Source organism: Puma concolor, chromosome B1 (assembly GCF_028749965.1).
Source record: "Puma concolor isolate L17-30 chromosome B1, mPumCon1.1.hap2, whole genome shotgun sequence".
NCBI lineage: Eukaryota > Metazoa > Chordata > Mammalia > Carnivora > Felidae > Puma > Puma concolor.
The window spans coordinates 113,864,206-113,935,461 of NC_141670.1; the positions used below are offsets into that span (position 1 = coordinate 113,864,206).

A 71,256-nucleotide genomic window follows, 5' to 3' on the forward strand; every position below is an offset into this window, starting at 1 on the left:
TTTTTTTTTTTAATTTTTTTTTTTCAAAGTTTATTTATTTTTGGGACAGAGAGAGACAGAGCATGAACGGGGGAGGGGCAGAGAGAGAGGGAGATACAGAATCGGAAGCAGGCTCCAGGCTCTGAGCCATCAGCCCAGAGCCCGACGCGGGGCTCGAGCTCACGGACCGCGAGATCGTGACCTGGCTGAAGTCGGATGCTTAACCGACTGCCCAGGCGCCCCGCCCCCGCATTTGTAAAATGACAATTGCCTACCTCATAAGGTTGTTGTAAGGAATGAATGTGACGATCAATACAAAACTGCTTGGCATAATTGCTAAATAAACTAAGCAACCCACAAATATTAGTTATTATCGTTATTACTAATGTAGACCCATACTGTCTACACTTTGTGGTCACTTTGTTCTCAATACAAATGCTATTATTTCTTCAGCCCAGACTTCAGCATACCTCATGAGCCAGAGGCTTTCTCTCATGGTCCATACAAAGTTTAGAGTAGAAAGCTGGGGGAGCTGGAAGGACTGCCAGACTTTTTACGCAGCCAGAGCCATTGAAACACATCTGAATTTGAGTTGTGATGAGTCCTCACTCGTCCCAGCTCTTCTGTACGTCACAGCTTATGACCACAGCAGCTTTCACCTCCGGACACCAAAACCTAAACACTGAGATTATGATAAGTAGGAGAGCTACAACTAAAAAACACCATGGAACCAGAGACCTTCTATAAAACCACGTGGTGAAGACTACAAGGGGACAATCCACGTAGTGCTTCAGGATCCCACTGTGTATGTGTTCGGGATGGGGGGAGGGGGGTGTCAGTGCTCCAATTAAAGAGAAATGCAGGATGGGAGATCTGAGCCTTGCATCAGTCACTTCACTGAATTCTGGCTTGTTTCCGCTGCAACTTCCAAGGTCCCCATCCTCCTCCATTGCTCTAAAATCCATTCCTCCAGAAATGAGAGCCCATCAGAGAGAATATCTTCTGTGAGAGAGGTGGTCCAGTTGCTGCAAACTCTTGCTAGAAATTCCAAGGAAGTTTACCAGGTGTTATCTATAGGGTGGTGTTGAATAAAGCATTTCAAGTACCGATTATTCTACAGGAAAGAGCTTAGCTTTTAGAGTTTGTTGTTTGTGGCAGTGGTGATGATGAAACCCAACCCACTTCCCTGAAAAGTAAAGGGAATACATAGAGTACTACAAATTATTTGTTGTAACAATCGAAATGGAAGTTCTGAAGTGAAAACTGGGAGGTCTATATATTAAACTAAAAATTTTTATTTGAAAACCAAGATTATGCCGGCAGAAAGGCCATTTTAAAATCAGCACAGTAACTGGACTTTTCCTATAATGAATGTAGACTCAAACAATGATGTCTGTTAAGTGAAGTCTGTTAAAGACTTGCAAACCCTCGCAGATTATCTAAAACAAAAATAATACTATACTCCTGAACTTACAAGAGCAGTCAACCCAAAGGCTTTACCCAGTTCAGGGTGTCTCTCAATGGCTTTACTTTCTGAAATTGCTATCAGAAATTAAAAGAAATTCCGTGTAGCTACTTTTCATGGAAGTTCAGATTAGTCAAACTACATAAAATATATAAAGCCGTTTGTGTCTCAATTCCTATTATAAATGAAGTAAAACCATTGTAGACTTTGGGGGTCTTTTTCTCACTGATGATCCCAAGGTATTTATTATCCTCCCCAACACCAATAACCATGTTGACATACCCTTTCCTGTCCAATTCTGCATGTACTAAAACCATACGGTTATAAATAAAACTCCGAGTCATCACTTGCATTTGAATGAAATAATCCTGAAACGATTCTGCATTTTACTGTGGCCTTACCTGTTTTGGTCCCTGTGGGCCTCCCACTTGAAATGATTCAGTGCAGAAGATGGCCAGAGCGGACTGAGGAATCCTGAAATTGGGGGTTCTGATTCCTGATGCAATCTCTATCCCAATCTACTGCATTAGTTCCTTCCTCTTTATTCCCAGTTTGGTAAAGAATGTAGGTGGAGATGCTGTGGGCACATTTGCACACATGTTCCAACTGATTTGGAAAAGGAATGGGTGAGAGAGGGGTATCCGAGTTAAAATCAGGCAGGCATTTCAGATTTCAAGAGACAACTGAAAAGGGAACATCTGTTAGACCCCTGAGTTGGAGGGCAGTCTGTGTTAGTTCTCCCTAACTCTGAGTATGTGCACGTTGTGGAGCGGGTGGAGTCTTCCATCCTCAAATCTGAAAAGATTGAGAGATTTTGGAAGGCCCAGATGTGCCAAAGGTCAGAAGGATCAATACACAGACCCTACCACGGAAAGGTGGTGGGGAGAGAGGCGGATGGAAAACCGCTGCAAAAGGGAAGCCAATGAAAGGTAAGGAAGTTTCTGAATAATTAAAAAGTTAAGAAGAAGCAAACTCAGTTGCCAAGGGGGAAGGAGGTGGGGGTGGGGGGTAAAAAAATAAAAAAAAAAAAGCAGTTGATGTGGTAATTAAGAATTTGGTGAGAGCCTGGGCAGGTCACCTCCTTTCTCAGATCAGAGCCCCATCAGAAATTCTTTCAAGTGTCCTTCTGCGTCGCCAAAGATGACAACAGCAAATCAATAAGTGCTTGAAATGAAAGGGGTTGTTGGCGAGCCCCCAGGCTACAGATTTCCCGCCGCCAGCCTTTTCTGAACTCCTAGCGTGCCTTTGCACCGCCTCTCTTAAGAAGAGCTACCTTTTATTCTTATTCTCAGGACGAAGGTAAGTGCTCAGTTAGCATATCTATTAAATGTCGGCTGTATTTCCAGCTCTCCGAGCGCGCTGAGAGCGCGCTGCCGCAGCTGGCCAGCCGGTCCGCTAGGCAGGAGGAGAGGGGAAGACTGGCCAGGCGGCCAGCGGGTCCACACACCTCCGGGGCTGGCCCAGCTTCTCCCAGGATTTAGCACTGCTGGGTTAGAGCTCAACAGTCTCTGCCAGAGCAAAGGGCCTGAGTGACCGCGGCCACCAGAGCGCTCCTTCTAACTCATGTATTTACAAGCAAGCACAAAATCATTACCCACAGGAAAGAACCAATGCTCCAAAATTAACGCTTGCACAAATCACCGGAAACTCTGTTCTGAGTTCCAGACACTGGTCTGTTACCCTTGCAATATTCATCCCTTCCCTAATATGTCTCGGTTTAACAATCTTTCCAGAGCCCAGCATCCCCGGGACGTTTTAATTAGGTAATTCATTAGTGAGTCAATACAGACATTTATATATTCTTTTAGCTCGAGTGGTTAAGTACTAATTTCGAAATGATTATAAAACACAGGAATAGGCAACGCATAGTAATTTTAATTTATATGCAAATCAATTGGTTCATCTTAATTCCTTAAAAAAAAAAAACCCAAAAAACAATTATTGTATTGTAGCATCGGGGGTATGGATCAAAGCGCCCGAATGGACAATTCCGAAACCGGACCTGGACTGGGGAGGGAAATTCTAAAACCGCCAACAAATCAATAACGTTTGAGGCAGTTAAACATCTCTAGCCATTGGTATTTACATACTCGCTTGTTGTCAGATAAGGAGCTGGGGAAATTGCTTGCCTGGGTTGAGATCATAATCCAAAGTGAAGAAAGTAAATGATAGCACGCACCCCGTCAGGGCGGGCTCTAAAATAATACTGTACCTTTCCCAAATCCTGACTCTTGGGTGAGAGTGAGTTGGCGGAGGTCATCCTAAATTTGTCCTCGGTTTTGCCCGCTTTGCTCACAAAATTGTCCGTCCTCCCTATGCTTTGATTTTTGTTCTAACAGTTGTCACCCGTCTGAAAATACTAGAGGGAGGGGTATAATTCAGAATCTCACTAAAAATTCTATGAATCCATTTAGCCAACACCGCTCTTCTTATGCTGATTTGGGGGTAGGGGGGAGGGGACGCATATGTTTAATTCCCTGTGTCCTCCCACCATTAAATTAGATGACCAAAAAAGACAGAAAAAACGGCTGTGAGAAATTATCTAGTGCATTGGCTTACTGGAAGGTTATTACCTTTAGATATAGTTTAAATTTTTTGGAAAAGTAAAAAGGGGGTATTGTTCCAGAGGACAACAAAAAATTGAGATATTCTAGAACAGTGACTCTCACTGGAGATCACCGGGAGATCCACCGGAGTTGTTTACGTAAAAGTGTAACATCCTTGAAATTCACAGATACATAAGGTCAGTGTCTCCCCACCCCCGGCTCCCGGCCCAGGCGATCTGGCCCTTAAGGAGCTGGTACCTTTGATGCTACAATCTTGTTTACATCTGCCGGGCAGGGAATTGCTTGCTTTGCTCGGACGCTCCCTCCACCCCCTTCTAATTTGAAGTAATCGGAATCTAAATACAATCGCCACGGCCCACTCTTTCATTTCTGCTCTGACGAGGGAAAAACCTGAAATCCGTGTCTTAAATCAGCTCGGTGGTTTGTAGCCCCCCAGCACCCTGCCTCTCCGCTGCATGCCTAATGTATTCCCTAGTGGTTCTGAGCATTAATTAGTTGTTTAATAGGAGTATGACTAAAAATGTAAAAGAAGGATTAGGAGCGTGAAACGTATGTCCAGCTCCTTCCGCACACTCGAGGAGGGAATGAGAATCATTCTGTATCTTCTATTTCTCCAGGAGCCATTAGCATTTCCCACCAGCTGCTCACTTCAGCTGCACTGGCGCTGGGCGAGGCGAAGACCCAAAAGCTCAGCGCGATGTCTGAGGCGGCCGGGACTGGGGTTAACCAGCCCCTGGCGGACGAGACTCCAGACAGAAGGAGGGGGGTGGGGAGGGGAACGTGAGCTTCCCGGAGCCCCTTCATCCCAGCCCGGGTTTGCAAACCTCCGAATCTTGAAAGGGGGTGGGGGGTTGCACGCGCTTATCTGCGCGTCTCTCCAGCGCTGCCCCTTTCTCTTTTCCTCGTCTCTCTGCAAGTCTCTGAATCTTCCCGTCTCTGATTTTCTCACTCTTTTCCCACTTTTCCATGAGATTCCTCATCTTCGCCACCAGATGAAGGGAGGTCGTTCTGCTAGAAGCGTCTCCTAATCTCTATAAAATGAAAAGGAAAAATGGGGAGGACATTAACCCATTACTCAGGGTAGTGGGGAGACAGCAGAAATCGTTGATGGATACAGATGAAAATGTCTTTCTCAGACCACCTTCTCTGGTTTGCAGTGACTTTAGATTTCGGTTGTGGAACTTGTTGAAAGAATTTGATTTTCTTGATTCAGCCAGAGTTCAAAAACCAGAAATAAAAATTCTCAGGAACAGAGGGGAAATAAAGATAAAAACAGCACGTGAGCTATTTCTCCTCTTTTCTCTCCCTTTAAGTAAAACGGTCTTGACTCTCCAACAGGTAGAGAGAGAAAGTTTGAGTTTTCATGGATGTTATGGGGAGGTTAGAGATGGCTTTAAAATGTAGATCTCTCAGTCAGTTTTCTTCGTGGCTGAAGAGGCTAGCCCTTTCCATAAAATGAGTCCATCTGTCGACTGTTAGCTATTTCAAAGTGAAGGGATTTAGCACTCAAAACAAATTGAGCAAGTTTGTTTGCCTGTTTTTACTGCTAACTCAAATGAATTCAAAACACGGAGTAATTCAAGAAAACACATAACACGTTCTAGACAGCCCCCAAATGCAGGGAAAGCCCAGCACCTATAGGGTGACCTGGGTTATTTTAAACGCCAAGCTTTTTAAAGATGTATGTATTTCACACATGCTCTCCCAACAAGTCATTTATTTCCCTAGAACTGAGAGAATTGGTATCCTGATTGAGGAAGAGCAATACAACTTTTGGAAGGAACTTTATTCTCTATTGAGGACAAAAGGGGAGGGCTTTTTCATGGCGCGCCTGGGCGAATTTTGTTCCTCTGCAGAAATTAATATTGATGGGAAAACCAAACCGGAACCTATGACTGCTTTCCGACGCTTTCCAAAAACGTACATTAACAGGACGCCCTTGAAATTGAAAACAAACTTTGTCTAGTATGCCTGGCAGAAGCCTTCACACCTGGTCTTCCAGACGAATCATATTTATAGTCCTTACACCCAAAGGCAGGACGAAGCAAAAACACCCTGCTAGCTACCAAAATACACGCCTTGCTCCAGTCAAGAAATCGGAAAATCAGGGCTTAGAAGTAAGACACACTTTCCGAATGAAAATGACTCCTCTAACTTCACGTCTTCTTCGATTTTTAAGAGCAAATGTGAATTTGAGAGTAGCTTCCCCTCCCACCCCCACCACCAAGCCTTGCAATTTAATACCATGCTCGCCAGGAACCTTAACCTCGTCATTTTAAAAAATGAGATATCCGTGACCCGGGGTGAACTTGTTGAGTGTAGGTACAGCAGAGGAAATTCTAGACTCTATGAACGCCCGAACCTCGTCCAGAGCAATCCTTTCGTGTACTCTGGTCAGTGCGCGACCGTGCCCACCTGCGCGCGGACAGCGGGTGCAGCGTGCTTGGTCCACCCGCCTTGACCTCGGGCGTGGTGTCCCGGCCGGCGGTGCTGGGCCAAGTCTCTGGGCCTTCCCCGGCTGACTAGTCTCGGTTGTCGCCTTCCCAGCCCTCTTCCCCACCATCCCTCCTCCCCTCTGGCCCCACTTTTCCAGATTACTCCTCAGTCCTCCTCTCTCACCCCCACTCCGCCTACTTTCTCTCCAGCCTCCAGTGAGTCCCTCACATCACCACCACCCCCACTCCGCAATCTCTCGTTTCTGTGAACTCGTCTCTCAACCCTGCAGGCCTGAAAGAAGGTCACATACAGGCACTCTCGTACTCACACCCTACATGCCTCGCCCCAAACAAAAACCCATGCACACAGTCCTTTGTTCCATTTCTTGGGCCACTTTCCCTGGCCTTTCCTCCTTCTCCGTCCTGGTTTGCTCCCCAAGAGTACGTTTCTGTCTCCCGGACCCTCCGGTCTCCTCCCCACCCCCACCCCCACCCCACCTCTGATTTATTAGAGCTCCCGGTTCGGCGCAGATTCCTTGTTCTGCTCCATCCCACCCTCCCCTCCTATCCTCCCATCCACAGTGGGAGTGCTTGCGCCTGCTGCTCTTCTGCTCCAGTCCCAGCGCCCTGCCCGGTCCCCTAAACCCTCTTTCGCTCTCCGGGCTCTTCCTCCGGCTCCCGAGTCTCCGGCCTGCCGGCCTCACCTCCCTGCCCTGCCTCGCTTCTCGTCGCCCCTGCTCGCTCCCCCCGCGCTCGCCCGAACGCTGTGCTCGCTCCTTGAACGCCCGCCGCGCAGCCGGGCTCGGCCGCCCGCCCGCCCGCCACTGTGCAGTGGAGTTTGGTGGAATCTCTGCTGACGTCACGTCACTCCCCACACGGAGACCGAGCTGAGGGAAGAGAGAGGGATGAGAGCGAGGGAGGGGAGAGAGAGTGCGAGACCGAGCGAGAAAGCTGGAGAGGAGCAGAAAGAAACTGCCAGTGACGGCTAGGTTCCGGCGGCCGCCGCGCACCCGTGGACTCCCTCGGAACTTGGCACCCTCGGGAGCCCCGCAGTCCTCTCGGGCTTGGCTTTCCGGCGCTTGCGGTGCAGCCTGCGCCTCGGATCGCTGGAAGTCTCCCCGGGAAGCGGTGGGACGCGGAGACAGCAGCTCTCTCCCGGTAGCCGGTAAGTGGAGGCCGTCTCTTTCCGCAGGGATGTGAGATAATGCGAGTTTGGAAATTTGTTCCACTTTGGAGAATCTTCACCGTAGGTGATTTGTGGTTCTTGGGGCTGCCTTCCCCCCCCACCCCGAAGTAACTCAGTTGGCAAACAGACCTCGCAAAGCCCTGTTCCTCTCGTCCCCAGTCGCAGACACTCACAATCTATGGGGTTGCTGAAGTCGAGTGGGAAGCGAGACCATGGCTGGCATTTAAAACGAGGTATCTTCCCTTAAATCTCGGTGCCAACACTGCAGGGACAAATCCTCAGGCTGAGGATTAGCATTCTCAAGATAAAGGGCAGGGTACAAAGTTTCAGCTACTGGAAGATTAGCCCCTTTCCCATTGTTACCAATTGGAAAAAAGATTCCATCTTAACTGGCAGTTAGTGACCTCTCAGGCCCAAGCGAATTACCTGGGAACCAGGCCTGGATGCCAAGCTTACACAATTACTTCGGATTATAAATCCTTTAAATTGATCACCAGTCAACTCCAATCTTGCACTTCAGGAGATACATTTTAAATGGGTAGAGAGGAGAGGACTATTTTCCAACTGTCGAGTAAGAAAAAAATTATGATTCTAAATCTGAGAAATATGGTTCTCTTTTCATTCCAATTCAATGACTTTACTTTCCTAAGTAATTCAGAAATCAAGCCACCATAGGGCAGTGTGATTTTTACTCCTTTTTGTGTGTGTATTATGTCTTAGTAAACTAAATGAAAAAAAAAAAACTTTTACTATTATGAATTAAAATAACACAGGCATTCATATATTCTAAAATATTTTTATGAAAACTAATCTGACTTACAGAGATTTCCTTGTGGTTCTTAGGCCATTAATAAGAATTAAAGGTGGTTCTAATATAAGTTTGGAAGAAATTTATCTAAAATTCAAATACCAATTATGTCAAGGAAACAAAGCACCGGCACAGAATAGATGAGGATTTTTACTAGTGTAACATAAAATAAGCATACAAGGTTTTAATAATCAAACAGTCCCTAAAATTTGAATAGCTACTTCATTTATGGAATGTTTTACTTTACCTCAGCAAAACTACACTTAAATTATTCAGGTGCTTTGTTCCTCAAGTTGAGCATATTGTCTTCAAGTGTTCCTAAAGCATCAATATTAATTGGTTTAAAAGAAGGCTTAAACTGGTAAAATACAGAATTGTGTTAAGCAGTATTTTAATTTCCTTAAACGATTACCCACTGCAAATTAATTTAGTGGCTAATCTCCTTAATTTAGTTCATTTAAAACATATGTTCTTGTGCTGTTTATTTTTAAACTTTCCACTGAAGATTTTGTTACGGGGTAACAAAAAATGGAAAGGGGGGAATGTAAAAGAATTTGGAATTATTAGAACTGTATTTTTTTCCTGCGATTTCCTCTTATGGCAATCATCAGAAATTACTTTTAAGAAAATTGTTTTATTTCTCAGGCTTTTACTGCCTGCTTTGGCCAGTGTGGTTCAGTATGCTTCATTAACTATGTGGTGCTTTTTAGCATACTCACAATAGAAAACTCAAATTAGGCAAAACAGGATTGCCTGGCATATACGTTCAAACCAGGACTTGAACTTTTGGGGTGAGAACAACTTCCCATCAAGAAAAGTTGCGCATCTTAATTTGTGAGATTAGTGGTGGAGGCTGGCCCCTAAATCCTGCAGCCAAATTTGCCTAGTAAGACTTGTCTTGCTTGACAGGGCAAGTTTAAGGATCAGCAGGCAGGAATTGGAGGTTATTTTTAAAAACTATCTCCCTCAGTTATTTAGATTCAGTTCGTCCAGTAGGCCTGGTAATTATATGAAGAAAAAAAAAATGCAGGTCTCACGGCTCATTTTGACTGCAAAATAAATCCCCAAGTCACAAGGACACTTAGGAGTGAGCTAAGGAACACGCCTTGACCTTCTTTTCAATCCTTAGAGCAGAGTTCTTGATTTGTTTTGTATTGCTTTGTTTGGCCTTCAGCACTGGAGCTTGGGGGGGGGGGGAGAATGTGTAATAATTGGCTGACTTTATATTGAGCGACCCCATCTTTTTCTTTTGTATATTTCATTTCTTTAAAAAATGAAAACTATTTGCAGTTACCATCTGCAATGCTTCGGCTACCCGCTAATAATGCAGCCAGTTCAGATGTTTAAAAAAAAAAAAAAAAAAAAAAGATTATCGAATTGATGGTGACATGCAAATTTCCCCCGAAATTATCATAAGTAAACATTTGAAGTCTGGACTAATAAAATCCCATCTGTGTTACTTCATATCGAGTTAGTAGAAAGCTGTGATAATGAATTTTGTAATATCTCACGAACAGACATCTCAATCAGGGACTAATCCTGTGATTTTACTGCAGAATCACTAAATCTGGAGCCGCCAAACTGCTACTTCTGGGTCCCCGGGCCTGCAAGGATCGGCAGAGCCCCCGCCCACGTCCCAGCTAGCGGGTGGGGGGGAACCCCTGGACACCCACGCCGCGGCGCCGGGCAGCCCCTCCTCTAAGCGGCGACCTTGGCCAGAGGCTCCCGGGGCTCGGCTTGTTCCAGCAGAGGCCAAGGAGCCGGGAAACAAGACCCAGACTAGAGCCAGACCCGCAGCTCCCTGCCCCGCCTCTGCTCTTGCGCCAAAGGGGCAACGCCCGCTCCTCCCCTCTACCCTGGACCACAGCGAAGTGGGCCCTCCCGCCGCCGGCATACCCTGGTTAGCGTGGAGAGAGGCAGGCACCGAGATCCAAAGGGCCTGGGGAACCCGAGACCTTCTCTCTTTCCTTCTGTCTTTAAAGCTGCCGCGGCTCTTCTACCCACCCGGACAGAGCCTCTCGCCACCCACCTCTCCCGGTTTGCCTGTGGCGGAAAAAGGGGGCGCGCGTTAAACGCTTGGCTCGCTGCGTTGTGGTTGGAATTTTAAAAAAGATTTGGTTTGCCGGGGTTGAATCGGGGCAGCCGTTCTCTGAGAGTTATTTCTACGTCCTCGCTGGGTAGAAAACCCTCCGGACTTTTGCCCCGTTCTCTTCTGTCTCACTCAGTCCACTTCGTTTCCCTCCTCTGCGATCTTAAATCTTAGTTTAGGGTAAATAAATGGCCGGGTGAGTATCTCCAGGGAAAAGTGTGGCTAAATATGGAAAAGTGGCTCCTGATGGATGAGAGGCCCGAAGCCAGCTCGCTCCTGGAGTACCCTAGGCCAAGAGCTTTAAGAGTCCCGTTCATTTCAGAATTACACAAAATCGAGGAAAACCGCTGTCTAGGGCAGGTACAAGTTGAGTCTGATAGTCTACAAATGTTTACTTAGCGTCTACTGACCGAAAGTCCTGTGCTGAATGGTGGTCTTCCACACACAACCTCTTACACAGAAAAGTCCTCTCCACTCACCCCCAAGTTCTGTACCTGCTAAGGTTGCCCCCGTGTTCAGACGGGCTCTTAACTCCTGACATAAACACCTTGAGAGTGGTTCCACAGCCTAAGTCCCCCCAGGACATGATGGATTTAGCCGTCGAGAGCCCCTGCGCCCGTTCACCGCAACTCTGGAGGGAGATCCCCCCCTCTTGGTAAACATTCAGTTGTTCTGGACCAGGGGCTAGGGTGGGGATGAGGCTGAGAAGCACGCCCGAAACCCAACCCAGAGTAGGCACTTAAGAGCGAGTTTGCAGTTGTCCGCCCTACAGGTAACGTCCACTGAACCCTGCACGCTCGCTCGGACACCCCGCTGCTTCTCACGACCCTCCTTCTCTTTTATTTTGCAGACAACGGGGAATGGAGACCAACTGCCGCAAACTAGTGTCGGCGTGTGTGCAATTAGGTAAGAACGCGCTTCTTCTGCCGGGGTCACTCGACGGGACACCGCACCATGCGAGGGCGGCAGGAGGGCACCGGTCCCTTGGCGAGGCGGCGGCGAGGGGCTCTTCCCGGAGAGACCAGCCGGGGCGGAAAGGGAATCAGAACCGGGACACCGGCAGCCTCTCCCGGGGGTAGGAACTGGGGGGTATGGATAGGGAGGGAGCCGCTCACCGCGTCCCGATGCCCGGGGCCTACTCCTCCCTCTGAGGGAGCCGCTGGCAGCCTGGGAGGCGCGGAAAGAGTGTGCCGCCCTGCTCCGGGTTGCCAGAGGGTCCGGGAGACGCGAGCGACCTCCGCCCTTTCCTCTAACTGGGTCTTTGCTCTTTGTCCCTCTTTCTCTTCTTCGTCCTGCCTCCTACCCCCACCCCCAACACCCTCGCTTCTTTCCACCGCGGTCCGGGGCGTCTCTCTACCCGCTTGTGGGGCGGGCGCGCGCGGCCCAGGCGTGCAGCCGGCGGCCGTTGAATGCCTCTTCTCCAAAGACTCCGAAATCAAAAAGGTCGAGTTCACAGACTCTCCCGAGAGCCGGAAAGAGGCGGCCAGCAGCAAGCTCTTCCCGCGGCAGCATCCCGGCGCCACTGGTAAGGCCGGGAGCGAAGCGCAGGCCGCGCGCAGGTCACCCGCCTCTGGGCCTCTGGGCTTCGGGTACAGCGCACCAAGGCTAGGCCGCCAGACAGGCGCGCCTGTCCCTTGACTTAGACACTTGGCCCCTGTGTGGGACGGGAAGCAGCCGTCCCAGGGACGTTAATTCCTTTCCCCAAAAGTATACTGCACTCCTGAGACCCAACACCTCTCTCTCTGGCTCTTTTTCGCTCTCTCCCTGTGGCCTCATCCCCTACGCACACCCCAACCTACCTTTGCGCCGCTAGCTGGCGTGGAAAAGTAGTCCAACAGCGACCTCTGTCGCCCGCCATGTCCCACTGCGTGTAGCACCACCAAGGGTGCTCTCCGCCCCGGCCTCTCTCAGCCTTGCCCCGCCCAGGCTTGTGGGCGCGGGGTTTGCCGCGGAAGGCATGCACCGGAGGCTTGCGTAGGGCGAAGATTCGCCTGGCCGGGAGTTGGAGGAGCTGACTAGAGCCCCGCAGAGCCTGAGGGCAGCGACTGTGCGCCGCAGCCGAGGGTGTAATGAAGTGTGCGCCCCGTCGACGCGAACCTACCTGTTGTGCAGGTTGCAAGGCCTCGGGTTTTGGTGGTGTCGTTGCTTGATTAGCTGGTTTCACTGTGGACGAGTCAAGGGGCCCTGCTGCTCAAAGGCTTGTGTAAAAGCCAGAATGTCTCCAACTCACTGCATTGGCCTTTGCTAAACGGAAACTTGCCCTTTAGAGGTGTGTGTGTGTGTGTGTGTGTGTGTGTGTGTGTGTGTGTATGCGCGCGCGCGCGTGTGTGCAAGCTTTCCCTTGGAATACATGAAAAATTCAAATTTAACAACTGTCCTATTCTCCGGGTTTCCCAGGCTACTGTAATAACAAGTGCCTAGCCTTAGGAAGTTGTTGACCTTTGATAGTGTGAGGAGATAAAGCCCCCCCACAGCCCTCGGCCCCTAACCCCCTCTTTCCGGATTAAAGTGTAAGGATACAAATGTAATGTGTGCCGGAGGGGGGCGAATTGGGACGCCCCGCCAAATAAACAAACCGTGTTGCTAAGAAGAAAACAAAGACCCTGCATTCGTGCTTCCCGGTAAACCTGAGAAAATTATCATTTGCATAAGTAAAACTTCTAAAATGGTCGGGAGCGAAGCAGCCTGGCACTGCACACTATCGCGAGTCCTCCCGCTGGGCTAGTTAAACGCTCACTTGTCCGGGATTAACCCCATGGGGTTAAATGGGGCCGTGCAGAGATAACGTCGGGTGATTTCTGTCATTAAGATTGTGTTAAATTCTTCCTCTGTTTGATAATCGGTCGTAAAAATAAATTATTAGACCGGAGTATGTTTGGGATATGGTTAAAAATCAAGAACAGCGATGACTCCTGGAGAAATGTTTCGTGCGGGTTCCGTCTGGCCAGACTAGGGGAAGCTCCCCAATCTCGCTTCGCGCGGGGCGGGCTGACAGTCGCCCAACTGAAGCTGACGTTTCCCGATGCGTTGGGAGCTGGAGGGCTGCCTAACGTCTCTTATCCCCACGCCAACCCAGGGCTCCTAGACCTCAGGAATGGTTTCTGAGGACAGGTGGTCTCCATGGGAGCCCCTCCGAGGGGAAGCTAGAGATGGGATGGGAACCTCTTAACGTGGGCAAGAAGCCGTGGTCAGCCGGGGAGTCCTTTCTGTTCCTGTCACAGTCGCCACTGGGCATCCACTTTTGATAATTACTAGATAAATAAAGAACTAGAAATAATGAAGGACTGTTTCCTTACCCATTAACTTTCAGGCCCGGATTATTCTAGTGCACTGATCCTCCACATTGACAACAAATCTGTTTTCTACCTTTTGGACCGAAGAGGAAAATTGCTGCCTAAACATGTTTAATACCATTAATTAAGGAGAGGCATGCGATAGGGAGAAATGCTGAAAATCTTGATTTTATTGGCTTTTAGGGATGTAATAGACAAAAAAAAAAATGTCACACATGAGTAAGCAAAACTACAGTGCCTCCAAGGAAGGTTGCCAGAGTCCCCTTTACTAAATATAAGTAAATTTAATTTATGTCATATGCAAACCCCTGGCCACAGCCTGCTTTGAAAAGAAAGATTTTTCTCCCTTTTTTGATAGCTTTTTTTTTCTTGCAGAAAGAAATAAATGTTTACAATGGCATGTCTTTTTCCAAAAGGGGCCATGGTACTTTATTATTGGCACTACCCTCTCCTCAACCCCTCCAAAACACCGTGTCTTCGTTAAAGACTGAAAACAGTCCCCAAGTAGACAAGGTTAACCTCTGGAAGGCTGGGACTCTTGCGTTCCTTTCCAAGCGAATCTTTGTCCCCTTGATACCCATCGGGCTGGCCCACGGCCTGGCTCAAACCCTGAAGCAGGTGGAGTAGGAGGTCGGCTGGAGACCCCTAAATCCAGGGGTTGAGAGAGGATAGAAAAAGGACTGGCTAGGCATCCAAGTGGAGGCGGGAAGAGTTGGCAAGTTTAGCTGTAACCCAGAAAGAAGGCTCAGAGGTCTGCTGAGAATGTCCCCCTAGAACAGAGATCCTTGACTTCCTTGCTCTGAGTGTCCCCCCCCAAAAAAGCCTGCTTGCTGAATTCAGAAAGTGCTCTTGGCCTTCAGGAAGGCGGGTGGGGGGAACCGATCCTCCCTTGCCTGTAACCCTTAAAGTTTCGGGGTGGTGGCTCTGGATTCCGGGCTGAAATCGGACAGAGCTGCCGCCCCGCGGTCGGGGTGCCTAGCTTCGGTGACCAGACTTGGGCGGGTACCTTCCCCAGAGACGCCATTAATTTTTAAGTAACCTTGGCTAAATGGGTGAGCTGAAAGAGTCTCACCAAGGTCTCTGGTGTGTGCCGACGTCCTTCCCTTGGGAGGGGGACCCCAAGACCCCTTGTGGCGCCCCCCCCCCCCCCGCCGAGACACACTCTCTCAGTGGCAGCTTGGCCCCAGTCTTCTTCAGAGAACCCGGGGTAACTCCCCACCGCCTTGGCGGCAGCAAACCCTTCATTCATTCAATCAGCAAATGTTTGCCGAGCACATACTACGTGGATTCCTAATGTACCCCTTGAAAGCAAATAAGCCGGTTTCCCTTCGCCGTTATGAAGCAGCTTTAATGTTAGCAAGGAACTAGCTAGAGCAGGTTCAGACCATCTCCTGCAAAACGCGATGTGGTGGTACCTGCGGCAGTGCTTGGGGCCTGAGCGTTGTTAGAAAGAAAGGGGATGCTTAGAAGGGAAGAGGGCCATTGGTGAGGCCCGGGGTAAGGGACAGGGGCTTGCAGAAGGGGCAGGAGGTCCGAGGAAGAAGCCACGAGAGAGGGGAACAGGGTTAAGGAGAGGGATTTCCATTTTCTTTTCTACCACCCCTGCCTCCCCACCCCATCCTACTCCACCCGCCACCGAGTCTAGCTTCTTGTCAGCAGCTGCCTCTGCCTTTTGTGGGTTTTTTTCCCTGTCAGGGGAAATTGTACCAGTTGTGCAATAGGTAGTCACTCCCTGTGGATCCCCGCCCGCAGAGGTAGTCTTTTTACAGGTCGTGTTCCTTGCTACTGACACCAAGTGCGCTCAAAGTTTCATAAGGCTGGTTGGGTTGTTATTCCAAACCGCCTGCTGTTAATATATGCAGCAGTTGTTAGAGCGACTCGGAGGGAAAAGGAAATGTATAACGAAAGCTTATTCGTGAGCAGGAATATACTAATGGAACAATCTGATGTCTTCTTAATCCTATGTAAAAAGCTTTGTCGTCTTCCTAATATTGACTGAATGGGTAATTAATGGCTCTTCATCTAGGCGAATACCCTGTAATCCAAAGATAGGCAAAAGACAACAAGCCCAAGGTAGAAGACAAAAGGCCCAACTGTGGCCGCCACCCCCTCCCCCACCAGGGACTCCAAATAGGAAAGTTTCTTTTCTGGAGAAAAGGGCAGAAGTGGGAGAATACAGGTACCTTTCCTAGGCTGGGCTTAACCACTGAATCTGGTCACCCAGCTCAGTTCTCCACTACTCCATTTGCCCTCACCAGTCCTCTCTGCATTTCTTCTCAGTTCCTCTAGGAAGTCACCCTCATTTGGATCCTGACCAGAACCTTTTCTTCCCCAAAGCCCCCATCTTTCATTTGGGGAAGTGATTGATAACAGAGGACCAATACACAAGGTCCTCAAAAGGCTCAGGCAGAGGATTGAACTCCTTCTGATCCAGGTGGAGACTCCTTTCTTTTACAACCTAAGGCAGAATCTGTGCAGACTTAGATAGTTGAGAGGGGTGGGAAGAAATTAATGGAAGGAGAACGAACAGCAGAATTGGGTATATGTGTTAAAGAGTGATCAGGAGCAGTGGAGTCGACTTCCTTGTGAGGATCTGACATGAAGAGTACCCAAAATTCTTCCACCATGTTTTTAACAGGATGACATTTTAATTTAAACCTTTAGAAGTAATATATTACTTGGGTTACTACGATGAGGTGGGTTCCTTTTTTTTTTTTTTTTTGTCAGCTGACAGCTTTTAAAATATTATTTCGCTAGGGAAATAAAAGCTTCATCTCAGATTATAGGTGGGTATTTTTGGATTTATGTGATTTATGGTCACCATGACAACTAATGCTGAATGTTAGCTACCAGCATGTCTGGGAGAGGGAAGACAGAAAGAAGGGAGAGCAAGAGAAATAGAAAAGGGAAACAGACATGAGCTAGAGAGGAGAAATAGAGAAAAGAGAAAAAGGCGAGTTTTAATCCAATTTTTAAAAGTGACTTTAGTTAGTACCTTTCCAGTTCTCTCTGGACCTGGATATTAGTGTCTATCTCATTTTCATCCCCCTCCCCCATTGCTAAGACATATTTATACCGCTCTACTTTTACTAGTTTTCTGGGATTAAACGTTCTCGGAATAAACCTGTTGTGTTAACAAACTAACGTGAAAAGGCATTGTAGCACGTGGGTTTAATGATTTCAGCAGCATCCCCCCACCCGTCCTGACTCTGCTAATCCCCGATTTTCTCTTCACCTGCCAGTGTGGGGGTACCTCTCCCACCCCGACACTGAGCACCCCCAGCTAGTTACTCCAAAGCTCAAGTGTGAGACTAAAATATGGGTGCCGTTGGCAGAGACCCAGAGAATGTAGGTGCTGCTCAGTACGTGCACAGACTTTGATTCAGAAAACAATCTGCCCCTTTTTACAAACCAGCACTTTTTAAATCCATTTAGAGAATGGGGTAGGAGGGGATCAACCACAGTAACGTTTAAATGTGTGGCTGCTTCCGCTTCCTGCCTGGAGCACGGGGTACAGCGAAGGGGGCCTTTCCAGATTGGTTTGTGTGCGGAGAAAAGGCAGGCAGAAGAAGAAGGAGGGGAGGAAGGGCCACTTCTTGAGCGGGGTTCAAGGTCTCCATCTGACCTCTGCGCCTTATACCACACGCGCACGCACACACACGCCTGTCACGTGGCTCTGAGCTGAGTCTGGGCCGCCTCGGCCTTGAACTGGCCTGGGCCAGAGCAAGACTCCCACCCCTCTAAGGTCTGACAGCCAGCGCAGGGAGACATCTAATGAGCGATCTTACAGGTGAGCTTTGAAGACAGATTCCACCCCACCCCCCCAAAAAAGTTGTGGATTGTTTGGTTGGATTGAAGTCCATACTTGGACCCCGCACCCCAGACTTTGGAGGCATAACCCAACCAATCTCCTCGCGAAGGCCAGAGGGGCTTTGCGCAACTAACACTAAAGAGTGTGAAATTAAATAAGACCTTAAGACTGGTAATCGGTGGCAAATACCAGCAGCTCAAAACACGCCTGACCCCGTGTCACACATTTCCCTCCTCAAGGGTCTGGCTTTGCAAGAATAAGCAAAGAAAACCCAACTGAGACAATTCTTGAATGTCTTCGGACTTGAAAACCTAAACCCGCACTGGGCTTCCCTTCCCCCCACCCCTGCCCTCCGTGGGGGCCTTGCAGCACCTCCAGCTTCCCTGAACTGACCATCCTGATATTTCTCTGGATTGGAAATTTCTGTGATGAAGGCTGAAGTCATAGAGATTTCTAGAACCAGTTAAAGAAGACTGTGCAGAGGTGGGGGGTGCAGAGGTAGTGCTCAACCTGCAAAATACATAGGATTGCTTTCAACCCCTTCCTTATCTATACTACCAATATCTGTGCACCCACAATATTAAGTGGATTAAGTTTTTGTAGACTAAGTCTCCTAAATTGCCGACCATCATCACCACTGTTTTCATTGAAAAGTGTTTGTTTGTTTGTTTGGGATTTTTTTTTGTTTCTTTTGTTTTTGGGTTTGTTTTTTGTTTGTTTGTTTGGGGGGGGTTCCCATTACTCACTTGCTTTTCTCCATCTAGACTTTTCATGTTGGTGTGCTCCCACCATCCATGGAACTGGGTCTGAGAAGGGGGTCAGCCGATCTCACCATGTGTGAAGTGATTAGGAGATTAGGAGAGAGTTGAAACTCTGGTTGGAAAAATGCAAAGAAATGCCTTACTGGCTCAGTTGAATTGGGGGGGGTGGTATATATTTCATATGTGCATTATCTAGATAGATGGTAGATAGATACATAGACATGGTTATGTTTTGTGTGTTTTTATTAATTTACTTTAACCAGATATCTCCAGATAATTGTCTTTATTCTCCACTTGACTTTGCAGTGGATAGGTACAATTTAAGATTCCTCATCCTTTTAGGCTTTTAGGCTGCCTGAAGATCACCAGCACTTCCAACCTCTACTACCCTTTAGCACTATGTTGAGCTGTCACTCGCCCTGGGGTTTTTCAGCCGCTTTGGAAGCTGGTTTGGAGACTAGGTCTTCCCGTTTGTGTATCTGCCCTGATGAGAGTTGTTAGTCAACAGAGCCACCGAGTTTAAATCAAAATTCTGTGGGTTTAATGAGAGATGAGCTTAGAAATCTATATGTTTCTGTGGAGCTCCTCAGCTCTCCTGAGTAAGGAGTTGTGAGAAACACCCAAAGCCTCCACCAAAAATTGCCTCTCCGGGGTTTGAATCTCAAAGAAACTAATACCAAGAAAGAAAGTATACTCACTGTAGTTTATCATTTGTTCATATGATGGAATCTCTTCATGAAATGAAGCTTTATGGGGGTGTTATTTTGGGGACTGGAGCTATACTGAGGTTTAAAAAAAGAAACGGGAATATGATTAGTAAACACATTGGGCAGAAAAGAGCTGAATTCATATTGACTTAGTTATAGGTCATCGGCTGGCAGTGCAATGGGAGGAAATATTTACTTTACACATACACTTTATGATCTTGGGGGAATTAGAGGAAATTCAATAAGAAAACGGCTAGAAACATTTAAAACCCTTATTTAAAAGACTTAAGCAAATTAGAGTCTTATCAGATTAAAAACCACTACAAATGTAAGAGCATTGTCTTCGGTGAAACGCTGTGGGGTCTGAGGAGATTCTCCGCCAAATCTCAGGGATAAAATGCGTCATTTAAGCACCAGATAATGAGCAGAATGTAAATTAATTTAACCTTCTTTACCAACAGGCTGCTGGTGTAATATGTATAATTTAGTGATAAGATTGCGGGACCTAATATAGCTGGATGTATGAGCCTCAGCTAATGCAGACTTGTCACATGAGGATGTGTTCTGCTCTGAGCAGGTGTATGTATGCTTGGAATGGGGTGAACTGGAATAAAAGGTTAAAACTAGAAATGCTGCTTTAAAGCTTACTATAAAGAAAATTCCTCCTTTCAGCTAAATTTTTCTTAAAGTGGGATGATACTTCTGGGGAGAAACTGAAGAACAAATGTCATTTGCTTCTTTGGATGGCTCTCGAGCATGTTTAAAATGGGGGAGGAGTTGCAGATAGGGTTTGGCAGAGAGAGCCCGGCAAAGTAGAGACACATAGGTTACAAACATAATTTGCAGTCTGCCTCATCCACTCTGCCCCAGACTGAGTAAGTTTCCCAATCTTGTGAACAAGGACAAGGAGGGAGTTTTCTGAAGATACCTCATACTGATGTTACAAATCATTGACTGTAATGTCAAACAAATACACATTCAGGGATGATAACACTAACTCCACAATAAAGCAATCACCAATGCAGAAACCCAGAAGAGATTAGTTTGTGCTCTCCCCATGACCTAAGTAAGCAAAGGACAAAAGGACTTTCAAAAGTTATTTTGAATGATACATTTGTATTTCTTTAATTCCTTTGGAAATTAATTTTTTTTTTTTTTTTTGGAAATAGTGTTGTAAGAGTTGTATGTCCCCAAGGTGTTTCTTTTTTTCTTTTTTTAAAAAATAAATGAATAAGGCTTTGGTTTTTCTGAGCTGAGTGTTCTCCTAGGCTTTTGCCCTTCGCCCCCTTTCTACTGCCTCTGCCTGCTTGGACTTTAAAGATTCAGCAGCCTTGAGTTCTCTAGGAAAAGAAAATGACTTAAAAAAATATCCTTGAAAGTGGTTATTTGGCAACATTCTTAATTGTATGGAAATTCATTAAAGCACATTTTATATATAATTAGCTCAAGGTTGTTGATTCTGCAGGCTTTATGGATTTGAATCTGATTGATAATAAAGTAAACAAGAGAGTCGAATTTAAAGCGGGCTCTCTCTAGGGTTAGGACAAGCTTAATACAGTGTACAAGGAATTTGAAAGATCTTGGATATGTGTCTTAATCAACGCTAAGTAGAATGGATAAGCTTTCAGCATTTTGAAAATGCTGGGTTAGGGTTTCTATTCTATTGTGTATTTTCTGTCTGGGGTCTAATAAGCATTACAGAGAACGTGATCTGAGGCGACTTTTTATTCTTGTATAAATCCAGAGTGAACCGCCAAACAGTTGTTCGCTTAAAGTCAAGGTAATTTTCTTTTGACGGGTCCATTTGCTTCTCGATTTCTAATTTATTAGCCGGCCTTCTCAGGGCTTTGTCTTCTTTGCAATTAAAATAAAGCTTCTTCAGATTAGCGCAGCATTCACTTGACAGGCTGTTTGGAAAATTTAAGATCGGAGAGGTGATGTGTTGCTGTTTTTCAATTTCTTCTGGTTTTAAGTAGCATGCCCCCTTTCCATACAGGAGGGATAAAAAGGCATCTCTCGATTGGAAATGGATGTAGTGAGATACAAAAAGGAAGGGGTGCGAGACATGTTGATCCTTGTACCTTTCAGCTCTGGACCTTTCCGCTCCTTTCTCCCGAGCCTCTTACTCCCAGCCTCATCTCTCCGCCTCCCCGCCTGAACTAAAAGCAAGATCTTCTTCGGCTGGGCCGGAGCAGAATTCCCGGGAGCCGGCCGGTGTAGACTCGGTGGGCACAGTGAGGTATTAGCCCAGCCCCGCACAGCTGATAGGTGCAGACAGGGCTGTCCCTCCGCCGGGGCTCGGGGCCTTCTGATTGGTGCGGAGCCACGTCACTCCCGCTGGGCGAAGGGTCTGGGAGGAGGCGGAGGCGGGGAGCGTTGGGAGGGCCGCGGCAAAGTGACGTCTGGGCACCAGGAAGCCCGCCTCTGGTTTTAAGATGTTAGGCCAACAGGGAAGCTCGGAGCCGCAGAGCTGGTCCGTCGCTCGCCTGGGTGCCGGGAGCTGAGCTGCTGCGAGGCCGCGCTCGAGCTCGACGGCCCGAGGGGGGTGTGCGTGTGCGTGCCACGGAGGGTGCGCCCAGAGGCCCGCGTTGCTGCCGCAGCCGCTGCCGCCGCTGCGGGGGATCTAATATCAGCTACCTGTCCCTGTCACTCTTGACACTTTGCTGTCAGGGCTGCCGCGCGGGGGGCGGGCAGAGCGCGATCGCCGTTAGCTTTCCTTATTGGAGGGGTACGTGGGGGAGGGAGGGAGGGAAGAAAGGGGTCTTTGCCCACTCTTGTTTCGCTTTGGAGCTTGGAAGCCTGCTATCCAAAGACGCTCCGAGCTGCGCCCGCCTACTTACATCCCCATGTCTCCGTTTGCCCGCTGACTTTCCGCCGCCGGACCCTAAGGCTTGAGCCTTCCGAAGGAGACGGGGGCCGCCCGGTTCAAAAAGACTCAGCAGGGATTGTGCTCCCTGGCTTTGCCCGCGGCGGCCACAGCGCGGAAACTCTGCGCGTGTAGTGGAAAGCGGAGCAGGCGGCGGCGGCCACGGGGCTACGGCCGGGCGGCAGCCCAGGACTTGTAGGGCGGCGCGCTCCTTCGTCCATGAACTGCATGAAAGGCCCGCTGCACTTGGAGCACAGAGCAGTAGGGACCAAGCTGTTGGCCGCCTCCTCGTCTTCCTCCTGTCACCATCCCCAGCCGCTGGCCATGGCTTCGGTACTGGCTCCCGGTCAGACCCGCTCCCTGGACTCTTCCAAGCACAGGCTGGAGGTGCACACCATCTCTGACACCTCCAGCCCCGAGGCCGCAGGTAAGGCGCCGCGCGGCCCCGCGGACACCGGGGTCCAGCCGCCCCTCGCCGCTGGGCTCTTCCCGCCCGCAAGGAAGTCGACCCCTCCAGGGGGAGGCGTAGTGGGAGTGGTCGTTTAGTTTGCCTCCCGCAGAACTTCCGGAGCCGGGATTCTTTTGGCCCCGAGTTTCTTTCGCCCTACCTCGACCGCCCCGCCGGGGTGGGGCGAACTGAGCGAGCCATTCCCTGCCCTATTCCTATCCTGGCCTCCCTATATTTGTTTTCTGGGTCACAAAAATCCCAGCATCTCCATTCGAAGACGTTCAGAAGCCACCACCCCCGACTCCCCAACCCAGAGTCTGTTCTCCCCGCTTTCCGCTCCCGAAAAGCTCCGCTTGTTAGAAAAGTATTTCTGAAACGATGCCGCAGAAGAGGCGGTATTTCTAAAGGGTAGAGGAACTTGGGTGGGTCACCGAATCCCAAAGTCTACCTTTACTAGTCTCCTGAAACCGCATGGAGATCTGTGGGGGTCTGAAAAATGCGCGCGTGTAGGTGTCCGGAAAAAAATTTGGTGTGTCTGCGCAGAAGAGTATAAATATACTTGAAAGAGGCTGTAAAAATGAATGTGCCTTCACAGTGAGATAAACATGTAAATAAAACGTGCGGCGCTGGGGGAGGGGAGGAGATGGGGCGCTCACACCCACACTCACGTCTGCACGCCCCACAGTCGCAGCGCTCACCGCGGCCCGGAGAGGCCGCTCGCACACTCCTCCCCTGCCTGGCAGCCCATCGCTTCCGCGGCCTCTGCAGCCCGGTCCATTTGGAGTTCACGGGTAGCAGGTGGGACTTGCTGACGGGAACCTCTCTGTGTTTCGTTTTCAGAAAAAGATAAGAGCCAGCAGGGAAAGAATGAGGACGTGGGCCCCGAAGACCCGTCCAAGAAGAAGCGGCAACGGCGCCAGCGCACTCACTTCACCAGCCAGCAGCTGCAGGAACTGGAGGCCACTTTCCAGAGGAACCGCTACCCGGACATGTCCACGCGCGAAGAGATCGCCGTGTGGACCAACCTCACGGAAGCCCGAGTCCGGGTAGGACCCCTCACGGAGCCTGGGAAGGCTAGGGAGGAAGGCATTGTAGAAATGCGGGCCACTTAGAACCGGAGGGAGTGTGGAAGGCAGTCTCCCGAAAGGCACGGTGTGCCTTTGCACAGGCAGAAGGCCTCTCCGCAGCCCAGTCGCGAGGTTACAGCTCCCCCTTACAGACCAGCGGTTGCAGGCCTAGCGCAGGCTCCGTGAGCGGCACCCGCTCACTGCCCCGCTACCCTGAATCCTTCGGAACTGGGCCGCGTGGCATTCCCCTGCATAGGGCATTGTGTTCCCGGCTTGCGGTCGCCGGAAGAGTGCTAATAAAATCCCTCCGAGGCCAGGAGCCGAGAACAGGCTCCAACCTGTGCGCCTTTTACAAGGAAAACCCACCGGAGACAAGCAAGGCTTGGCCCTCCTGGGGAAACTTTCTCCCCCCAGGCTCGCCCGGCCCTTTCTCTCTACTCGGCTCATCCTCCTTACACAGTCTTTTCGGTTTTCGGCCATTCAGGTTTCTCCCACACCCTATCCCTTAGTTTTGTGATACACGGAAGCATTTTGACACACAACTACTATCCTGCTAGTCCTCTTAGAAAGAAAAAAGAAGAAAGACTTTTTGGTTTGGTTTATTTCTCTTTCTCAGGAGATTGTTATTCACACCCTTCTTCCCAATGATAATAGTTTTATTTTTTTAAAGGTGGGAGGGCTTACCTTTGTAGCAAATCTGTACTTTATGGATTGGCAAAAGTGCACTTAAATAAATTACCCGGTAGCAACATCCTGGTTTATGCTGGTCAGTGGAAAACTCCAAATGTGTTAGGATTCTGGAAGCAGAAACACCCATAGCAAGATCCAGAGGCTTTGCTGTTAAAAACAAAAACAAAACAATTCTGGATAGAAAAATAGAGCCTCCAGTTAAAGCAGAGATGAAAGAACAATAAGATGGCAATAATGATGAAAAGAATAAAGACCAAAATGCATTCCCAAAGCAGAGGGAAGGAAGGTACTCTCTGGGTTGCATTTGTGTAGGGCATGAGGCTTTGCTGGTGGATAAGAGCCGGGATGAAGTTGGAGATGGTTTTAGTTTAACTGCACAGAGCTAGAGCTCTGACTCTGGCCGCGTGGTTTTGCGCAAGGTCAGGCTTTGATTAGCTCTCCCGTGCATCAGGGGAACGGGCCTTGCACGTACTCTTCTTGCCTGAGCAAAGTTTACACGGCTAGGGTAGAAATTAAAACTAATTAAAATAAAAACACAATCAGTGGGTTCTCTGGAACCCTTCTGAAAAGACCTCTCCCACCCCTCCAGCTTTCCAGGAGTCTCTCCCAAGTCCCCCGCCTCTACCACGCTGGGCTGTCGCTCCTTCTGGCTGCCTCCTTCCAGGCCCGCTGTGTGTCCAGCCAAGTGGGAGTGAAGCGTGCTTTTTTATAGCAGTCGGGTGCAAAGAGGAAGGAGGATAAAAAGGAAATCGAGAATGAAAGGGAAAAGGGGGGGAAAAGAGCGGATTAGGCGTCTGGGCCCGGCTGAGATGTGTAATGTGAAACATCACCGATGTCAGCTCTGAAATCTGGGGCCAGGCCTCGCTCCAATACACAAAAGCCGCAGTCTGCGGCGACGGGCGGGTCCGATGTGGATTGAAAGAAGGGTTGCGTCGGGGCCACCGGACGCGGGGTGGGGGCTGACGGGCCAGGCGACGGCTTGCAAAGCCAAGCAAACCCGCTGAGCCCGGCGGGAGCAGTGCTGGCAGCCGGGGCCTATACTGGAGAGGGCGGAGGATGAGTAGGAGCGGAGGAAGGGAGGGGGAGGTTGCAGATTGACCCATTCTGGGTTCCCGGAGATTTACAAGCCAAGCTTTTGGAGTTTAGGAGACTGAAGGGGAGGCGGCCTTTTGCTTTTTAATTCGCTATTTTGCTAGGCAAGGATAGGGGTCGCGGCCTGGCGCCAGTTGTGAGAGCGAGTTCTGTGGCGTGGGGGCCGCAGGGAAGGTCTGAGACTGGAAGGAGGAGCTGTGCAAGAGAGCGCGGGCCTCTGGTGCCCTCTTAGCCACTAGTCCTCATCACTGTGTCTGTGGCTTTGGAATGGAAGCAAGTTTGCAAGGTGGCAGGGTAAGAGTTGGGCAGAAAACCTGCTGCCCCGCGTTTATTTTACTGTAAGTGAGTTTGGATCCAGAGGAGGGCCTGGGTTAGTGAACAAGCCGTCCACAGGCCGCCAGGCGTTGGACTGGGGTTTGTGGCGCAGTTCAGAGCCTGGGCCTCAGCCGGCCAGGCCTCCCTCGCTTTAGATGCGGTTCAGGCAGCTCCCGCCCGCGGGACGGTGGGGGGTGGGGGAAATTATGGTGTGTGCGTGTGTGTGTGTGTGTGTGTGTGTGTGCGCGCGCGCGCGCGCGCGCGCGCCGGACATGGGTGGCCTCTGGTGCTTTCTGTGATCAAGGTTTTACTAATCCGATCTGTGGCATCTGTTTGCTCCTTTGCCGTCAACCCCCAGGTTTGGTTCAAGAATCGCCGGGCCAAATGGAGAAAGCGGGAGCGCAACCAGCAGGCTGAGCTGTGCAAGAATGGCTTTGGGCCGCAGTTCAACGGGCTTATGCAGCCCTATGACGACATGTACCCGGGCTATTCCTACAACAACTGGGCCGCCAAGGGTCTCACGTCAGCCTCCCTGTCCACCAAGAGCTTCCCTTTCTTCAACTCTATGAACGTCAACCCTCTGTCGTCGCAGAGCATGTTCTCCCCGCCCAATTCCATCTCCTCCATGAGCATGTCGTCCAGCATGGTGCCCTCAGCCGTGACCGGCGTCCCGGGCTCCAGCCTCAACAGCCTGAATAACTTGAACAACCTGAGCAGCCCGTCGCTGAATTCCGCGGTGCCGACGCCCGCCTGTCCTTACGCGCCGCCGACTCCTCCGTACGTTTACAGGGACACGTGTAACTCGAGCCTGGCCAGCCTGAGACTGAAAGCGAAGCAGCACTCCAGCTTCGGCTACGCCAGCGTGCAGAACCCGGCGTCCAACCTGAGTGCTTGCCAGTACGCCGTGGACAGGCCAGTGTGAGCCCCGCCCACAGCACCGGGATCCTAGGACCGTGCCGGATGGGGCAATGCTGCCCTTGAAAGACTGGGAATTACGCTAGAAGGTCGTGGGCACTAAAGAAAAGGAGAGAAAGAGAAGATATAAAGAGAAAAGGAAACCACTGAATTAAAGAGAGCTCCTTTGATTTCAAAGGAATTTCCTCAATGTCTGACATCTTTCACTAAAAGTATTTCCAACAGTTGCAAGGACATACACAAATGTTTGACTGGATATGACATTTTAACATTACTATAAGCTTGTTATTTTTTAAGTTTAGCATTGTTAACATTAAAATGACTGAAAGGATGTATATATATCGAAATGTCAAATTAATTTTATAAAAAGCAGTTGTTAGTACTCTCACAACAGTGTTTTTAAAGGTTAGGCTTTAAAATAAAGCATGTTATACAGAAGCGATTAGGATTTTTCGCTTGTGAGCAAAGGAATGTATATACTAAATGCCACACTGTATGTTTCTAACATATTATTATTATAAAAATGTGTGAATATCAGTTTTAGAATAGTTTCTCTGGTGGATGCAATGATGTTTCTGAAACTGCTATGTACAACCTACCCTGTGTATAACATTTCGTACAATATTATTGTTTTACTTTTCAGCAAATATGAAAAAAATGTGTTTTATTTCATGGGAGTAAAATATACTACGTACAAATTGGTCTGGATTCTTTCTGCCCTCCTCTGTCACCTGGCCAGGGTCTCTCAGTCGTTGCTTCCTAAACAAACCAGTTCTCCTCTGCCCGCCTGGTTAAACACACAAGGCAGCAGGCCTTATTTAAATTTGGTAGAAATAAATTATAGTCATTCATCAAAAATGAAAAAGAAAAAAGAAAAGCCACTCCCAGGGGGGAAAAAAGCCTGTAAAGTCTGGTCTTGTCTCCCAGATTTTTCTTTGGCTTAAACCCAGAGGATTCCATTATTGCTAGGAAATAATATAAGAGAGAAAGAAGAAAGGAGAAAGAAATTTAGAAAGTATGCCAGCTTTCAATGACTCTCAAATATACTCCTTTGGCGGGGGTGGGAGGGGGGTTCAACACATTCGGTAAATTGTTCTGGAGAAGCATGTGTGTATGTATACATGTACAGTTTATATACATTCCTCTCAAGAGGAATACATCTATAATAAGTTTACAAGGAAACACCTCCAGTTCAAAATATTTAGGCCTCCACGTTTATCTTTCAGGCTTAAGTAGAGAGATTCTTCATGTTATATTGCATTCTATTTCCAAATCCTTAGGAGACATTAAAAGAAACAAAGACCATTTCTAATAACTACAGCCCCTTAGTTTCCCGAAGAGCCCAGGGGGTGAGAGGTTAGAGTGGAGTTTCCTGAATCTTGTCGAGCAATATGTAGTTGAGGCAAAGGTCACGCTCCCCGTGTTTTGTTTTAAATAATATTGACCCATTAATTCTAAACCTGCTTGTTCCTGAAATTATACAGGATTATAGTTTGCAAACTGCGGGACAATGAAGCAAATCAAGATGAATTACAACCCTGGCCCTCCCTCCCATCCTCTGACATCTAAACGGGGAATGAGGTCCGTGTGAGTGTTTCAAAGAACTTTTAAGCACCCGCTCTTCCTTTGTTGGTGGTTTTCAGCTTTTTTCTTTTTAATGTGAAATTCGATTTCGTAACAAATCGTAGCAAATACGACTTAGTCCGAAGGAATTCATTACCGAGGCGCTGGGGGAGGGGGAGTGAGGGGTAAATCCTGAGGTCCTTTGCTATTCTGGTCACCGTCCTCCCCCCAGTGGGTGAGGATAAACACAACCCTAGGGAACAGGGAGTGAAAAGTAGCCCGGAGTTTTCTGGAGCCGAGAAAACCTGTGTTTTTGCGCTTAGGTTACTTTTATCTAACTGAAACTTTACCTATAAGCTTTTGAGCCTCGGACAGTGAGTCTTTGTTCTGCATAGGACTGCTGCTGCCACTTAAAGAGATCGCAGATAATGTCCCCGGTTTAAGATCAGTGCTCAATGCACATTAACTTTCTTTCTTCTTTCTTTTTTAAGCTCTGCCTCTAACCTACGGAGGGATCACGCGGCAGTGGGGGGCAGATAAAAGCCCTTTGGCCGAGGGTCACCTCCGTCCTTGTTGTTCACTTGAGAGCAGTGGAGAGGAAAACGGTCCCCACGGGCGGACTTTGGCTTCTGGAGCCGCCGAGCCCAGCGGTCCGGGCCTCCCCGAGCTCCGCCCGGTATGGGGGGAGGGGCGACGGGGGAGGGGGAGGAGGGGACTGGGAGAGGGGATTTGGGGATGGGGGCTGGAAACGCTAACGAGACCTGCTGGGAGGACTTGCGTCTCCTGCAGGTCTAAGAGTGACTTGGGAGAGCGGGATAGAGGAGGCGGACCTGGGCCTAGTTTGCTGGCTGAAATAGAACTCTATTTCGAGGAAATCAATCAGTCTGCAAAAAACAAAAATGGAAGTCGAGGTTTGGGAAGAGTTGTCTCATCCCCAACTTGAGTGGTGCGGGCTTGGGGGCGGAGACTCGGGACTGAGGAGAAGCCCTTTTTCCCACCTCAGCTCCTTTCCCTGGACTTCCAGAAAGAAGAATTACCCTCCTCACCCCCCCCTTCTTCCCCACACCCATCCCCGCTCGCCCGCCAACCTTTTTCTGCACCTCTTTTTCCCTTCAAGTGAGAAAAGCCTAGTTCCTGAGCCAGTGGAGTCGGTCCTCTCGCCCCTCCCGCTCCCACGCGGGTCCCCCCTTCAGCCACCGCTACTGCCACCACCTCGGTTCCACTCAATCGATTTTTGCTGCATGTCAACACTTATTACCGGTGAGTGTGAGGGTCTTTTTTCTCCTTCTCTAGGTCTCTTAATGATTTCTGAGCTAGTTGTGTATTAAAGCGCTTAAAGGAACCTTTAAGGTAATCTATAGCATGAACACCACCAGCCTCCGCTAGGGACCAAAGATGGCGAGCCGGAGGTCTGGCCCCCAGGAGCCCAGGCCTCGCAGGCCTAAGCCCTCTGCGCGCCCAGAGGCTGGGGCGGGGGTGCTTGGGGCAGGAACCCCACACTGATAGTTCGCGGTCTCGGGGCTTTCCCCTCCCCCCTCCCCCAAACAACCACCCCTCACCTGTTACTCTAACCCTTTCTCCCGCCTGCCCTCGGTTTTTAAACTTTTAAAATTCCTGAGGCCTCAAACTCTTCATTCTCCTAGTAGCGAATTCAGACTGGCGGAGACCTAGGAAAAGGTGTATGTGCCCCACGTTTGTCTCAACTTCCTTCCAGGTCCTCAATCTGAGTTTTACTGCCCGTAACTTGGTTAGAAATTTAATTTTAAAAACTATGTTGGGCAACCTGAGCCGTGTGGGCGTCTTGATTTGTAGGTAAATCCTCCCCTTCGCCCTCCCGGCCCTGCTCTTTCTTCCACCCCCCACCCCTGTCCCGCGAGGTGCTGAAACCCGGGAGTGCCTTTAGGAGTGTAACAACAACAAAAAATAATGAGAAAAAAATGAAGAGCATCTTAAAAGTCGCAGTATTCCTCGAAAGCCCCATAAATTAACCCTGTGAAAAGCAGCGAACTCTTTTAAGGAGAGTCTATAAAAACCTGGCGCGTTGTCCAAGGAGGATAACCTCACCCCCACCCCCACCCCCCCACCCTCACCCCCACCCCCACCCCGCGTCGCGAATGTGACCAAACAAAGGTCTGTCCTGCAATCCACATCCTAATCCACGGGCGCCTTCGCCGCCGTCGCCGGGGCTGGCCAGCCTCCCGCCCGCCGCTCTCCGTCGACGCAGGCAACTTTGGGAGTCCCAGGCTAGCCGATGTAAATTTTTTAGGGAGGGGGAGAAAAAAGGGAGAGGGTGTAATCAGACCAGAGGCCTTTATGAATATAGAGTCCCTATTGATTGATTTATAAACCCCCCGGCAAGCAGCAGTTAATCTAAGCACAGGGGGAAAGCAAGAGACATGGCTGATTGAGAGAGGAGAGGTCTTGAAGTAAACGGGAGAAATTTGTTGTAGCAGATTTTCAGAAGGAATTTTTAAAAACTATCCTTCCTCCCCCAGCGTCCCTAATCTGACAATTGCATTTTAACTGAACTTGAGAAAGTGATAATTGAGGAAGAGATTTTTAAAAAATAATAATGGGTTAAGTAGAAACCTGATTTTAGATACATAACTAATTTTCCTTTTCAGGTTTTAGCAGACTAAAGCAGGAACATTTGACTCTCATCTTAAAAGTTTATCATCCTGCTTCCCAATCCCCCCACCCCCACCCCCCACGAAGGGAGGCCTTCTCATTGTTAACTTTCTGTTTAGAAAGCTAGAATCCAGAATTTGCTGTGTTTGGGATGCATAACTCCATTCACTTCTGAGTATTTTATGCATTTTATGTAAATGTTGATTTTAGATTTTGTTTGAAGATTAGAGAAGGCCTGGAAAACATAAAATATACCATTAAAGATGTATTTAATTCTAGTTAATTGCCTTTAAAAAATCATTGCTACTTCTGTTGTAACAACGTATGAACAGTTCAGTGGCAATTGTGGAAAACAGGAGATAGTTGAGGCTTAAGTTACCTAGCCAAAAAAAGTGACTAAAAGAACTATCTAAATTCCTCTTTATAAAAACATTTTAAAAAAAATTTAATGGATGTATGGTAAAGTTGTTTGGTTTTGGAAGGTTGTGTGGGGGGTTGCATTTTTTTTCCTCTCTCTGAAGGGCTAAGAGAAGTTGAGACTCATTGATTTGGTCCTCCCTGAGCCGGGTGTGTGTCTGCACCCTCTGACTTTGATGGATCTTTCCAGACCTAGTTCTCCTGTTCTTCCTGCAAAAATGTTTAAAGTGTCCCCCACCCCAACCTTGCCCTGTCTCTTTCTCCCCCCCCCCCCCCATCTTCTCTCTCTCCTGTTTTCTTTACCCATTCTAAAGTTTTTTGTCCTTGCCTTTTTCCTGTTCTATCAACTTAGAAAATGGTCCGCCGATGCTGGGACCTCATATACTAAGCAAGGCTAAGGCTTGGTTGGGGTGGTTTCCTTAGAGCCCCAGGACTCTCTACCAATGCTTCCTCTGTCCAGAAGAAGCAAGGCCTCTCTGTCTTCTGAGACAGTTTGCGGCAGGGCAGCGCGGGACCCCCTGGCACGCGGTCCTGGGCAGGAACCTCTATCCTCGTCCCTCTGGGGAGATGGGACCTAGAACTGCCTCAGCGGAGAAGGCAGTGGGGCAGCACATGCAATGTGACGTGGATCCCAGACTAGTGGCAACCCACTTCTTGGACTCTTTCCCCGTTCGGCTTGTGTCAACAACCCCCTCAACTCCGCTTCTCTGGGTTTCGGGGTGGGGCTGCTGAACCCAGTTGAAGTTTGATGGTATCTTTCTCTGTCCTCCGGGATGGACTAGCGGGGCCTTCTCTGCCGTCACTTAACGCGGCTGCTTGCGTTTGGTTACGGACGAGTATATCTGACTGATTTCACCAGGAAGTGTGCGGGCACCGGGTAGTGGGAGGGTAGGGGACGCTGATGTGGACAGAGGTAGAGACCCTGCAGGCCATCCCCAGTGCCGAGGAAGGGGCTTTGCCGGCCAGAGCCCAAGGCTACAGATGACAGGTCACTTTGCTAGAAAATAATTATAATATCAAACAAACCAATAAAAAAAAAAAAAAGGAAATTAAAACCCTTCTTCTGCGGGCCTCGGGCGATGTTCATTCGCAGTGTTCTACTAACCTTAGCGTCTCCACCCCTCGCTTAAAATCCGTGAAATCTTAGGAGCCACTCTTATCTGATGAGGCAGGGTCTTGTTTGTTTCTTTGACAGAAAAAAAAAAAAAAATCCCGCCTGCGGAATTCTAGGCTGCTGCTCCACGGCATGAAGCTCCCCTCCCCAGCTCGGAACCTCCTTTTCCCGTGCAGCACCCCTCCCCCCCCCCCCCCACCTCTGCCCGGTCCACCTCTGAGCTCCAAGGGATGGCAGTCTGGACATCTGACCAGGACTTTCTGGACCCATGGATTCCGCGGGAGCCACGTGGCCCAACTCTCAGAAGGACCCTAGGTGCCGCTGCTCTACCTGAACTTGCCCCCAAGGGTAGCTTCGCCTTGGGCCTCACTGAAGCGCCTGAACTGTGGATCGGGGACAGCCGTGTCCTACCGCCTTCTATTGACCAGAACAGCTGCTTTATCTTAATGTTCTTTTTTTATTTTTTTTAATTATTTTTGGCCCTGCAACAAGGGGAAAAGGGCGATGGCAAGTCGTGCTGCCTCGCATTACCCTGACGATATTTTCAGAGGCACCCGGAGAAGTGGCGGCCCAGAAGGCAACCTACGCACCTCCGGGGATCCCTTTCGTGTCGCCGCACTAGTGTTTGCACGTCCCCTGGGACAACAAAACGGAATCTAATCCTCAACTGCCGCCGCGCACCCACCTCCCTCCGGCGTCCCCAACCGGCAGCCGCAGGCTGGCGAGCGTCGAAGCCCGGACGCTGGGGCAGCACAGACTCGCCCCCGGGGTCCTTCTGGGGCAAAGTGCCCGCCCTGGCGTCCGCGCGCTCGTCGCCCCCGCACGCGCCGCTCCCGGCCCCAGCAGCGGCGTCGTGGGCGGTCGGGGCCCAGCCAGAGCTCAGCCTCTTGGCTGCGCCTCGGGGACGCCTGCTGCGCCTCGGTCGCGGACCCGCTGGTTGCTCTGAAGTCTCAGAGGAGGTCTAAGGAGGCCCAGGCCGGAGCAGCGACCCCTCCCGCACCCCCGCCACTTCTCTCCTCACCCGCTCTTGGGCTTCTGTGCCTTCATTCCCGAGCGGCCATATACCTTGAGTGGGTCATTCCTGCCTGCCTCCCTAGAGCTGCCTTTCGAAGCCCTAGGGTTGAACATTAACCAGCCGGAGCTATAGAGTGGGGTAAAACGTTACATATAAAAATGAATCATCTATCCGATCCTGGGAGCGAGGACCTATAGAGAGCTCCGCGCCTGGAGCTGCCCGGCTACGTCCCCGGCCCAATGCACAGACCCTTCTGGCATCCACTTCCTAGGGACCGTTGAGCCGCCCGCGGCTGAGGGTGGGTGGAGGCGGGGAGAATGGGGGTTATCGAACCTGCCGTTCTCCTTGAGTGGCCTGATGTTTAAGCTTTCTAACGCAAGCGAATTTCCTTTCCTTTTACACTTGAGGTACACAGGTCTGGAGCAGCCTTTCCTGTCTTAGCAAAGTTAGTGGGAGTACCTGAGGTTCTAGGAGGGGACGCTGCCCACAGGGTCGAGAACCCAGGCTGGTCGGTCGACTCTGGGAATCGGCCGCCAGCCCTGGCGCTCCCGATGGACCCTGAGAGGCAGGCTGGGCGGGTAGAGAGTGGAGCGGGAGCTGTGCAAGCCCAGGTTGGAGCCTGAGGGGAGGTGCACGGTGGGCGGCGCAAGGGGCGGGGGTGGGGGGTGGGGGGGTCTGGCCGGGAGGCTGAGCCCGTGCGCTTGCCCCGGCCAGCTGTCCTGCTGAAATCCCAGGCTCAGGTCGCACTCCCATCCCCCCTCGCCTGGGCCCTGCCTGTTTCCGATTCTGATTTTTTTTTTTTTTTTTTTAATGTAAGTACTGACTAAACCCACTTGCCCAGTCAAATACACAGAATTTATGAAAAGATAACAGCGGGGAAAGAGTTCAAGAGAGCGCACGTCCTCAGTTCTTATGCCCTCACCTGGAATCATTAGCAACCCGTGGTGCTTGGTAAATCCCTGAATAGAAAGGTGATTCCGTTTGTGTATCTCTCGCTCCCTCTGTCTAACCTCTCCATTCCCCTCTCGCCCATTCAAGAAAAGAGATAAAGTTAGGTGCTAGCAAGAGAAAGCTGTAATGTTATAGAAAGCTTTCAGGAGTTGCCAATCAACCTGCAGAGTAATTGTACTTCTTAAGATGATTGGTTTATTTCTATCCATAGTAGCTGCTTTACTCAAAATGTGGTGCCTGGCCCATAATAACCTCTGAGTAAAGATTTCTTTAACAGGTAACACCCCCTACTTCTTACCCACACCTTGGAGTCTATCTCTAACCTGTTCATTGAAGCCGCGTAATTTTTACTGAGAGCATTCACCCAAATCTTTGTACTTAGGGGTGTGAGAAAGTGGCTGTGGTGGTGTGCATATTTGGTGTGAGCTGTGCATCATGCCATTACTCTCATGGTCATGCTTTAGCTTCTTAAAAAACTACCCCTTCTCTAGTGTGTTTATAGCCTGTACAGCAATTGTGAGAATTTCTGGCAGAAGGTAGAGACCGACAACAGTGACATTCAGGGAACAAGATTTCAGAGACTCAGCAGGCATCAAGCATGTGATGAATACCATATATTTGTATTAGTTGGATATTAGTTCCAGGAGAAATGACTTTGAGTGTAAGATGTAATTACAGAATGTTCCTCACTTCATGTAATGTCAGTGCTCTGCCTGACACACACAGTATTCTATGTGATTCCCAAAGAGCAACACAACCCCAGATTGTCATCACCCAACTGTGTGCTACCCCACTTCTCCAAGAAAAACAGAATGGACTCAACTGTTCTACCAGTTAGCTCCCCAGAGGGAATGAACACATCTAGGCAAAGAAATAAAAAGAGAGATGAGTCACACTCAGTTGGCCCACAGTGACTTACAGACACAGAGAAACATAGGTGGAAAAAGGACATTTAAAGGTGCAGGTAGCTGGGGAAAGGGATAAGATAGAGAGTATTGCAGTGTTCACTCAAACTGTCTTCTCCCCCATCAAATTACCATGTTATCTGACACTCTCAATCTATTTGTGTCCTGGGTAACAGACAGTTTGACCAAGAGGTCATAGACGAGAGGGCTTGGGTGATTGGAAACAAGTTTGACAAGAAAGGAATCTGGGTGGGGTGCCACCGTGGAGGTGGAAAGATGAGGCCACCGTGGCTGCAGCAGCCTGGGAGCCCCAAGTCTCTGCTGGACTCTGCATTCACATGCAATGCCTCGTCAGAGACCAGAGAGGAAGAGCTATCCACACAACTTTATGGACAGGAGAAGCTTATGTCTCTCTCTTCACAGCCCTTGTCTTTACCTTCTCTTTATTTTCTGTCACCCTCATTTCCTCCTTCTCCTTTTGCTCTTTTCCACCTCAGTTGGCTGTCTCCAGAATTCTGGCTGCTCTTGGGGTTATCCTCTACCTGTCTCCTCTTTTGAATCAAGGCTTTAGATTGTAGTGTTTACAACTCCAGATATGAAAAGTTGTTTTATCCAATCAATAGCCTGCTTGTAAACTATTTGTATTCGTAAATATAGAGTGCTTGTATGAACAATAAAGGTGTCAGGGCCAATAAGTAAAACATGCAACATTGGAATATGTCTTTTCATAGCAACAGAGGGACTGCGAACATTCTTTTACAAAGCTACATTGAAGACTGGATATCCTGGAAGGGTCAGTGAACACACTCCTTTAATCCCAGGAAGCATCACCCTTGGCATTATGACCAGCAAGGTGGTAAATCTCAGTTCAGTTTACTACTCTCAACTTGGAAGCTCCTCTTCTGCCTGAAACCACCACCTGTAGGCTTGGACACGTTCTCAAAATTATGTGTTCTAAAAGAGCAAAGATACAGTTCGGTGTGGAGTTTATGTGCTAACATGAGTTTCTTTCTGCATCTTTTCATATAAAGGTACTTGTTTTTCTTGTACTATATCCTATTGTTATTGGCTCAGCAGTATTTTTTTGGTGATTTTCCTGCCTTTTATGGTTGGAAAGCACCTTCATTGTCATCCTCCATTTTCAGATTAGAACTTAATAGAACGTTGTCTTTCTCCATAGAAGATTTGTCCCATTACCATCCTTCTTTGATTCCTTTTCCTTTGTAACTTCTTCCAACATCTCTTTTAGAGATAATTCTAAATCTCACAATTCTCTTCCTTTTTAATTTTTAAATTTCATTTCTGGGCACTTAGTGTTCCCATACCTTAAACCTCTAGATTACTCCTTTGTCAATTACCATGTGGGATGTATTACTAGGAGTTGAGATTTGGGACTTATTTTCTTTTAAGCTTTTTGTGGGAGCCTGGAACAATACTTGCTAAGTAGTAGGTGTTCAATAAATGCCTACTGATCAATTGGTAGAATTAAAACTTTTGTTCACAAAAATTAAAGTTCAAAGATTAAAATCTATAAAAATAGCATGAATTAAATCTCAGATTATTTCTAATTCATTTTTTTCTTTTTTAATGTTTATTTTTGAGAGAGAGAGTGAGAGAGCGTGAGCTGCAGAGGGTCAGAGAGAGAGGGAGACACAGAATCTGAAGCAGGCTCCAGGCTCTGAGCTGTCAGCACAGAGCCCAACGTGGGGCTTGAACTCATGAACCATGAGATCATGACCTGAGCTGAAGTCGGCGCTTAGCCAACCGAGCCACCAAGGCACCCCAACTCTAATTCATTTCTAATTTTGTCTCAACAAATCAGATATGTGAAAGAATTCCATAGTAGAAATTTCATCTTGATGTTTTTTTTTATCATCACTACTATCATTTTTATTACATCAGAGCATTTTTAGGATAATGAATCAAATCATTCATCATTTTTAGGATGATAGTCAGGGCTTGTAAGATACTGGAAAAATTTTAATGTTTCTTAATAAATAGTATGGAGAATGTGTGTGGTGAGGGAGACACTAAGGAGATGTGTATGTGGTGGTTGGCGGAGGGGGGCACATAGATGACAGATGTATCCAGATTATAATGTCAGGAAATAGAATCATGTTACTAGTTAAGATATTATGATCTCCAATCTTCACAATTATTTAACGCACTTAACAATTTCACTCTTTATAATAAATAGTAGAACATAGTGCTTCACAATATACAATAGACAAAGTTCTTTTTTTCATTTTTATAGTTAGAGATAAGGAACTTGAGAGATTAAGTTAAACTGTTAGTCAACCCCAGAACAACAAAAAAGTATTAACCCAATCAGACTCTCACTAACGTCATAGACCAAACAAACCACAGTTATTTTTATTTCTGCTAATTGTTGCCCCCACAAACCTCCAATATTTTTGATTAATTTATTGGTGGCAAAATATTCCCTAGATCACTTACCCTATCCACTCCCACTTGCCAACTGCTATCATAAACAATAAATACATTTCACCAGAACAGTAGGAAGATTGGCATTACCTTTGATGAGACAAGTATGAAGCATTTAATAATTCTTGTTACATACAAGAAAAAAATGTTTTACCTTATTATACTAAAAAAAAGCAAACAAACATACATATGAACAAACAAATATATAAATGGGGAGGCTGAAATGGCAGAGAGTTACACTAAGGTGAGTTTTACGGTGCCTATATGGCTTTCAAAACCACCATCTCTACGTCCCTACCCTGCTGTTCTTTAGAAGAACACTCTAGACTAGATGGCTGAAGATTCAAAAAATCAAGGGGGAAGATGACTGGGAAACTATACGATGTGATAGGCAAATTACCTTTGATTGGTTCAGGCACTCTAATCATCAATTAAAAAAATGATCTATACACTCAAGAAACAATGGGCCAATATTATTCTCACAGTACTTTAAATATATTTTTTCCATTATATTTTGACCTGATTTTATATATAATCTTTTCTAAATGTAACTATAGGGTGATGCAAAAGATCTGAGTTATTGAATATTTCTAGGAGCTATGCACTGCGCTAAGCGTTTTTCACATATTATCTCAATCAGTTCTCATAACAATCCTATAAAATAGATACTGTTATGTTTTTATTTGTCAGATGAGGAAACTGATGCTCAGAAGTGACTTGCTTCAGGATGCCTGGCCAGTGAGTGGCAGGACCAGGCCTAGAGTAGGACTCAAACCAGGCACAGTCTGACAAATCAGGCCAATCTAAACAAATGGCCACTGTAAAATAATTCTGTCTTCTGTACCACTTTCTGTTGATGTTCATTAGAAAATGTCATTCATAAAAGACATACAGATTAAGGAAATTTAATTATTAAGAGTGCTATGAAAATAATGTTGCCTAGTTAGTTTATGAAATGATCAGTGTTTGAAAAAAATGATGATTATAGTAACTGAGACCATTAAGGTAAAGTTATTCTACTCTTCTGTGTGTGTCTCAAGGCACGTTTCTCAGACTAAAGCAATAGGTATAACCTCTTAAGCTATTTTGAAGTGTGAGATTTTATTATTTTTAATTTTTTTTTAAATTCTTTATTTATATTTGAGATTGACACAGAGTGTGAGCAGGGGAGGGAAAGACAGAGAGGGAGACACAGAATGTGAAGCAGGCTCCAGACTCTGAGCTGTCAGCAAAGAGCCCAACACGGGGCTCGAATTCACAAATCATGAGATCATGACCTGAGACAGTCAGATGCTCAACTGACTGAGCCACCCAGATTCCCCTATTATTATTATTTTTAAAGTAATCTCTACCTCCAATATGGGGATTGAACTCATATCCCAACATCAAGAGTTGCATGTTCTACTGACTGAGTCAGCCAGGTTCCCTTGAACTATGACATTTTAGATATGATAGGAAACGGAGCAAACTCTTGCTAATATTAAAGAAAGAATTTACACACACACACACACACACACACACCACATCAGTTGGCATATGATGAAATTATTTTTCCTTCATCTTGTACGTTATGACCTGCTTCCTCCTTTCTTGCCTCTCCTCACCCTCCATTGTCCCTTTCAATGCTAACTCTAGGTATCAGCTTAGATATCCCTGGAAAAGGCTTCCCTGACATCTTGGCATTGGATTAGGTCAAGGTGCCCCTCCTGTATGCTCACATACCTGTAAAAAAGCATATAACACACTTCCATGAACTTAACACTTTTGAAGATTATAGGTCAGTTACTTTGTAGAATGTTTTTCAGTTTAGGGTGTGTGTGTGTGTGCGTGTGTGTGTGTGTGTGTGTGTGATATTTTCCTGTGATTAGATTCCAATTACATATCTTCTATGATATTCAGAAATATCACAGAAGTGATGCTGTGTTCTTAGGCACACAATGCCTGCTTAAACATAATTTCATGATGTTACATTGCTTATTTGGTTTAGGTGACATCAGCTAGCTTCTCTATTGTATTATTACATCTCCTCTCTTTGTAGTTAGTATTTCACAAGCATGAAGTGTTTCTTTACAGTGAGAAACTGAAGCCTCCTGCCAACAGCCATGTATGTGAGCTTGGAAGTGGATTCTCCAACTCTCTAGATGACTGCAGCCCTGGTCACTAACTTCACCCCAAGTCTGAGCTGCTCCGAGATTCCTGACCCTCAAAACTGAGTGAAATAAATATTTGTTGTTTCAACAAGTTAAATTTTGAGTAATTTGTTACATTGCAATATGTAACTAATCCACTACATACGGACTTGCTATCTTCCAAAAGTTTGTCACTTTTTTTTAAAATTTTTGTTTGTTTGTTTGTTTTTCTGTCACTTTTTATCTATTATAGTCCTCCCACTTCTTTGCACTTAAGGGTTCTCTCTCTCCCCCCACCCTACCATTTTAATAGCATTTGGGGGGGAAATAGAGATAAAACTATTTGATCTACCAATTTTTTTAAGTTTATTTATTTGTTTTGAGAGAAACAGAGGCAGCACAAGTGGGGGAGGGGCAGCGAAAGAGGGAGACAGAATCTCAAGTTGGCTCCATGCTGCCAGCATAGAGCCCGATGCAGGGCTCAAACCCACAAACTGTGAGATTATGACCCCAGCCTAAACCAAGAGTGGGACGCTTAACCAACTGAGCTACCCAGACACCACTTGATGTGACAAAATTTTACCAGAAGTCCATGGAGGGGAATCTTAAGCACAGATTTGAAGGAGGGAAAGGATAGGACTTAGTGATGCTGTTTAACAAAAACATTTGAGTTAGAAGAAATATGAGATAAACACTCTGAGACAGAAAAATAAACTTACAGAAAATAAGAAGCAACTGAAAATGATATTTTACTTCATATTTAATAAATAAGATTCTGAGTTTTAAAAGTATAATTTAAGAATATTTCTTTTGTCTGCCCAGCACTGCTCTCCTTCTGGAGGCAGAAGTGTCTTCTTTTTGGAGGAAATGCTCTTTTCTTTACTTAAACTGTATTGTTCTAGTGGAGGCTGCCAATTATAGAAATGGTCTCTCTCTTCACAAGAGGAGGCATACGACCTAGGCCAGCCCTTTGGTCCCTCTCTGGGAGTTTTCAAGTGGGATTTAGAAAGAAGTAGTCCTTTCATAAAGAGATATCAAAAGCGAGGTTCTCAAGGGCAGAATGTTGCGGTCTCTGGTAAGACAGAAAGCTGACACAGAGAGAAGCACAGATGACAGCTGGATGGAGAGAGAGTCTAGCCTGTCTAGAGTCCCTGTTGCTTGTTCCTTGAGGTCCGTGCCCTTCCTGAGATTTTGGTACTCAGGTCAGTATTTACTTCCTGTTTTGCCCATCTAAAATTGGGTTTCTGTTACTTGCAGCCAAAAGAATTCTTGCTTCAATAGAGTGTCCCTTTTCCCACCCCCATAAATGTCTTCTTCCTTGAGGAGAGCAGAAGAAAGTGTTTTGGAACCATGATTTAAGATGGTTTTGGGGGATCCTCAGAGGCATCAGTGTAAGAAGAAAACTCTCATCTTCTAGTGCCCTCTGCTAACACTGCCTGTAAAGTATTGAAGTGGTGAAGGAGAGTTGGGTACACACACACACACACACACACACACACACACACACACACACACGTTAAGTTTTTTTGCCAACACGATAATATTTATTGAAAGTCTATTATATTTCAGGCACTTTTACAAACATCTGTTCTGCATTAGTCCAAGAAACTAGATTTTTCATACTGTTCCTAATTATAGATGAGATAATACCTTTAAAGGTAAAAGATGTCAAATATTACTTTTTCCAGAAAGAAAAAGTTATGAGCAAAGACTCTCATTCTGTTCACCTTTCTAAACCTCCGCCAGGTTTAACCATTATTTGGATGTCTCTTTCGCTTTCATAGTGAAAGGCTATCCCAAGAAACTTAAAACAAGATTTCAAATGTAAATGGTATCACAGTACTACTATTTGATTTGTTTCTAAAGACATTTTGAGAAAGATTATAAAAAATGAACAAAAACCCAAATCAACTATAACTAAATAGTGTGACTTGCCTTGAAATTCTAGCTTTATTTCTATACATTTGTTTCCTCCAAAGAAACTGACTGAAACAAGTCAGTCCAAATCTATATAAACAGACTTAAGTTTGGGAGAGCTGTGATGCTAAAGGCATTAATTCCACATTTGATTATTACTTTGAAACTTGGACAATTAGTGCTTGTCCAGTAATTTCTCATGTGTTTTCACCCCACCTTGTTCTTCCTGGGGGAAAATGGTTACAACAGTTTAGAGCTCTTTTCTGAAGAAATTTCCACACTGGCAAAGGTACCAACTTTTCACTTTCGTAGTGGGTGGTCTGGCACAGAAACTCCCCAGTGGCTGAGAATCTGGAGCCTGGCTGGGCCTCCCATAAGCTACAGTATTAAACATTTTTATATGTAATTTAAGATGTGAACTACTATAATTAAAAATAAATAATTAGGTTTTTCCCATTAGAAAATTGTAAGAAATTCTCAGTGTATTCTGTAGAGTTAAGACTGTAAGTCTGTATCAAAAATTAATCTTTTTCTTGTTCATTTTAAAAAAGTACTATCTTGATTTCTTCCTTTGTTCTTCCATTTTTTATCCTGTCTTCTATACCCTTCTAATGTTTTTCTTAATTATTAAATATATATGCATATTTAAATTACAATTCATAATGTTCTTGTGTTCTAAATAGTTCATTTATTTAATAAAAAGTTATCAAACACTTCTTCAAACACAATAGAAGATAGGAAGGTAATAATTATTTATTAAGATAAGTGCATTATACTCAACACCTTGGGAATGATGACAACTCTATGAGATCGGCATTCATTTCCACCTTACAGATAAAGAAACTGAGATGCCAAGAGATTAGTTGATTTGCTGTAAATCATGTACCTAGAAACTGGTAAAACCAAGTTTAAATCTGGTATCATTTGATTTCTAAAGGTTTTTCTCTTGACCATACTATACTGTTTTCTTATTCACCACCCCAAATCAATGTATACTACTTACCAGCTCATTCCATGATGGTTCCAACTCAGGAACAACCACGTCTAACAAAAGTAGATTTGCTAAATACTACACATGGAATGATATAACCTATGCTCTCAGGGAGCTGAAAACATGTGAGAAGAGATAAATTATGTAAGCATATAACTGAAACCTAACTTAGAATTCAGTAGGTACCTTAGGAGTGGTACAAAGTACCTCAGACTTTCAGAAAAGAGTGAGAATACTTCTGGCTGGGAGGATTGAAGCATCAAGTCTGAGATATCTTCTGATTTTTGTTTTGAAAGATGGGCAAAGCTTTACAGAAGTGAGGGGAGAGCATTTCAGGTACAGGAAAAAGTGCAGTAGAGATTTAATGGTAGATCTGTGATGAGTTTAGTGGACAGAATAATCTACTGTGTCAAAGTAAAGGAAGTAAGACTGGAAAGCTAAATTTTATTTTATTTATTTTTTTAATATATGAAATTTATTGTCAAATTGGTTTCCATACAACACCCAGTGCTCATCCCAAAAGGTGCCCTCCTCAATACCCATCACCCACCCTCCCCTCCCTCCCACCCCCCATCAACCCTCAGTTTGCTCTCAGTTCTCAACAGTCTCTTATGCTTTGGCTCTCTCCCACTCTAACCTCTTTTTTTTTTTTTCCTTCCCCTCCCCCATGGGTTTCTGTTAAGTTTCTCAGGATCCACATAAGAGTGAAAGCATATGGTATCTGTCTTTCTCTGTATGGCTTATTTCACTTAGCATAACACTCTCCAGTTCCATCCATGTTGTTACAAAGGGCCATATTTCATTCTTTCTCATTGCTACGTAGTACTCCATTGTGTATATAAGCCACAATTTCTTTATCCATTCATCAGTTGATGGACATTTAGGCTCTTTCCATAATTTGGCTATTGTTGAGAGTGCTGCTATAAACACTGGGGTACAAGGACCCTTATGCATCAGTACTCCTGTATCCCTTGGGTAAATTCCTAGCAGTGCTACTGCTGGGTCATAGGGTAGGTCTATTTTTAATTTTCTGAGGAACCTCCACACTGTTTTCCAGAGTGGCTGCACCAGTTTGCAGTCCCACCAACAGTGCAAGAGGGTTCCCGTTTCTCCACATCCTCTCCAGCATCTATAGTCTCCTGATTTGTTCATTTTGGCCACCCTGACTGGCGTGAGGTGATATCTGAGTGTGGTTTTGATTTGTATTTCCCTGATGAGGAGCGACGTTGAGCATCTTTTCATGTGCCTGTTGGCCATCCGGATGTCTTCTTTAGAGAAGTGTCTATTCATGTTTTCTACCCATTTCTTCACTGGGTTATTTGTTTTTTGGGTGTGGAGTTTGGTGAGCTCTTTATAGATTTTGGATACAAGCCCTTTGTCCGATATGTCATTTGCAAATATCTTTCCCATTCCGTTGGTTGCCTTTTACTTTTGTTGGTTGTTTCCTTTGCGGTGCAGAAGATTTTTATCTTCATAAGGTCCCAGTAGTTCATTTTTTATTTTAATTCCCTTGCCTTTAGGGATGTGTCGAGTAAGAAATTGCTACGGCTGAGGTCAGAGAGGTCTTTTCCTGCTTTCTCCTCTAAGGTTTTGATGGTCTCCTGTCTCACATTCAGGTCCTTTATCCATTTTGAGTTTATTTTTGTGAATGGTGTGAGAAAGTGGTCTAGTTTCAACTTTCTGCATGTTGCTGTCCAGTTCTCCCAGCACCATTTGTTAAAGAGACTGTCTTTTTTCCATTGGATGTTCTTTCCTGCTTTGTCAAAGATGAGTTGGCCATACGTTTGTGGGTCTAGTTCTGGGGTTTCTATTCTATTCCATTGGTCTATGTGTCTGTTTTTGTGCCAATACCATGCTGTCTTGATGATGACAGCTTTGTAGTAGAGGCTAAAGTCTGGGATTGTGATGCCTCCTGCTTTGGTCTTCTTCTTCAAAATTACTTTGGCTATTCGGGGCCTTTTGTGGTTCCATATGAATTTTAGGATTGCTTGTTCTAGTTTCGAGAAGCATGCTGGTGCAATTTTGATTGGGATTGCATTGAATGTGTAGATAGCTTTGGGTAGTATTGACATTTTGACAATATTTATTCTTCCAATCCATGAGCACGGAATGTTTTTCCATTTCTTTATACCTTCTTCAATTTCCTTCATAAGCTTTCCATAGTTTTCAGCATACAGATCTTTTACATCTTTGGTTAGACTTATTCCTAGGTATTTTATGCTTCTTGGTGCAATTGTGAATGGGATCAGTTTCTTTGTCTTTCTGTTGCTTCATTGTTAGTGTATAAGAATGCAACTGATTTCTGTACATTGATTTTGTATCCTGCAACTTTGCTGAATTCATGTATCAGTTCTAGCAGACTTTTGGTGGAGTCTATCGGATTTTCCATGTATAATATCATGTCATCTGCAAAAAATGAAAGCTTGACTTCATATTTGCCAATTTTGATGCCTTTGATTTCCTTTTGTTGTCTGATTGCTGATGCTAGCACTTCCAACACTATGTTAAAAAACAGCGGTGAGAGTGGACATCCCTGTTGCATGGAAAGCTAAATTTTAGCTAGAATGTGTAGGACATTGAAAATTAGACTCAGAAGTTTGGAGTTAATTGTGTAGGCACTGAGTAGATGGGAGTGAGGTTTTTGAGCAGAGTAACGAATGGATAGATGCTGTGCTTTAGTAAGTTAATATCTACCCACACTGCAAGAAGAACTAAAAGGTTTAAACTGGGGTATGTAGAGATAAAGGAAAAGGTAGAGTTGAGAAAGCTAGCCACAAGACTACTTTGGATGAGAGGGATAAGGGAAAGGACAAATTCAACAAACTTAAAGTTTTTGAGTTTATGTGATTGACTGAATGATGAGCCCATTAGCAGAAATAGGGAAATGCTATTCATTTAAAGAACAGTTTCCTAAGCAGTGTGGAGGTTCCTCAGAAAATTAAAAATAGACCTACCCTATGACCCAGCAATAGAACTGCTAGGAATTTACCCAAGGGATACAGGAGTACTGATGCATAGGGGCACTTGTACCACAGTGTTTATAGCAGCATTCTCAACAATAGCCAAATTATGGAAAGAGCCTAAATGTCCATCAACTGATGAATGGATAAAGAAATTGTGGTTTATATACACAATGGAGTACTACATGGCAATGAGAAAGAATGAAATATGGCCCTTTGTAGCAACGTGGATGGAACTGGAGAGTGTGATGCTAAGTGAAATAAGCCATACAGAGAAAGACAGATACCATATGTTTTCACTCTTATGTGGATCCTGAGAAACTTAACAGAAACCCATGGAGGAGGGGAAGGAAAAAAAAAAAAAAAAAAGAGGTTAGAGTGGGAGAGAGCCAAAGCATAAGAGACTCTTAAAAACTGAGAACAAACTGAGGGTTGATGGGGGGTGGGAGGGAGGGGAGGGTGGGTGATGGGTATTGAGGAGGGCACCTTTTGGGATGAGCACTGGGTGTTGTATGGAAACCAATTTGACAATAAATTTCATATATATATATAAAAAAATAAAGAACAGTTTCCTAAGTTAGGAGAAGAAGAAAAGGAATCATGGTAAGGCACATAGTGAGAAATACAGTTTTGGAATCTCAAAATTAGGAAGAACAGATTTTCCTGGTAGAGGAATTCAACAGTTGACATATTCAACCAAGATTGATCTTACTGAAAAGGTGAATTGATAGCCATCTATCATGGTTGTAAGGCAGTCAAAAGCTTGCTCAAAACTTTTTATTTATTTGTCAACTGTATCAGAAAATCCACATTATTAGATGCCCTAAAATGGATTCAGACATTGACAACAAAAAGTCCATAAATTTTTTAGATAGTTCAACTTCTTCCTTACCAAAAATAGTTAAATTTTGATTGAATAGAGGGAGATTGAAAAAGATTCTCATCTTGGAACATTGAGGGAGGACTTCAGTAGGGTAGTTGGTACAGGCAAGAGGAACTGCGTAGCAAGAAATTTTGGAGAGGGGAATTCATGATCTGTTAATTATTTATTAACTAATTCACCAGTTAAAAAGTATTTGTTAAGGATCTATGAGCTTGGAGCATTATGCTAAGTCCAGTGGGAGAAAAAAATTACAAATACATTGTTTCTGTTCTTAAGGAGTTTAGTGAGGAAAGGATAATGAATTTATCATACCTCATAATTTTGCCAAAGGTTGATAATTTGTGCACAGTAAGCTAGCAAATCACTTATATTTTTCAGGTTTTCAAACTAGAGAATTTAAAACATTGTACTCCTCAGTTCTCACTTCTTGAGGATTTTGCCTAATTGGTCAATCTTTCAAAATATATTAGAACTCCTGATAAAGTTGGAGCTGCCCACTGTTTAGCATACTGCACAGGAAAAAATGGACCCTATTTATATTTGACAGAAAATGAATTAAATGTATGTGTCATTTCTATAACGGTGCAGGTGAAGATATGTGTACTTATTTTATCAACTGAACATATAAATAGGCCTAGAGACATGCTTAGTAACATTTTTATCAGTGAATTACATCTTTAAAATTCCATAATCTATCATACTTATCAATAATTCAAAGCTGTGGAATGTTGATATGGCAGAATTAAAATTCAAAAAAGATCTGAAAAGGTTGGAATACAGAATTGAAACTACAGTTGGAGCTTAATGATAGATATAGGTAATTTTTGGATTAGAAAATCAATAAATGTAGGGGCGCCTGGATGGCTCAGTTGGTTAAGCGACCGACTTCAGCTCAGGTCATGATCTCGCAGCTTGTGAGTTTGAGCCCCATGTCAGGCTCTGTGCTGACAGCTCAGAGCCTGGAGCCTGCTTCCGATTTTGTGTCTCCCTCTCTCTCTGCCCCTCCCCTGCTCACACTCTGTGTCTATCTCTCAATAATAAATAAATGTTAAAAAATTTTTTTAAATCAATAAATGCCAAAATGGATGAAGCTGGCTTAATAGAAACTCCTAAAAATTAAATTATCAAAGATTTTAGTGGATGCAGTAGCCGGCCTTCATGATGAACCCAATGATTCTAGGCTCCTATAATTGCCATCTTCTTGCAGTCCTCTCCCACAATGAATAAAATTAACCTACATAGCTAACAGGATATTTGTGGAAATGATGATATGTGTCTTCCAAGGCTAGAAAACAAGGATAGTTTTAATATAGTGGCAGAAAGTTAAGTAACACTGTCACCTGAAGTGATGTGGGAACTAGAAAATATATCTAACACATTGGATGACCTAGTTAAGGAATTTTCAATCACAGTGTTCAAGGTGCTGCTTGATTTCTTCTTGCTGTTTATAATCAAATATGAGTAATGAGAGGGAAAAGCTAAAGGCAGGGCTGTTAAGCAAAATAATAATAATAATAATAATAATAATAATAATAATAATAACAACAATAAAAATAGCCAAGACTTGTTAGTCTTGGAAATTGCCAGCTTCTCAAGATGGGAAACTGCTAAAACGAAATCATCTTCTTCTTCTTCTTCTTCTTCTTCTTCTTCTTCTTCTTCTTCTTCTCCTTCTCCTTCTCCTTCCTGTTTATTTGTTTTAATTTACTTAAGTAATTGCTACACCCAAAATGGGACTTGAACTCATGACTTGGAGATCAAGGTTGACTGCTCTTCCAACTGAGCCATCCAGACACCCCCAAAGAAATGGTTTCTGAGCAAAGATCAAGTCCAGGCATTTCCAGGCAATTGTGGAAAAATTGAGGGTAAGGTTGTAAAATTCTTTGCTAAGATCTTAGAAAGATCTAAGGTTATGCCTCAAGACAGCCATCCAGTCAGACACGAGGGCTTCTAGATTAAGTCCCTAGAAATCTCAGTGATCTCAGTCCTTCAGTAATCTCAGCAGAAACCCTAAGTAGAGAAGGGCTATCTCAAATACATCTGCAGGTGTGGCTTTTGATAATCGAGTAAGCGCCAGGAAGATTCATAGGAGACTCACAAAAATTTTAAAAGTATTTAATTGTTAGAAACATTAGCACCTTGGACTGAAAAGAAGACAGATAGAATAAAAGGAAAAAAAAAAAAAAAAGATTTGGACCTGAAAACTATGGACAGAAGCCAGACTCAGAAAATTACACAGCTACAAACCTAGGCTACCTTTCATAAAAAAATAAATTGACCCAGAAGGCAGAACCAAAAGCCTAAATGTCAGATTCAAGAATCATGGAAAATTATTCCCAGGAAGCAATAGGAGTAAGTTCTAGCGAAGGAACTTCTAATATTTGCCTAGCTGGACTACAGAATTACTATGGACCAGTGATTCCTGTATTCCTCATTTCCCCCCCTTTGAACAGGAACATCTAGAGTGGTTATCCTATTCCTTCCTCACCACTGTATGTTGAGTGTGTGTCCGCAGGGAGTGGCGGGGGCTGGGGGGAGGCAGATATCTTATTTCTTTAGTACACAGCTCTTTAGATCAAGGAACTGTTTGCAAAGAGCTATGCTCAAGGAACCACACCCAGAAAGCCTCATCCACATCTGGGCCTGGTTGACAAGATTCTAGACTTTGAGATGATGCTATGATGGGATGAGACTTTTGGTGGACTTGAGAAGGTGACAGTATAATTTACCTGTGAAAAGGAGTTTAGTCTTTGGGGGATAGAAGATGGACTCTAGTGTCAGCCTCTGATATAACCTCCAAATAATCCTTGCTTCCTGACATTCATGCCTCTGTGTAGTCCCCTCCCACACTGGGTAGGGCTAACCTGTGTAATCATTAGTATATCATGAAAATGACAAGGTAGCTTTCAAGACTAGAACATAAAAGATACTGTAACTTCTGCCTTGCTCTCTCTTGGATCACTCACTCTGGGGAAGTCAGATATCATGTCATATCATGTCATGAGGACCCTCAAGCATCTGACCCTAAGGACAGATAGCTCCATGTGGTAAGGAACTGAGCCCTCGTGAACTTCACTGCCATATAAGCGAGCCATCTCACAAGCAGATCCTCCAGCCCCAGCCAAATTTTCAGAGGATTTTAGTCCTACCTGAGATTTTTAACTGTAATCTCATGAGAGACATTGCACCAAAACTACCAGTTAAGCTACTCTCAAACTCCTGAGCCACAGAAATTAAGATAATAAACGTTGTTATCTTCGGCCACTAAGTTGTTTTTTTTTTTTTTTTTTTTAAGGTTTTATTTTTAAATAATCTTACAACACTCAAAATGGGGCTTAAACTTTCAACCCTGAGATCGAGAGTTGTATGCTCCACCAACTGAGCCAGCCAGGGGCCCCATTCAGCCACTAAGTTTTGAGGTAATTTTTATGTGGCAACAGATAACTAATGCAGTGAACTACAACCTTGTTTTGAGACAGTAATATGAAATGACTGCTTAAAAATGTTACGTGTTTTTTGACCTCATCAATGAAATAAAGTTTCCATACCAACCATGGCAATAGTCCATTTCTAGACTTGGATTCATTTTTAATACTGTATATAGTCTGAGTCACATACCTTGAAAGACATTGCGAAAGTCCCTGAGAGTACTAACGGACTATCAGGATAGTGCAAACAACAAAATATAACATAAAGAGGATCTGAGAACAACTGGTGATACCTTGAATAGACTTAGACGTGACACAGCATCTGTACATGTGTTTAAAGCAGTAGCATGGGAAACATGTAATAGATATACCTTGCATAGACTGTGTTTCTTCAAAGGGGAGAAAGGGAACAAAAGGCTAATAATTATAAAATGGTAGATTTTATTTATTTAATTATTTATTTATAAATGTTCATTTATCTGTTTAGAGAGAGAGCATGAGCATAGGAGAGGCAGAGAGAATCCCAAGCATGCTTCACTCTGACAGCATGGAGTCCGACTCAGGGCTCAATCTCATGAATGATGGGATCACGACCTGAGCTGAAATCCAGAGTCGGATGCTTAACCGACTGAGCTACCCAGGCTCCCCTAGAACAGTAGATTTTAAATAGCATATGAAAGTATTTTTTTGGTGCTTCTAATTCTCTAAAAAAAATAATGATTTCCTCATTGGAAGACGTGAAACACAGGCTAGATTATCACCTATAGAAAAATGCAGTACAGAAAAATCCTGGGCTAAAATGTTGGATAAACTTTGCAAAATGGTTCGAAGGCTGCTTTCCTACCTTATCTAAAATACATTTGTTCAGTTACCTGCAATAAATAACAGATTTTTAGTAATTCCCTTACATGAACCTCCAAAGTCTTACAGAAGTTTTGTCACAGATGACACAGTGGGCATGTTGCAGATCCGTGAAAAGTAATTAGTGTTTTCCCAATTACATGACCATCTAGAAACAAAGCAGAAAGACAATGTAAGAGTAAAGATACCTCTTGTTCTCCTTATTTTGTGTGAAGATTAAAAAAAAAAAAAAAGACTTCTCTGGGATAGATTTATTATCTGAAACTAAGGTTCAGATCCAGGGGCGCCTAGGTGGCTCGGTTGGTTAAGCGACTTTTGGCTTGGGCTCAGGTCATGATCTCATGGTTTCATTAGTTTGGACCCCTAATCGGGCTCTGTGCTGATCGTGTGGGGCCTGCTTGGGATTCTCCCTCTCTCTCTCTCTCTCTCTCTCTCTCTCTGCCTCTCCCCTGCTCACACTGTCTCTGTCTCTCTCAGAATGAATAAATTAAAAAAAAAAGTTCAGATCCAGCTTTGGCCTCATTTTAAATGAGATTAGAATGATTTATAAGATTTAAAGTCAACTTGCGTATCATAAAATAAAAAGAATTAGATAAGCATAAATCATTTTCTCCATTGGGAGTCATTTCATTGTGTGTTGTTTGAGATTCACCTAGAGGGTCCATTACATGCCATACATGTAAGGGTTAAGCTTTTAATCAGCTAAACAAAGTCTTATAATTGCTGATGACAGAGTTGGGGGAAAAAAATGGAGATTTCTTAATTCTTTTTTTTTACCATAATTTATTGTCAAATTGGCCAACATACAGTGTGTAAAGTGTGCTCTTGGTTTTTGGGGTAGATTCCCGTGGTTCATTGCTTACATACAACACCCAGTGCTCATCCCAAAGAGTGCCCTCCTCAATGCCCGAGGTTTCTTAATTCTTAATGTAATACTCACAGAGCTATATTATTATTTTTTCTTGAAAAATAAAAATACAATTACACAGAAGATGAGCTAGTGTCCTCATCCTTAAAAATATCTTAGGAATTATTGCTATGATAATATTCACAATTATAAAAGCAATATGTCTGTAATACTTTACTAACTAGATAATTGTGTCTAATGTAATAATATTTTTTGAATAGAAATGTGGAAAACAAAACCATAATATTTTACCAATTATCTCTGAAGTTATGAAAGAAGTCTTTCTCAGTTTTACCATCTACAAATTGGGATTGATACTTATGAACAACATATAAGAATGTTATACAAACATTGATTTATCTATTGTGCTTTGAAGATGAAGATTCTCATAATGGTGAAATATTCTTAAAGAACAGTTTCATTTCTCAAATGTATTAACACAGTAACCACATTTCTACTAGAATAATGTATATTAAAATGCCAACCTTAAGTCTGAAATAAACTTTTTTTTTTATGTTACACAGACTCAGTGTTCTGAGCTCTTTCCCAAGAATGTAAAAGCCCATTTGTAAGTTGCTGTCTTAGAAAAATCTTATGTTCAAGGTCTTTTCTTATCATTGTTCTCCCAGGCTAAGCCTCCTAAGTCATTTTTCTACCATCATTATTTTCATATTATGGTACGAGTTAGATTAAACAGAAAAATATATAAGGCAAAGTAGTCATAAATACATCAACATTCACACATGAATACTTGCCTTTCAAAATGTTAGTTAATATGCCAAGAGTTTTAGATTGTAGTTTAAAGTTATTAAGTTCTTCACTTTATAACTGAGGGGGAATGACTGCTTTTTTCACTTCTTACAAAATATGTCCCCAGTCTATGAGTCTTCACCAGTCCCGGGGATTCTCTGGGATTAACATTTATCAACTGAAAATATACAAAAAGCAAAGGGCCAACTCTTTCCAAATAGGTATAAATTTGTTTTCCTTGCATTGGTAAAATGAAGTAATCTTAATTATTATTAAGGAGAAGGGAGAACACTCATTTTCAACACATGCTGCAATTAAATTCAGTTTCCTGAAAAACTGAATTGGTCTGGGTTTAGAATCTGGAAAAGTTATAAGAAAGTATATTTCCGGTAATGATAGGAGTATCCACTTTTAATATTGGATAGCTATTTATATGTGTCAATATTAAATATTTAAAATTCTGAAAGTTTAATGTATTTGGTTTCACTCTCAGAAAGGCTGATGGCTTTTTATTTCTAAAGCCACTGTTAAACTATGTTGAAGGTTTAGTTTTAAGGACATTATGGCTTGGTCAGAATGTCTCAGAATATGGAGTATAATTTTTTATTGATATTTTCTTATTTTCTATAATGGGAGCTCACCTCATATAACTTTAAAAAGAAAATTAATTTCACTTATTTTTGATGAAATTAATTCTAAAATGTAGAATGAATGGATTCCTATTTTCTCAGCTCTCTATAAATTATATGCCAATAACAAAATATCTCATTGCTATTGGGATATAGAATATTTATGAAAGTTCAATATTCCTGTTCTTTAAGTCATAGCTTAAAGTGAATTTTTCACAGTGTTTGACTTCAAAAAAAATTAATCCATTCTCAACTTGTGTCATCCTTAGCCATAATCTATTTCAATTATCATTCTTCCTTAGTGACTCTGATATTTACACTTTCATTTATTGCATGATAATATGTGAAATGATGCCATCAGTACACCTTCATATTTTAGAATATAATTTCATGCATACTTTGACACATTATTATAGTTCATAAAAGCCTATGGTTAACCCAGTACATTATAACACTGTAGAAACACACTATTTTAGATGGTGCAGTGGGAAAGAGAGATTCAGTGTGGAAAACACTGATCATTACCAGGAATTCATTCATTCATCACCTATCCTTTTTCTTTATTCTTAAGTAGAAACAAGATCAAAATCATCAACGCAACAGCACAAGTATTAGGATGGCATTTTTGGGGAGAAGTGTTTTAGGGAAAAGAGTTCAGGGAATGCAGTTTGGAACATCTGGCCCATCTGCATACAAATAAATAGTAGTAAATACTTGGAGCTGCCAGAGTTGACAATTTATATTCTAAACATGCCTTACATGTTGGAAGACTCTAAAACTTTTCTTTAAACTTTGAGCTCCTATGATGGTTTTCCAGAGATTTAAAAAGAAAAAAAAAAAAAGGAAGACATGCCACTCCTTTCAGTAAAAGACTTTAGCTTTTTAAATACATAGTTTTCATTTGAAACATAAATATAATTAAATTATTGTGGAAATTTTTATTTTAAAAGGATCAGTATTTGTGAGCTAACTTGGATCTTATTCTTATTTACGTTTGTATCCCCAATCCTAACAGTATTCAGTACCAGGTAGAAATTCACTAAATAGTATTGAATGAAATATTTCAAAAATAAAACTACATTTTAAGAATATAGCATCTTTGATATTATTAAAATACGGAATTCAATGATAACAGTAAAGTTTATCTTATCTTCAAGGGGCAAATCTATATCATTAAAAATCAACATTTAACAGGCAATCGAGACAAAAACACTTAGGCACAATTGTATAAATACTACTTGTTAATTCCACATTAATTGTTGCTTAAAGATGCTTTTGTGGCTAAAATCCAAAGTATTAAATATAGCAAATAGGAAGCAAATCTAAATGAATTGAGGTTAAGTCACAAATAGCCAAACTATAGAAATGTGTAGCAGAAGCGTGAATTGGTCTCAACATCTGTCACTTGTGTTGCTAACTAGAATAAGTTAGCTTTATTTCATTGACTCTGGAGTTTATTTGCATTTATACCAGACACTTGGAAACCAGCTCTTAAACTGTGATTGGTGATAATGGATAAGATACTGTGCCAATTTAGTAGGCAGTAATTGTCTAAAAGTATAAATGTGTGAAAATTAAAACAGAATGGGGATGCTGATAGATGTTCAGCTTCCGTATTACTATCTTGGACTTAGTCTGTTTCCAAATTCTCTTTTCTTCTCAGATGTTTGAAGAAAACTTCCAAATAACCCTTGAAATGACAGTACGTCTTTACTGAGATCTCTCTCCTGAATTCAGCATATTTTTATTCTCAAGTTATGTTGAGTATCCAGATCCACTCTAGGACCACTGACTATATAGAGCTAAGTAATACTAATTTACTAAAAAGAATTGCTCCCTCTAGTGAATTCACAATATTACTTCGCTTTTTGGCACTGCTGCTGCGTGTAATTTAATAAATGATATAAATGATGATGACTATTAGGTTGATGATAGTGGTCTGGCCTTCTTTTGTGATATTAAATTTTCATGTTTTCTGTGCTTGAATATAAGGAAGTTTTATAACGATTGATTGGAGCTGCTGGCTGGATATTTTAGAACATGAGATTAAAAAAACCGGGCACTGAAAAAAACAATTTTCTTCTAAAACTCTTCAGATTACTTTTGAAACACATTTGGTACCATGTTATTTGACGGCTATGGCCCTGTTGGCATTAGCAAAGTAAAGAGGGGGAATTAAAGCAGTTGTCCTAATAATTAAAAGTTGGTCCTGGTGGAAATAAGTTTAACTGGAAATCTAAGTCTAGATACAATGCTTATCTTTGCTCTGGTTGTCGTATACCTCAGAAAAGTAATACACTATTAACCTTATTTCTCTCTACTAGTCAGATATGCTGTGTAAGTAATGATACAGATATTAAAATATTTGAAATTTTTTGGAGTGTCATTTAAATTTCCATTACAGTACCTGAATATAAAGTAAGTTAGCTGCGCGGCTATGAATGGAAAAACATTCTTTAACTCCCAATCTGTTAATGCAGACCTTGCTTTCAGGAAGGAGGAATTAAAATAGAGAAGGTGTCCAAAAGTGACTATATTTATACAACTGATTCATTTAAATGTAACAATAATGATTGAACAAAACAAACGAAATCAGTCAACACTCACTTTTTTCTTCAAAAGCAGGATTCCATCTGCTGGGGAATTTGAGTTACCTGGATAATTATTTCTGTACTGGACCACTTTGCCTTTGCAAAGCCTTTTCACAATGTAATTTCGGGTAAGATAGCAGATGGCATGGGTTACCAATCCCACCAAGTTATTATCTTTTTTTCTGTATCAGTAAGAGTAACTCCATCAAGTTTTATGTAGTTTTCACCTTTCAAGTGCTTAGCAAATACGAATTCAGCATTGCAGCACTCCTATGAGGAGGTAGCAATTTTTAATAAATAAAAGACAATAAAATATACCCTAGATTAATTAATTTACTTGAAAGCACCTGTGAGAGGCAAGCAGAGCAACTCTAAAAAAATTAAATGATTATATTAACTATAGGAAAGAAGGTAATATTGTTTTCTGATTCACTCTCCCTTGGAGTAATTTCAGGAGGAACTCATGGGAGTTAGGGGCCTGCCAAGGTTTAGAACATTTTGTCTCCACTCCCCTTTCTCAAGTGAAGGAACAATTAGCAGTATTTCCACGGGGCCGTGACTAAGTGCAGGCAGAGGGCAACCCTCGACTCACGCAGCACCGGGCCGCCCCTTCCACTTCCCCTTCCCCTTCCTAGGGGTCCCGGGCCCGCCGAGAGCAGAAGCCCCGCCCCGAACACCTGGCGCGCGCCTGCGCCCCCCCCCCCCCGCCCCCCTCCGCCGCTCGCCTCGTGGGCGAGGCGGGGATTCCGGTCCGGGAAGTCCAGTTAGGTCCCGGCCAGGGTTTCGGTCACCTCTGCGTCTTTCCGGAAGCTTCCTTCTTCCTTTCCACGACCAAGCGGGCCTTTTATTTTGAGAAACCTGGAGCTTCGTCCTCGTGCTCTGGGCCTCGGCGCGCACCTCTCGCTCCCGGTTGCCAGGTGGAGCGGCGCTCTGGCCCGGAGAAGCGGGGCCGGAAGCCGGAGGCCCGCAGTCCCGCGGCAGAGGCCCGCCTCGAGGAACGGGGCCGGTGGAGGCGGCTGCAGCCTGCCGGGCGCGGGCACCCGGAGGCGCGGGGCCCGCGCTGGGGCCGGACCTCGCAGGCACGGCCCTGCTGGCGCGTCGCGACCCCAGCGGGCCCGGGTGGAGGAGGGAGCGAACGAAGGCAGTCATCTGAGGCCGCTGAGACCGAGGAGGTCGAGTCACACGCCGGGAAGACGTGCGAGGCTCCCCACGTTCCCAGAAGTAGAGCCTGATGACAGTGCGGGGAGGCGATGAGATGTGAAGCTGCGTGCGTGGCCTCTCTCGGGGAGCGACTTGTGTCTTCCTCGCAGCCCGCAGTTTGTGTTAACGGCTCTCGGTGATTTTCCCAATTCCCTGGCGATGTCTTTCGTGGGAATTTAAAAAATGCCTACCCCTGGATGTTCGCAGGGTTTCTGACGGTTCCTGTAGACAGTGCGCGGTGTTGAGCGTTGTTAACCCCAAAGCAGTAAAGCTAGCCATAGGGGCAAAACCTCACATCCCAGCACCACTCCAAAGGTAGTATTTCCTCCAAAGGTAATATCGGTGTCTTTGTAGCAGTAACTGATGAGGAAGTACAGTTTATTCGTTCGTTTATTTTTTAACTTTAGAAGTGGTGAGAAACCAAGGCTTGGATGAGTAGATTCGAGTTCCAAGGACAGAGAGGTGCAGGGAAGAAAACATTTATTTGGCCCATTCCCAGCCTTTCTCTTGCACTGTTGGAGAGAGGGGTCCCCTTTGAGAAGATGACATGAGATTTGTTTCTCAGGTGGAAGACATACTTCTCTTTTCCTCTGAGAGTATTTCTGTTTGGGGGTCACTCCTGACGTGGAGAGAGAAGGCTAAGTGAGAACTGGACTGCAGTTCATCAAACCTATCTGTCTTCGTTCAGGTTTTTGTCCGTGGTTTCATTCCTTACAATAAAATACTGCCTTAGATAATTCCTAAAGCAGCTTAACAAACTTTGGCTGTGAACTCCCGCAGGTTCCTTGGATGAAATGTATTTTCTGCTCGGAGCAAATAGTAAAAGAAATAGATATTTGGTTTCTGCAAGGTCACTTTGTAAAATCCTTAACCTGCCACTAGAGGCTGCTCTTCATTCTTATTATGTGAGGACTAACGTAGTGAAGAGGTTATTTTTTTCCCCACAGCAAGTGAGAAAACTGGAAATTACTTTGGAAATTGCATTGTTTTCCCATTCACATTTTGAGGTCTTCCCCCCCCCCCATCACAGTTCTTTTCTTTCTTTGAAAAACTTTATTATTGTTATTAGGTTTGGTTCCTATCAGTTGTGTTTGATGGTTTATTTTTGGTATCCAAATAGAGGATGAAGGCACTCTTGCTTTTGGCTTATGCTTCTGTATTTCAGCACAGTATGTGGTCCTGGGCTGCCTTAGGTCGCTGTCACTGAATTTCCTTTTTGCAGTTAGAAAACTCACTTTTATTAAGACACAATTCATGACTAAAATGCATTGTGTCTATTGCTTTTCTTATTAGCCGTTATAGTGAATTAAATGGTTGTTCTCTTTACCTACTCTCTTTTTAATAAAATAAGGGATGTTCAGAAAGGACTTTTCAAATAGGCAAGATATAATTAGATCTCAAGCAAATACTGAATGAGTACAAGGAGAAGATTTATGAAAAGTTCTAACAGCTGATACAGGCTTTATCCCTCATCAAAGGCATATTGCGTCAAAAATATTTTAATTTCTGACAAGTGATACCAACCCCTTAAGTGTCAGATGGCAAAGTATTAATCTGCAACATGAGACTCAAAGTAAACATTCAGCCTTCCTACGTAATATACAAGACCTGCCCTTTTTGACTTCCAAATATTGTAATTTGCAAAAGGGACAAATTTTAGTGTTTATTGAGCTCCTGCTATGTGCCAGTACTTTGCTAGGTATCTTATGTGTCATTATCTCATTTATCCTTACAACAGTCTTATGAAGAGATATTAGCACCTTTTTTAAAAATGAGGAAATAGGCTTAGTGAGAAGTAACTTGTTCAGAATTCAACAGCTATCCAGGGGTGAAGCTGAGATCAGATCTGGTCTGATGCCAAAGCCCATCCTCTTTCAACTCATCACAGTCCAAGAAGTGGAGCAAGAACAAAGGTGGTATTAAGAAATCACTCACAGTTTTCATAAATAATTACAGAATTTTATTTTCATTAGCTAACTTCCGTACTTTATTCAGATATCCTTAGTTTTTATCCAATGCCCTTTTCCTGTTCCATGATCCCATCCAGGATACCACATTACATTTAGTTGTTGTATGTCCTCAGACTCCTCTCGATTGTAACAATTTCTCAGACTCTCATTGTTTTTGAATTTTTAAATTCATTTTTTGTCATTATTTTTGACAGTTTTGAGTACTGGTCAGGTATTTTGTAGAATGTCCTTCTATTACAATTTGATGTTTTTCTCATGATTAGCCTGGGATTATGGGTTTTGGGAGGATGACCACAGAGGTGAAGTGCCGTCTCATCACATCATGTCAAGAGTACATACTGTCAGTATGACTTATCACTGATGTTGACTGGGAACACCTGGCTGAGATAGTGTTTGTCAAGTTCGCCCCTTAAAGCTGCCTTTTCTCTACCTTAACCTGCTGTACTCTTTGGAAGGAAGCCATTGTGCATAGCCTGCATTTAAGGAGGTGGGGAGCGATGCACCACTTCCCTGAGGGCAGAGTATCCACATCAATTATGTTGGCTTCTGCAAAGGAGATTTGTTACTCTTCCCCCGTTGTCAATTTAGTTAATCAGTTATTCATATCAGTGTGGATTTGTGGATATTACTTTTATACTTTCGGTTATAATTCATTATGGCTTCATTTATCAAATTAGTACATCTTTAGCCATTGGGAGGCCTTCCACTTGGCTCCTGTGTCCCTCTGACATTCCCACACGCCGTGAGGTTTTTTGTTTTGTTTTTGAGCATTTCTTTACTTGCTGGCACTGTAAGATTCTCCATGCTAATCTTGTATATTTTCTGCCCTAGGCCTAAAATCAACCATTTTTCCAAGAAGCCCTGGTTTCTTTTATTAGAAAATAGTATTAGAAACCAAGATATGGATGCTAAGGTGCTCAGTACCACTGAGCTGTCATTGCTTCTAGTCTTTGTCAGCTGACAGGTAAAAGAAAGAATGTGTATATACTGACTTTTCTATATACACACATCTATAAATATCTTTATTTGTAACCATCTGTATCTATATTAAGCTAAACATGAGTTCATATTGATGCCTGAAACTCTTATTCCTTACTGCCTCAAAATAAAGACCTTCCCTTCCCCAACACCAACATGAAATATGAAAATAAAAATATCCATGTGAGAAAATCTAAGTACGACAGAACCTGAATTTACGGTAGATTCTGGGGCATAGTTACATGAAGCATGAATTCGGTGAATACGAATAGATCAGATACCAGTTGAGCACTGAGACTTTTCTCAGCTTTGTGAATCAAGGCCAGCCGCTCTAAATCTACATTTCATGTTGATCCATTCTACTCTTGTTTTATGACTGCATATTTGATTTAAAAGTTTAAGCTGTCATACTTTATATACAGTCATTGACTAATCCTACTGGGTCCAGAGTATATTCTATCACTTCATATTTCTTAAAAAGGAGGGAAACAAGCATAGCGCTTTACTTACCCCAAATTAAGCATTTATTAGTTTACCAGACATTTTGTCCAATTTTTTATAGCTTTCTTCTTGATGAACTTTATGTTTAGACTTTTCTAAAAAATCAGAGCTTATATTCTCTTTATTATTATGTTGTGGATAAATCTTTTAGGAAAAGCATACATTTATTTGAGTTTTTATTGATCCTTCGACCTAGACCTTTAATTCCTTAGATAGGAATCAGTTGCACCCCTCAGGGATAATATTCGTTATAATGTTGACATCTATCCTTCCAATTATAATACATCTGCAATTTATCTTAAAGTATTAATTGCAAAGATCTATTGATTAAAACTATAGATTTTACAATGCTTTATCAAGAGTTGGGTGTTTTTTGTTTTGTTTTTTTTCCTCCCTAAAAGGACATGGCTGAGGAGGAAGCTTGCCAGTATTTTCTTTAAACCTTTTACAGGCTGAAACAGCTGGAGCTATGTTCTACATCCTGTAATTTGGGGACCTTAATAATTAGCCTAGGTATAGAGTAGATAGATGCAAAATTATTTATTTGGGAAAATCTCATCTTTGCACAATGGTTCTAATTTTGGAGTAGACTTCTATTCAGACAGCTGGTTCTCAGCTATCATAAGAATATGTCACCATTTCCTTCAGTTCATCTGACAAAGTAACAAAAGAAAAATCTGTCCTCAGACTCAGTACTGTTTTTTTTTTCAGACTCACTACTATTTTGGTAAAACATCAAAACTCAGTTGAAAATAGTGTTTCTGAAATTAAGTGAAGAATATGGCCCATTTCATTTGTCTAGAAGTTCTAAAATTCCAGATTAAGCCAGATATAAATTAGCTGTCTACTGGATGGACACTATTATTTCTGCTTTCTGTAGAATAGAATTGTTTTAATTGAGAACTGACTTTTGAATTTAGCAAGGTGACCTCAACAAGCACAGTTTTAGTGGAAAGCCCTACTAGAATGGGCTCAAGGGAGAAATTTTAGATGAACCTACATAACTCTGTTTTGTTTTTGTCTTTTATTCTCTGATAAAAGAAGCCATGCCAGTTTTTAGCACAGACCTTGGACATAAGAAATGTTCTATAATATTGGTTGAACCAATAAAATGTCTCTAAGAGAACAAGTATAAGGATTTATCTAAAGGGGACCCTAGTAGTACAATTGCTGGGTCTATGGCATAACCATTTAAAATCCAATACTTTCTGCTAACTTCTCTAAAATAGCTAGCATAGACAATCTTCAGAGAAATTTTGCAATAAATAGGAGAGATCTGGAAAGAGAAATGGGGCCAATGTGTGTGTGTGTATATATATATATATATATATATATATATATATATATATTTTTTTTTTTTTTTTAACTTTTTGGGGAATATTAGCATGTTTCTCTGCTAATGTAAAGAGCCCATTAGAGAAGAAGACACTGATGGTGTGAAAAAGAAAATGGAGACTTAGTAGTGCAATGCTTTATAAAGTTGAGACCTAGTGCATTGGCCCTGGCCCTGGCCCTGGCCCTAGCTAGGAGTTCGTCCATAATAGAAGATATGTTCTATCTTCTTTATTTAGGGGGGGGTTATTTTTTAAAGTTTTTATTTGAATTCCAGTTAGTTAACATACAGTGTTATATTCGTTTCAGGTGTACAATACGGTGATTTATCACTCACATACAATGCTTGGTGCTCATCGCAACAAGTGCCTTCCTTAATCCCATCACCATTTAACCCATGGATATACTGTATTTTATATCAGTTGTTTCCATATTTTGACTATTATGAATACTACTACTATCAACATTTGTGTACAAGTGTTTGTGTGGGCATATGTTTTCATTTCTTTTGGATATATACCTAGGAGTAAAATTGCTGGGTCATATAATAACTCTATGTCTAATATTTTGAAGAACTGCCAAACTGCTTTCCAAAGCAGCTGCAACATTTTATGTTCCCACTAGTGAGGTATGAAGGTTCCAATTTCTCCATATACTTGCCAACAGTTGTTATTGTCTGTCTTTTTTATTAGTGCCATCCTAGTGGGTGTGAAGTGGTATCTCATCATGGTTTTAATTTGTATTTCACTAGTGGCATATGATGTTGAGTATCTTTTCATGTGCTTATTGGATATCTGTATATTTTTAGAGAAATGTCTATTCAAATCTTTTGCCCATTTTTAATTGGGTGACTTGTCTTTTTATTATTGAGTTGTAAGAGTTCTTTATACATTCTGTATGCCAGTCCCTAATCAGATATATAATTTGCAAATATCTTCCTTAATGCTGTAGGTTGTCTTTTCACTTTCTTGATGGTATCATTTGCAGCAGAAATTTTTGAATTTTGATGCAGTCCAATTTATTTTTTCTTTTATTACTTGTGCTTTTGGTGTTGTATCTAAGAAATCATTGCCAATCCAAAATCACAAAGATTTACTCCTATGTGTTCTTCTAGCAGTTTTGTAGTTTTAGCGCTTAGGTCTGTGATGCTTTTTGAGTTAATTTTTGTATATGATGGAAGAAATGGGTCCTACTTCATTTTTTAATGTATATCCAGGTATCCCAACACCATTTTGTGAGAAGGCTATTTTTTTCCCCATTGAGGTGTCTTGGCACCCTTCTCAAAAATCAAATGGCCATAAATGTAAGGATTTATTTCTGGACTGTCAATTTTATTCTGTTGACCTATATTTCTATCTTTATGGAAGTACCACATTGTATTGATAATGTAGCTATGTATTAAGTTTTAAAATTGAGAAATCTGGGGCAGCTGGCTGGCTCAGTAAGAAGAGCGTCTGACTCTTAATCTCAGGGTTGTAGTTCAAGCCACACGATGGGTGTAGAGATTGCTTAAAAATAAAATCTTTAAAAAAATAAAATTGAGAAATGTGAGCTCTTCAAATTTCTTTTTATTTTTGAGGATTATTTTGGCTATTTTGTGTCCTTTGTATTTCCATACGAATTTTATGATCATGTTGTTAATTTCTGCCAAAAAAAAAAAATAAGCTGGGATTTAATAGAGATCATGTTGAATCTGTAGGTCAGTTTGAGGAGGATTGCCATTGTAAAAATATTAAGTCTTCTGGTTTATGAGCCTGAGATGTCTTTCCATTCATTTAGATCTTTAGTTTTTTTCAACAGTGTTTTATAGTTTGAGGTGTAAAAGTTTAGACCTCTGTTACCAAATTTATTCCCAAGTGTTTTATCCTTTTAGATGGTCTTAGAATGACATTGATTTTAATTTCATTTTCAGATTTTTATTGCTAGTATATAAAAATGCAATTAATTTTTATATATTTACCTTGGATCCTGCAGGCTCTCTGAACTCATTTAGCAGTAAATGTGTGTGCATGTGTATTCCTTACAATTTTTTATATACAAGACCATGTCATCTGATAATGGAGATCATTTTAGTTTTTCCCTTTCCAATCTGAATGCTTTTTATTTCTTTTTCTTTCTCAATTCCACTTGTTAGAACCTCCACTACAATGTTAAGTAAAGTGGCAAAAGAGAACATTTTGGCACTGCTACTGACCATTGGGGGAAAGCATTTAGTCTTTTACCTGTAAGTGTGATGGTAGCTGTGATGTTTCACAGATGCCTTATATCAGGTGGGGGAAGTTCCCTTTAATTCCTAGCTTGTTGAATATTTTATTATGAAGGGGTGTTGGATTTTGTCAAATGTTTCTTTGGTGTCTATGGAGATGATTATGTGTATTTTGTTAACATGGCATGTTACACTGATTGATTTTCATAAGTCGGAACAACCTTACTTTCCTGGATAAGGTTCACTTGGCACTGGTCATGATCTTTAATTTTTTTATGTTGCTGCTAGATTTGGTTTGCTAGTAGTTTGTTGAGAATCTTTTTTTTTTTTAAATATATGAAATTTATTGTCAAATTGGTTTCCATACAACACCCAGTGCTCATCCCAAAAGGTGCCCTCCTCGATACCCTTCACCCACCCTCCCCTCTCTCCCACCCCCCATCAACCCTCAGTTTGTTCTCAGTTTTTAAGAGTCTCTTATGCTTTGGCTCTCTCCCACTCTAACCTCTTTTTTTTTTTTTTTCCTTCCCCTCCCCCATGGGTTTCTGTTAAGTTTCTCAGAATCCACATAAGAGTGAAACCATATGGTATCTGTCTTTCTCTGTATGGCTTATTTCACTTAGCATCACACTCTCCAGTTCCATCCACGTTGCTACAAAAGGCCATATTTCATTTTTTCTCATTGCCATGTAGTATTCCATTGTGTATATAAACCACAATTTCTTTATCCATTCATCAGTTGATGGACATTTAGGCTCTTTCCATAATTTGGCTATTGTTGAGAATGCTGCTATGAACATTGGGGTACAAGTGCCCCTATGCATCAGTACTCCTGTATCCCTTGGATAAATTCCTAGCAGTGCTATTGCTGGGTCATAGGGTAGGTCTATTTTTAATTTTCTGAGGAACCTCCACACTGCTTTCCAGAGCGGCTGCACCAATTTGCATTCCCACCAACAGTGCAAGAGGGTTCCCGTTTCTCCACATCCTCTCCAGCATCTATGGTCTCCTGATTTGTTCATTTTGGCCACTCTGACTGGCGTGAGGTGATACCTGAGTGTGGTTTTGATTTGTATTTCCCTGATAAGGAGCGACGCTGAACATCTTTTCATGTGCCTGTTGGCCATCCGGATGTCTTCTTTAGAGAAGTGTCTATTCATGTTTTCTGCCCATTTCTTCACTGGGTTATTTGTTTTTTGGGTGTGGAGTTTGGTGAGCTCTTTATAGATTTTGGATACTAGCCCTTTGTCCGATATGTCATTTGCAAATATCTTTTCCCATTCCGTTGGTTGCCTTTTAGTTTTGTTGGTTGTTTCCTTTGCTGTGCAGAAGCTTTTTATCTTCATAAGGTCCCAGTAATTCACTTTTGCTTTTAATTCCCTTGCCTTTGGGGATGTGGCGAGTAAGAGATTGCTACGGCTGAGGTCAGAGAGGTCTTTTCCTGCTTTCTCCTCTAAGGTTTTGATGGTTTCCTGTCTCACATTCAGGTCCTTTATCCATTTGGAGTTTATTTTTGTGAATGGTGTGAGAAAGTGGTCTAGTTTCAACCTTCTGCATGTTGCTGTCCAGTTCTCCCAGCACCATTTGTTAAAGAGACTGTCTTTTTTTCCATTGGATGTTCTTTCCTGCTTTGTCAAAGATGAGTTGGCCATACGTTTGTGGGTCTAGTTCTGGGGTTTCTATTCTATTCCATTGGTCTATGTGTCTGTTTTTGTGCCAATACCATGCTGTCTTGATGATGACAGCTTTGTAGTAGAGGCTAAAGTCTGGGATTGTGATGCCTCCTGCTTTGGTCTTCTTCTTCAAAATTACTTTGGCTATTCGGGGCCTTTTGTGGTTCCATATGAATTTTAGGATTGCTTGTTCTAGTTTCGAGAAGCATGCTGGTGCAATTTTGATTGGGATTGCATTGAATGTGTAGATAGCTTTGGGTAGTATTGACATTTTGACAATATTTATTCTTCCAATCCATGAGCAGGGAATGTCTTTCCATTTCTTTAAATCTTCTTCGGGGCGCCTGGGTGGTGCAGTAGGTTAAGCGTCCGACTTCAGCCAGGTCACGATCTCGCGGTCCGTGAGTTTGAGCCCCGCGTCGGGCTCTGGGCTGATGGCTCAGAGCCTGGAGCCTGTTTCCGATTCTGTGTCTCCCTCTGTCTCTGCCCCTCCCCCGTTCATGCTCTGTCTCTCTCTGTCCCAAAAATAAATAAACGTTGAAAAAAAAAATTTTTTTTAAATAAAAAAAAAAAATAAATCTTCTTCAATTTCCTTCATAAGCTTTCTATAGTTTTCAGCATACAGATCCTTTACATCTTTGGTTAGATTTATTCCTAGGTATTTTATGCTTCTTGGTGCAATTGTGAATGGGATCAGTTTCTTTATTTGTCTTTCTGTTGCTTCATTGTTAGTGTATAAGAATGCAACTGATTTCTGTACATTGATTTTGTATCCTGCAACTTTGCTGAATTCATGTATCAGTTCTAGCAGACTTTTGGTGGAGTCTATCGGATTTTCCATGTATAATATCATGTCATCTGCAAAAAGCGAAAGCTTGACTTCATCTTTGCCAATTTTGATGCCTTTGATTTCCTTTTGTTGTCTGATTGCTGATGCTAGAACTTCCAGCACTATGTTAAACAACAGCGGTGAGAGTGGGCATCCCTGTCGTGTTCCTGATCTCAGGGAGAAAGCTCTCAGTTTTTCCCCGTTGAGGATGATGTTAGCTGTGGGCTTTTCATAAATGGCTTTTATGATCTTTAAGTATGTTCCTTCTATCCCGACTTTATCAAGGGTTTTTATTAAGAAAGGGTGCTGGATTTTGTCTAAGGCCTTTTCTGCATCAATTGACAGGATCATATGGTTCTTCTCTTTTTTTTTTGTTAATGTGATGTATCACGTTGATTGATTTGCGAATGTTGAACCAGCCCTGCATCCCAGGAATGAATCCCACTTGGTCATGGTGAATAATTCTTTTTATATGCCATTGAATTCGATTTGCTAGTATCTTATTGAGAATTTTTGCATCCATATATTCATCAGGGATATTGGCCTGTAGTTCTCTTTTTTTACTGGGTCTCTGTCTGGTTTAGGAATCAAAGTAATACTGGCTTCATAGAATGAGTCTGGAAGTTTTCCTTCCCTTTCTATTTCTTGGAATAGCTTGAGAAGGATAGGTATTATCTCTGCTTTAAACGTCTGGTAGAACTCCCCTGGGAAGCCATCTGGTCCTGGACTCTTATTTGTTGGGAGATTTTTGATAACCGATTCAATTTCTTCGCTGGTTATGGGTCTGTTCAAGCTTTCTATTTCCTCCTGATTGAGTTTTGGAAGAGTGTGGGTGTTTAGGAATTTGTCCATTTCTTCCAGGTTGTCCAATTTGTTGGCATATAATTTTTCATAGTATTCCCTGATAATTGTTTGTATCTCTGAGGGATTGGTTGTCACAATTCCATTTTCATTCATGATTTTATTTATTTGGGTCATCTCCCTTTTCTTTTTGAGAAGCCTGGCTAGAGGTTTGTCAATTTTGTTTATTTTTTCAAAAAACCAACTCTTGGTTTCGTTGATCTGCTCTATCGTTTTTTTAGATTCTATATTGTTTATTTCTGCTCTGATCTCTATTATTTCTCTTCTTCTGCTGGGTTTAGGCTGCCTTTGCTGTTCTGCTTCTATTTCCTCTAGGTGTGCTGTTAGATTTTGTATTTGGGATTTTTCTTGTTTCTTGAGATAGGCCTGGATTGCAATGTACTTTCCTCTCGGGACTGCCTTCGCTGTGTCCCAAAGCGTTTGGATTGTTTTATTTTCATTTTCATTTGTTTCCATATATTTTTTAATTTCTTCTCTAATTGCCTGGTTGACCCACTCATTGGTTAGTAGGGTGTTCTTTAACCTCCATGCTTTTGAAGGTTTTCCAGACTTTTTCCTGTGGTTGATTTCAAGCTTCATAGCATTGTGGTCTGAAAGTATGCATGGTATGATTTCAATTCTTGTATACTTATGAAGGGCTGTTTTGTGACCCAGTATGTGATCTATCTTGGAGAATGGTCCATGTGCACTTGAGAAGAAAGTATATTCTGTTGCTTTGGGATGCAGAGTTCTAAATATATCTGTCAAGTCCATCTGATCCAATGTATCATTCAGGGCCCTTGTTTCTTTATCGACCATGTGTCTAGATGATCTATCCATTTCTGTAAGTGGGGTGTTAAAGTCCCCTGCAATTACCACATTCTTCTCAATAAGGTTGCTTATGTTTATGAGTAATTGTTTTATATATTTGGGGGCTCTGGTATTAGGCGCATAGACATTTATAGTTGTTAGCTCTTCCTGATGGATAGACCCTGTAATTATTATATAATGCCCTTCTTCATCACTTGTTACAGCCTTTAATTTAAAGTCTAGTTTGTCTGATATAAGTATGGCTACTCCAGCTTTCTTTTGGCTTCCAGTAGCATGATAAATAGTTCTCCATCCCCTCACTCTCAATCTAAAGGTGTCCTCAGGTCTAAAATGAGTCTCTTGTATGGGGCGCCTGGGTGGCGCAGTCGGTTAAGCGTCCGACTTCAGCCAGGTCACGATCTCGCGGTCCGTGAGTTCGAGCCCCGCGTCAGGCTCTGGGCTGATGGCTCAGAGCCTGGAGCCTGTTTCCCATTCTGTGTCTCCCTCTGTCTCTGCCCCTCCCCCGTTCATGCTCTGTCTCTCTCTGTCCCAAAAATAAATAAACGTTGAAAAAAAATTTTTTTTAAAATAAAAAAATAAAAAAATAAAATGAGTCTCTTGTAGACAGCAAATAGATGGGTCTTGTTTTTTTATCCATTCTGATACCCTATGTCTTTTGGTTGGCGCATTTAATCCATTTACATTCAGTGTTATTATAGAAAGATACGGGTTTAGAGTCATTGTGATGTCTGTATGTTTTATGCTTGTAGTGATGTCTCTGGTACTTTGTCTCACAGGATCCCCCTTAGGATCTCTTGTAGGACTGGTTTAGTGGTGACAAATTCCTTCCGTTTTTGTTTGTTTGGGAAGACCTTTATCTCTCCTTCTATTCTAAATGACAGACTTGCTGGATAAAGGATTCTCGGCTGCATATTTTTTCTGTCTAGCACACTGAAGATCTCGTGCCAATTCTTTCTGGCCTGCCAAGTTTCAAAAGAGAGATCAGTCACAAGTCTTATAGGTCTCCCTTTATATGTGAGGGCACGTTTATCCCTTGCTGCTTTCAGAATTTTCTCTTTATCCTTGTATTTTGCCAGTTTCACTATGATATGTCGTGCAGAAGATCGATTCAAGTTACGTCTGAAGGGAGTTCTCTGTGCCTCTTGGATTTCAATGCCTTTTTCCTTCCCCACTTCAGGGAAGTTCTCAGCTATAATTTCTTCAAGTACCCCTTTAGCACCTTTCCCTCTCTCTTCCTCCTCTGGGATACCAATTATGCATATATTATTTCTTTTTAGTGTATCACTTAGTTCTCTAATTTTCCCCTCATACTCCTGGATTTTTTTTATCTCTCTTTCTCTCAGCTTCCTCTTTTTCCATAACTTTATCTTTAGTTCACCTATTCTTTCCTCTGCCTCTTCAATCCGAGCCGTGGTGGTTTCCATTTTGTTTTGCATTTCGTTTAAAGCGCTTTTCAGCTCCTCGTGACTGTTCCTTAGTCCCTTGATCTCTGTAGCAAGAGATTCTCTGCTGTCCTCTATACTGTTTTCAAGCCCAGTGATTAATTTTATGACTATTATTCTAAATTCACTTTCTGTTATATTATTTAAATCCTTTTTGATCATTTCATTAGCTGTTGTTATTTCCTGGAGATTCTTCTGAGGGGAATTCTTCCGCTTGGTCATTTTGGATAGTCCCTGGTGTGGTGAGGACCTGCAGGGCACTTCCCCTGTGCTGTGGTGTATAACTGGAGTTGGTGGGCGGGGCCGCAGTCCGACCTGATGTCTGCCCCCAGCCCACCGCTGGGGCCACAGTCAGACTGGTGTGTGCCTTCTCTTCCCCTCTCCTAGGGGCGGGATTCACTGTGGGGTGGCGTGGCCCATCTGGGCTACTTGCACACTGCCAGGCTTGTGATGCTGGGGATCTGGCGTCTTAGCTGGGGTGGGTAGGCAAGGTGCACGGGGGCAGGAGGGGCAGGCTTAGCTCGCTTCTCCTTAGGTGATCCACTTCAGGAGGGGCCCTGTGGCAGCGGGAGGGAGTCAGATCCGCTGCCGGAGGTTTGGCTCCGCAGAAGCAGAGTTGGGTGTTTGCGCGGAGGGAGCAAGTTTCCCTGGCAGGAACTGGTTCCTTTTGGGATTTTGGCTGGGGGATGGGCGGGGGAGATGGCGCTGGCGAGCGCCTTTGTTCCCCACCAAACTGAGCTCTGTCGTCCGGGGGCTCAGCAGCTCTCCCTCCCTTTGTCCTCCAGCCTTTCCGCTTTCCGAGCAGAGCTGTTAACTTATGACCTCCCAGATGCTAAGTCACGCTTGCTGTCGGAACACAGTCCGTCAGGCCTCTCCGCTTTTGCCAGCCAGACTCGGGGGCTCTGCTTGGCTGGCGAGCCGCCCCTCCGCCCCGGCTCCCTCCCGCCAGTCCGTGGAGCACGCCCCGCCTCGCCGCCCTTCCTACCCTCTTCCGTGGGCCTCTCGTCTGCGCTTGGCTCCAGAGACTCCGTTCTGCTAATCCTCTGGCGGTGTTCTGGGTTATTTAGGCAGGTATAGGTGGAATCTAAGTGATCAGAAGGACGCGCGGTGAGCCCAGCATCCTCCTACGCTGCCATCTTCCCCTGATATTCCTGTTGAGAATCTTTGAGTCTAGATTCAAAAGGGATATTGATTGGTCTGTAGTTTGGGGGGTTTTTTCTTGTCAGGTCTTTGCCTGGTTTTATTGTCGGAGTAATAATGATGTCATAGAATGAATTGAGAAGTGTTCCCTCCTCTTCTATTTTTTTTGCAAGAGTTTGTGAAGGATTGGTGCTAATCTTTCTTTAAAATGTTTGGTAGAATTCACTAGGAAACCATCTATACTGGGCTTTTTTTCGTGGAAACTGTTTTATTGCTAAATCAATCTCTTGTTATAGGTCTTTTCAGATTTTCTATTTCTTCTTGAGTCAGTTTCATAGTTTGTGTTTTTCTGGGAATTTTTATATTTCATCTAAGTTATCTGATTTGTTGGCACACAGTCATATATAGTGTTCTCTTCAATCCTTTTTATCTCTGCAAAATTGGTAAGTAGTGTGGCCCCTCTTTCATTTCTGATTTTGGTCATTTAAGTGTTCTCACTTTTTTTCTTGGTCAGTCTGGCTAAAGATTGTCAATTTTGTTCTTTTCAAAGAATCAACTTTTTGTTTTATTGATTTCTTCTATTGTTTTCTATTCTTTGTTTTGTCAAACATAAATAGCTGAAGTAAAACCAGTGAATCACCAAGGTATTAATTACAATGTATTGTGTGTCTACCAAAAGACAGTTTGCAAACTGGGCCACTGAAACCAAAGCATGGAATGAGGTCCACGGGTGTAT

The 71,256-nt window shown here is 43.6% G+C and overlaps 1 protein-coding gene and 2 long non-coding RNA genes across 5 annotated transcripts; 2 read left to right on the plus strand and 1 right to left on the minus strand.

Moving 5' to 3' along the window:
• Positions 1–3,973: 3,973 nt before the first annotated feature.
• LOC147581817 (uncharacterized) lies at positions 3,974–6,579 on the minus strand. Its single transcript, XR_015250290.1, has 2 exons — positions 6,427–6,579; positions 3,974–5,042 (listed from the first exon to the last, which is right to left on the minus strand). It is a non-coding gene; the product is annotated as an uncharacterized LOC147581817 (long non-coding RNA).
• A 676-nt stretch (positions 6,580–7,255) lies between these two features.
• PITX2 (paired like homeodomain 2) lies at positions 7,256–27,196 on the plus strand. 3 transcript variants are annotated; one of them, XM_025921745.2, is made up of 5 exons: positions 7,256–7,611; positions 11,380–11,435; positions 11,917–12,054; positions 23,256–23,461; positions 25,938–27,196. In XM_025921745.2, the coding sequence occupies exons 2-5, from the start codon at positions 11,390–11,392 to the stop codon at positions 26,499–26,501; spliced, it is 954 nt and encodes a 317-aa protein (XP_025777530.1). In that variant the 5' UTR covers positions 7,256–7,611; positions 11,380–11,389; the 3' UTR covers positions 26,502–27,196. The 3 variants fall into 3 exon arrangements, with proteins under 3 accessions (XP_025777530.1, XP_086560520.1, XP_025777529.1); XM_086704394.1 differs by lacking the exon at positions 11,917–12,054 and having other exon boundaries at positions 7,263–7,611; XM_025921744.2 differs by lacking the exons at positions 7,256–7,611; positions 11,380–11,435; positions 11,917–12,054 and adding an exon at positions 21,494–22,394.
• Positions 27,197–28,576: 1,380 nt separating this feature from the next.
• Positions 28,577–39,779, plus strand: LOC147581818 (uncharacterized). The gene is made up of 3 exons (XR_015250291.1): positions 28,577–28,733; positions 29,175–29,317; positions 39,606–39,779. It is a non-coding gene; the product is annotated as an uncharacterized LOC147581818 (long non-coding RNA).
• Positions 39,780–71,256: the final 31,477 nt, after the last annotated feature.

Excerpts from the sequence above, each read along its gene's own strand:
- PITX2 (XM_025921744.2), top strand. The coding sequence starts at position 22,187 with ATGAACTGCATGAAAGGCCCGCTGCACTTGGAGCACAGAGCAGTAGGG. Across the intron at positions 22,395-23,255 it reads CTCCAGCCCCGAGGCCGCAG|AAAAAGATAAGAGCCAGCAG; the intron begins GTAAGGCGCCGC and ends TTTCGTTTTCAG. Across the intron at positions 23,462-25,937 it reads TCACGGAAGCCCGAGTCCGG|GTTTGGTTCAAGAATCGCCG; the intron begins GTAGGACCCCTC and ends GTCAACCCCCAG.